Raw genomic sequence first — 59,303 nt, 5'->3', positions numbered from 1 at the left:
ACAACCCTACGTAAATACAGCTTGTTTAGTGATGGTCATCTATCAGTGGCACAATAGAAACTTATTTGGCATAATTTCTTCTAAGGAAAATATTGGTTTATATTTACGTACGTTTCTATGACTCAATATATGACAAGATGCTCCCTAGGTTATGGGAGACCAAATTTCTAATATTTTTCTCAGACATATTTTTCCTAGATTTTCTTATAATAGTAGGTTTAAAATAATAATAACGTACAAATGTGGTAGCTATCATTTCCAAGTCATCTCTTGATTTTTCTCACAGTTTTTTTTTTTAGCATCTTCACCGGTATGCTCAAAACTTTAAGCAAACACTTCAGTTTTGTTTTTTTGAGATGTAATGAAAAATTACTGAATTTCAGAAAGCCATTGTTGAAAGATTTATGAACACTGTGATTGTACTTACAGTTCATTCTCTAAATTGAGATCACACTATAATTTAAAATAATCTATAATGGATTCAGAGTCATCCTACTTGATGATTAAAGAATGTGATAATGGACCGGGCGCAGTCACTCACACCTGGAATCTGAACACTTTGAGAGGCTGAAGCCTGAGGGTGCCTTGAGCTCAGGAATTTGAGACCAGCCTGGGCAACATAGCAAGATCCTGTGTCTACAAAAAAATTAAAAAATTAGCCTGGCATGGTGGCATTCGCCTGTGGTTCCAGCTACTTGGGAGGCTGAGGTGAGAGGATCCTGTGAGCCAGACAGGTCGAGGCTGTAGTGAGCCCAGTTTGCAGGACTGCACTCCAGCAAGACCCTGTCTAAAATAATAATAATAATAATAATAATAATAATAATAAAATAAAGGAAAGGAAAATAAAATAATTTGACATTTATCCATCAAATAGGATAAAATCATATTCAAATAACATTATGCACATAAAGGAAATGATAACTACGTAAAGAAAACACTTGGTGTGTTTTCTTTTTCGTGTTAACTAGCACTTACCATTTCCTTTTTCCATTTGTAAATATGTATTTACTTGGGTCTCCTATGACATTGGATGTTTTGTCAGGAATTTTTGTTCTCTCTTTTTTGAGAATAATGCAGTCTTATAGTAGATTTACATTAAATTAAATCCAAAATAGTTATTCACAAAAATATTATATGCCCAAACTCATTAACACCTTCTATGGGTCTATACAAGGAAATGAGAAGCACTGTCTCAGCTTTATGGGAAGTTGTCAGGCACAGAGAAGGCACATGTATAAATTGCCCTAAAACAATATCAATTGGCAATATTTATGTGCCAATAGCACATAAATACATAGTTTAGGTGTTAGGGATTATACATCAAGATCGCACTCTAATTTAAAATAATCTATAATGAATTCAAAGACTCATCTTAATTGATGGTTAAAGTATTTCATATTTATAAAATATCCTGGATTACTTGACTATGATGTAACTTACACATTATTATATAAAATACATATGACAGATAACTGAGAACCATTTAAGGAGACCACATCTTGTCTCATGTGTCAAACAGCATCCTGTCTGATAGCTCACTAATGAGACAGACTTTTTCACATGCTTTCTATCCAAAATGAATATTCTCTTCTTTTGATCTTTCAGACAACTATCTAAAAATTATAATGTATTATAATTTTCACATCTCAGTTTTGATTTCCATATGCTGCATCTCAGCTATATTATTAAAATGAGAATGACCCATGGCACACAGTGAGACATCTGAGGTTAGATAAATGAGGCGAATTTCTTGAAATCATATCAGTGCAATTTATTCTATATTGTCTTTATTAATGGCCAACCACAAGGCTTAAAAAAAAAAGAAAACAAACAAGCAAAATCATTTAGTAGACATTTGCTTCATGAGAAAATAGAGTAGGATTGTGAAGCATAAGAAAGCAATGATCATTTTATTTTGATAGATAAGTGAAACAGGATATAGTTTCAAAGAGAGGTATATGAACAAAATATTAGAGCCATAATCATGTGATGTGGAAGGGAAGGCACATGCTGTACTTGCAAAAGGCTTCATGGAAGAGTTGAGGCGTTATTGAAAAATACAATTCAAAATTTAATGGTGTACATTCCATTGGGAAATGTGAGAAATATAACTGCTTTTGCTTCAAGATTCTTTTTGTTTATATGTGTGATAAGAAGCCTCACTTTAATTTGTTCATATACAAGCAAAAATTGGAAATGCATAATTCTAGAGCCATTTGCTGTCATTCAAATGCAAATCTAGTATTATATATAATTATTTTAATATGTTAAGGATTTAGTGTATATTTGACATTAGACTTCAGTTGTGTTCTTTGATCATAAGATTTAAAATAGTAGAGTAGAAATGGAGATGATAAATTTTATATGCTACTCATTCAAACGCCTCTAGTGGTTTAAAACCAAGCCAAAAGGATAAATAATTAATTTCACTGTTTTCACAGACTGAAAGCTAACCATGGGAAGTAAATTTCCTTTCAGTAAAGGTATACATTCTTTGGAGATTTTTGATATTCTCAATCTCCAATATTTATTTTCTTTCTTTTCTATGTGATAATCATGATGGGAAATGATAGGAAATAATGGAAATCATATTTTAATCATCAGGATTGACCAGGATCACCTGATTCCTATGTATCTTTTCTGCAGTGTTTTTTCCTTCTTTAAATATGTTTCATGTCTCTCACTGTACTTAGAATGTTCATAAAGCTTTGGATTCAGAAAACAAATATTTATTTGTTTGCCTGTGTTAAACAAATGTGCTTTCTCCTGATGTTTGTAACTATCGAGTGCTTTCTCTGGACAGTGATGACCTATAACCACTTTGTGAATCACAAGGTCTCTAACTGATGATTGGCTCCTAGACTGTCGGAGTTTCAGGGTAGATAAGGCAGACATGTCAGGCTTTCTCCATGCCCTTTTGTGAATCTTATTTTTTTTTCATTTTTTTTTAAATTTTTTTTTAATTTTTGAGACAGAGTCTTGGTCTGTCACCCAGGCTGGAGTGCAGTGGAGCGATCTCGGCTCACTGCAAGCTCCACTCCCTCGGTTCACACCATTCTCCTGCCTCAGCCTCCCGAGTAGCTGGGACTACAGGTGCCCGCCACCACGCCCTGCTAATTTTTTTGTATTTTTAGTAGAGATTTCAAAGTGTTCGCCAGGATGGTCTCAATCTCCTGATGTCGTGATCTGCCCACTTCGGCCTCCCAAAGTGCTGGGATTACAGGCATGAGCCACAGTGCCCGGCCGTGACTCTTATTTAAAAAAAATAACTTATGTGACATCCCCTCAATACTCAACGCTGGCCTGTGGAGATACTTTTGTGAATGAGATGTTGCTCTTTACAGATGTTGTGCTGTTTGCTATGAACTCTTTTATGATGATACTTGGCTACTACAGGAAAATCATCTTCACCATCTTGAAGTCTCCATCAGAAACAGGACAAGTCATAGGCTCCTCCACCTGCTCATCTCATGTCATAGTTGTGGCTTTATTCTGTAGATCCAGAATCATTACATACATATGACCTAAATCCAAACATTCTTCCATAAGATGCAAATTTTTATCTCTTTTCTATATCATTGTCAACTCAGTGTTTAACCTCATGATCTACAATGTGAGGAAGAGATTAAAAATGGCTTTGTGAAAATTCCTGCCTATTTAATGCATTAACTACTGATTTATCCATTTTCTCACTTAATTCTGCCATTATCTTATCAGAAATTGTTACCTTATTTTCCTGACTTAATGTTGGCTAATTTTGCTTTCTAATTACGGAATTTCTCATTTTATGCTGGACTTTCTGAAATCATAATTATAACCAAAGAGGTGGCAATTTCAATGAATAAGTTTTCAACAAACTTATATTTACTCCACAAGTCCTTGCACAAATTCATTAGTATCTTGGGATTATTTACTAAAAAACATAGTATGTCTTACTGAGGGAGAAGAAAAGGAAAAATCAGTTAGGTAAAAGGTTAAGGCTGGTCCTTGGAGAAGCAGCCTGCCTGAAAAATCACAGCTACAGGCAAAAATAGAGCAGCCTGGAAAAAAGTCAGACTGCACCTGCACAGATAAGAAGCACAGAAGCCTTTTGTTCTTTGTGTAACTGGTTTCCCCCCGCCCCCTTTTCAGGTATATACAGAGTGGGCTCCGTGGGAAGTTACACAGGGAGGAAGGGGGTTTACCTAAAACAAACCCACAGTTATACAAACAAGAGAAGCGGCGCTTTGTGCCTGCCTAGAGACATACCACAACTACATAGATAAGGGGGAGTTGTGCAGACAGATTTTCAGATTAAAAAAAAAGTCACTCAAACAGCTACAGAACTGAGAGGAGTTTCTTATAAAAGCTTTTGGATTCAACTGTAAAAACAGAAAAAAAACCACTTGAGCTTCCCTCTCCCCTGCAGAGAGCTTTCTTCTTTCACTCATTAAACTTTTGCTCCAACCTCACCCTTTGCGTCCACACTCCTTAATTTTCTTGGTGGTGAGACAACGAGCTCGAATAACACCTTAGACAATGAGAACAGTGACCTCGACCTGCTTCCTTGTCTAGCCATTCATATCTCAATATTTCCCCTAAAAATCATAGTGTAAATTCTTATTCCTCTCATCCTTTATATCATTATCATTAGCTTTTTAAAAATATGTCAACTAGTAAAGAGTACTGTATATGTTTGCTTTTTGGATACTATTTGTTGAATAACTATAGGCTTATATGTTTAGATGTTGTATATAATCTATACCTTCATGTTGCCTCTTCATGATTTAAAGAATAACCCACAGTAAAGACTAACAATAGAACCTCAGCCAAAGTGTTTCTACACTCATGATTCCAAATAGTACACAGAATGTTTAGGTTTCAATAAAAAAGAGATCTGTGTTATAATCTGAGTTGTAAACACCACACTTAAGTGAAAAGATGTTGAAATATGTATTTCTGCAATTGAGACCAAGACCAAGAAAAAGATGCTCCTTTTTACAGTTTTTATTAAATAATTCTACTAGAGATGGTAGATTATGCATTTTAAGAAAGAAAAAAGTCTGAGAAATTGGAAATAAATCTAATCACTGACAGAAGAGATAAACATATATATATAGAACATCTTTAAGAATCTAAAGATTATTAGAGTTAATAAATGAGTAAACATGTTTTCTCCATACAGTCAAAGATGTCAATTTCCCCCAATATGAACCACAATTGATTAAAATACAATGAAATCCTATTCTCTTTGTGTGTGTGTGTGTGTGTGTGTGTGTGTGTGTCTAATTTATCACCTGCTTCTAAAACTGTGGAAAGAAAACAGCTAATAGTAGCCAAGGCCTCTTGAAGAAGAGTAAAGAGGGAGGAATCACTTTACTGGGCATCAGGACTTATTTCAATATTATTTCAATGCTGCAGAAATTCTGACAGTGTGATATAATTTTACAGTACATAAAGGAACAGATGGCACATAATAGAGAGCGCAAAGCCCACTCAGCACATGGACATACTTAAATATGAAAAAAGTAGCGCTGCAGATTACTGTAGAAAGTATGTTTATTTAATAAGTTTTACTAAACTAATTAAATGTTTATGTATAAACAGGAAAGAAAAAAGTTCACCCTTACTTCACACTGTTTATTAAAACCATAATTTCAGGTAGCTTGTAAACCTAAATATGAAATATAGTACAATAAATATTTCAAAGCTTATGTATCTTATTTTCAGGATTTTGGCATGAGAAAAATATTTTAATACAGTTATTTGCTATAGTGGAAAACACTGATAAATTGAACTTCATTGGTTAAGAAGTTATCTTTCTCCAAAGAAGTAATTCAGAATAAAATTTTACAGTGCAAAGTGATTAAATCCACCATACTTAACGTGCTACCAATCAAAAACACAGAAAATTTGGGAGAAAAATTGTTAAGAAACATGAAGGGCACTTCACAAATGGCCAAGGAAAAAAAGACAATAATCCATTACTAACCAAATGATAATTAAAACCAGATGAGATCCATAATACTCCTATCAGGATGACTCAAATGAAGAGGGAATGATACAGAGAAAGAGAGGGAAAAGAACAAAAAGACATTGACCACACTGCTTGTATATAAGATGTGAAACAATGGGGACTCATACAATTCTGGCATGTAAATTGGTCCACCAATTTAGCAACCAGCCTGCCCCCATCCAGAGAACCCAACTGCTACGTCTCTACCCAGCAGAAATCTAATTGCTAGGTGTCTACCCAGCATGGAAGGGAACTCCTGCTAGAATGCTCATCTTAGCATGACTAAGAGTTGCAAATACTTATCGAATTAGAATGGAAAAATGATTGTGATAATTTCACAGAAGGGAAAATTAGAGAATGATCAAAATGTACAAACACAAACATGTACAACATCGATGAAGTGTATCATTGAGCAAAACAAGCTATATTCACTGTATATTTCCTTTTAAATAAGTACAGAAGTAGACAGTATATAAGGATGTCTGATAATTACAACACCATATGACTATATGTATATTATGCATATATAAAAAATATATTTTAGAATTAAAGTTATATAATGTAAATTAATATTTTAATATAAATTTTTATTACATAATATATAATTATATATATATTCCTACCTTTGATTTCCAAATTTTCTTTTACAAATGTATCATGTTTATAATGGAGAGAAACATCCAATACTCTTTAACATTTTTATATCATGTTGCTATTTTTGCCTGAAACAATTCAGTAAAGCAAATTTCCTTTTATCTTCTCCAAAAAATAACAATTGACAACAAAATATGACCTAAGTAATGTGACACTATTGAACCATTTTGAGAAATGAATAATAATTTCTATGAATAGATACACTTAAAAACCAAGCCATATATAATTTCCAACATTTAACACAAAGAAATAAACGACTTCACATCTAATTAAGATATACTAGATCACAGTAAGCTAGTGTTTTTTCTGGAAGCACTGGAAAAATCTGAAGAAATTATAATACTCATATTTAGTGGCATTCACTAGCTATGGAAGAAAAAACAATAGATAACACTGTTAAATTCAAGGCTGTCATTCAGAGAGAGAGAACTCACAAGATGGTTCGCACTTAGTTGGTTTGCTCTTTTTCAAGTATAAACAATACTCCAACATCCTGTTACTGAATAAATATTCATATGCATGCATGATTTATGGATTGATTCAAAGAGTAGACACACTATGATGTTAGTCAAAGATGCCATATTCCTACCTATATGTGGAATACATAATGTATAGGAGAATATCTTATAATTTTTTTAAACTGCATCAATGTACAGATTAATTTTTTATGAATGAAGTTGAGTATTTGTACCTATGATTGAGGGATAATTTTCCTCCCTTTTCTGTGAACTGTTACTTAAATTGTTTGGTCTACTTTACTATTTGTATTTTGGACTTTTCCTGGATATTTGAAGCATTGTTCAGAAGGGCAAATAGCACTTTACTGGAGATATACTTAGTATTTTTTTCATTCTATCAATACTATTTTACTTTACTTTAGGGCTCATTTCTTTTAACCATGCAAAATTATTTATTTTTACACATTTTTTTAAATTGTGTTCTACATTCTAACATTTGGGTCATTGGTAGATTAACTTTCATTGCTCCAGAATTATAAAAATTTTTGCTTAGATTGCTATTATTTGCTTTCATTGTTTTACTTTCTAAAATACCTAAACTTGTATATGATTTAAAGTTTATCATATTGTAGTATGAACTATGAATAAAATGTGTTTTTTTTCCTGAAATGTTCCCCAGGTATCCCAATAACGTGTATTTTAAATGTCAAAATTTCATAAATTTGGTATGCATTATTTATTAGGCAATACATTCTCATTTGTATTTGAGTCTTTTTTTTCCTTGGTTTCCTATTCTATGGCATCAGAAAATATCTCTATCTATGTCAGTACTACACTGTCCTTACGTTGAGACTTTAGAAATCTTTTTTCAGCTTAGCTACCTGTTACCTGTGCGCCTGAAATAGTTCAGCTATGGCTGGCATCTCAATATTCTGCTTTGCTTGGACACGTCTGGCTCCCCTTTGAGGTATCACTACCTGTTCCTCACCTCCCATGGTCTCTGGCACATGGCTCCTGATACTTTGTAATAAACTTTCCTGATTCCTATTTGTTATCACAGTAATATAGAAGTTCCTCTCTTGGAAATATTTTCTATTAATTATCAAAACCACTAGAAATAACCATTTACTAAATATATAATACGAAGCAACATTGATTAGTGACATGAGAAACCCGACTTCAAGACAAGATTCTTAAACTACCTAATTCAGGAAAAAAAAAATTGTTATTCACAAATTGAAGCCTGGAAGAGACAGAGAGCTTTCCTGGTGTCTTTACCACTATCTCAGCTGGACTTATTCCAGATTTTGATTTTATCCTAAGTAAAGATTTGTTTTTTGTAACAGATTGTTACAACTGTTACACAGGCTTACCACAAATCTGGATCAGGGAAATCATTTTAGGAAGACAAAATTACAAATAAAACATATTTAAGTGCTCAGTTTAATAGGAACAGAGGCTCCATATTAAGTAGAGTAAAGCAGTAACTGGGAAAAATTAAATAAAGCAATTTAGTGGATGCAAAAGATACACCGAAATTTTAATTATAAATCAAAAATTTTAATGTGTCAGGCAGGAGAGGTCCTAAGGTAGAGATAACTGCTATAGTTTTATTTAAAGAGCGTTTTATGTTTAGAAAGAGTGGAATGTTTTCAAAGTGGGTTGAATATGTTTGATGTACAAGTGCTTCACCAAAAGTAATTTAAATATCTAAATATTTAAATCCTCTACAGTGAGAAAAACATCAGCATCAACCTATATAAGAAAAGTAAATATGAACTGTTTTATACTGATCTGAAGGTTCTGTTTATAATATTTGAAAATTCAAAATTAATATTTAACTTGTAGCAGGAAATGTATTATTATGTTAAAGCAGTTCTAACGTATCCTTCCTGATGTATAAAGAAAAATGATGTTAGAAATCTTATCTGAAAAGCTGTTTTAGGGGGAACAATTGTGAGGCACAAACAGTGCACAACATTTAACATAACGGGCTAATATCTTTTCTCCTCATGCCCAGCACACCTACTCACAGGTATCATCTATGCCACATAAGCTATTTCTGTTTCCCCCAGCCATACTCCCTTTATTATTTCAACCTGGATCCATGTTCCCAGGCTACTTTTTCTGAATAAAACTCTCCTATATTCTCCACTTAGTATCATACCAACAGATACTGTTTTCTTCCTCTAAGTGCAATAAGTCATTCTCTCATTTTGTTATTGTTGTTGTTGTTAAACTGCCTAACAACATGAATGCTATGATAAGGATAGCTATGGTCAAATAAAGTGATGAGAGGGAAATGGACAGTTGGCATAGACAGGTAAGAATTCAGGAGATAAGGCAATCGATGATATAGTGCTACTGAATCATGATAGAGAAAAATTACAGAGAAGTTGTACTAGTCTGTTCTCACGCTGCTAATAAAGATATACCTGAGACTGGATAATTTATACATGAAAGAGGTTTAATTGACTCACAGTTCCACATGGCTAGGGAGGTCTCACAATCATGGCAGGAGGCAAATGAGGAGCAAAGTCACGTCTCACATGGCGGCAGGCAAGAGAGCTTGTGCAAGGAAACGCCCATTTTACAAAACTATCAGATCTCGCAAGAGTTATTCACTACCACAAGAATAGTAAGGGAGAAACCACCCCCATGACTCATTTATCTCCATCAGGTCCTGCCCTTGACACATGGGGATTATTACAATTCAAGGTGAGATTTGGGTGAGGACACAGCCAAGCCATATCAGAAGTAAAATAGAATTTTCAAGAAAAGTAAATAAACAGATCATATGGAAAAGCTGTGGGCCTTCAGCAGTTGCAGTGCTTATGCTGAGTAGGGTAGTTTGGTTCATCCTGGGCTGTTTTCAGAGATATAATGGCATAATTCTTTTTATTTATTTATTTATTTATTCATTTATTTATTTGAGATGGACTCTCGCTCTGTAGCCAGGCTGGAGTGCAGTGGCATGATCTTGGCTCACTACAACCTCCACCTCCTGGGTTCAAGCAATTCTGCTGCCTCAGCTTTCTGAGTAGCTGGGACTACAGGTGTGCGCCACCATGCCCAGCTAATTTTATTTTATTTGTTTTAGTAGAGACGGGATTTCACCATATTGGCCAGGATGGTCTCGATCTTTTGACCTTGTGATCCGCCCTCCTTGGCCTCCCAAAGTGCTGGGATTACAGGCCTGAATCACTGCGTCCTGCCCATAATGGCATAATGCTAAAGAAACTTCAGGGACCCGGCGCAGTGGCTCATGCCTGTGATCCCAGTGCTTTGGAACTTCAAGATGGGACTCTTGAGGCCAGAAGTTCAAAGCCAGCCTGGGCAACTGAGACCCTGTCTCTGTAAAAAAACATGGAGAAGGAGGAGAAAGAGGAGGAAAAAGAAGAAGGAGAAGAAGAGGAAAAGCCAAGAGTGGTGATGCAGGATTCATAGTTCTAGCTATTCTGGGGACTGAGGCAGAAGGATCACTAGAGGCCAGAAGTTCAAACTTACAGTTAGCTGCTATGATTGTGCCACTGGATTCCAGCCTGGATGACAGAGTGACACCCTGTTTTCAAAAAATAAAAAATAAAAGTAAGAAAATCAAGAAACTTTAGAGGCATGTGTACAGTGATAAGCTATTGGTTCTGACCTGGAAAAGTGGGAAGTACATGAATAGTTACATTCTTATATTGGAAAAAATTGCAGTTATTATAAAAATTGATGTGGATGTCCTGATACATTTAGAGAACAAGTATCCATCTATAGAGGCAAATTGAAAAGCACATGTTAAATTTACCACTTACATGGATGAAATACCAGCAAAAACCACAAGAAAAAAACCTAACTGAATGGAACTAAATTGATGAAACTTATTCTCTTGGGCTGTGCTGATGTTCCCCATCTCCAGTGGTATTGATGTAGAATTTTTCTTGGCCCCTTCACTGGACTCAGGGAAGAAACACCCCACCTATTCGGTCTGCTGTGCTCAACTCCTTGCTGGAGGGAACATGTGAGCGAGCAAGTGCAGGATCCATCCAGTCACTCTGAGTGTCAACAGAGAAGCAAGCACCATGCAGGACCCGTGGCTAGACCAGGCATGTTGCCTCAAGGGGAATGTGGCAGCACCCAGGTGAGAGTGCCTGTGACCCCAAAGCCCCAGAGAGGGTGTTACAGTGCTCCTTTAATTCTACCATCCACGGATAGCAGTATGTTAGCAGCTCAGTTGGTCCCTTGCCTCATCACGTGGGGTGGCTGCCCTCCACTGGTGAAGCAAAGGGCTAGTGTGACAGCCTTTTCTGGTATGGTGAGTCCTGACTCTTGTCCAGCATCTGGAAGAATGAGGCACATGGTTCATTGAAGGATGGTGAACCTGGAGAACTTTATTGAGTGATGAAAATGGCTCTCAGGGGAGAGGGGAGCTGGAGAGGGTACGGGAAGGGCAGGTCATCTTCCCTGAAATGAGGTTGTCTCTTCCCCAAAGTCAAGCCAGCTTCTTCTCTACCAAGTAACTCTGGGGTCTTTATAAGCACAGTACGGGGAGTGTGTGCTGATTGGTTTGTGAGTGTGCAAAAGAGGTCAAAGCAAAGACATCACTCAAATGTGGGCACAACAGTGTAGAAAACCAATTAGGAAAGGGAAAGTATATGTAAAATAGGTGAAGTATGGGGATCAATCAGTGGAAAGTATGCCAAACAGGAAGACAAGTTCTCAATCCAGTCCAAGGACTTAACTTGTAGCTTGGCTTTCAGGCTTTAAACTGTCTTTGGCTTGGAGGTGGGGTTTCACAGGGTACCTGCCCCTATCTGCCTAGGCATTTGGCTACCTTCTGTAGCTATTAGACAGTGGTACCATTGTTCTAATAACAAAGCTGGACCTTAGTCTCCAAACACCTATTTTTTTTTGGCAATTTTTCCTTCTTAGAAATTTGTTATCTGTCAGTTACTCTCCCAAGAATGCTCATTAATCTTGGGACCCAGAGTGGAATAACCTCTTTAGTTGCCTGGGCTACACAAATGTGCCACTTTCTTATACTGGGAGCCACAGAGTGCTTCTTTCTGGCTGTGATGGCCTAAGACCGCTATGTGGCCATTTGTAACCCTCTGCACTATCTTCTCTTCATAAACCATGAGGTCTGTACCCAGATGGTGGCTGGCTCCTGGATCACTGGAACTCCTGTCTGGATAGTGCAGACATTCCAGGTTTTCTCTTTGCCATTTTATGGTTCCAAACAAATCAAGCACCTGTTCTGTGACATTACCCCAACACTTACACTGTCCTGTGGGAACATGTTTTTGAATGAGATGAATCTCTGTATAGGTACTGTGTTTCATGTCCTGGCTCCATGTCTGTTGATATTTATCCCTGGCGGCAAAATTGTCTGCACAATCTATAAATGGCCATCAGCTACAACTACGAGTTGTGTCAAAGTTTTCTCCATCTGTTTATCTCATCTCATAATTGTGGCATTGTCATTTGGATAAGGCTTCATTACATACTTAAGACCCCAAACCCGTCATTCAGCAGGAACTGACAAAATGCTTTCTCTTTTTCGTACTATTGTGACTCCATTATTAATTCCATGACATATAGTCTAAGGAATACCAATGTGTAATGGTCTTGAAAAAAAAATCACTATCATGATCTTGTTTTCTTATATATCTAAATTGAAATTTCAAAAGATATATGTTTTTAGCTGTATTGGATTTCTTATCTGTATCTAGAGTGGTAAGTATTTTCAAATTAAACTTATTTTTAATTTTGAGAGATGTTTCTATCTTAGGTTATAACAGCAATGTATGTGTCAACAAATAGCAAATCATTCCACTGGTAATTTTATAATTTTTTTGTGCAATTTCTTCTTTTAGTAAAATCTTTTGACAAGGACTGATGTAATAGACTCAGTTGTAATAGGAACTCTATTATATGCTGTCGTGGATATCATATCATGCATTTCCATAGATTCTTAACAGTCCTTTATAAGGCAGGTTGAAATAGATGTTATATGCATATATACACACACTTACATACATTTTCACCTAGCATCGACTGTCCAGAGAAATCACTTCTTAGGGAAAAAGTACCTTTTTTTGGTAATGTACTTTCACAAATGATGTTGTTATATAAGAGCAGTAAATATTAAGCATAATTTATGTATAAATCAGACTAAACATTTCTACATGCTATAACTCTGTAACTTGATAAAATATAAATTTTATTAAAATATATGCATATAATAAAAACTTGAAGAAATAAGTGTGGAGAAATTAACAATTTTAATTGAATATTGACAATTTTTTTTCTAAATATATTTTCCTGGAGATGATACAGTGATAGGAAAATTAGAAAAGATAAAATAAGTTTTATAAGAATATCTACTATAAAATAAAAGATACCACACATGTACCTTGTACAACACATATATACACAGCAGTCAACAGACATAGGAAAAATGCTCCAAATCACTAATCATCACAGAAATGCAAATAAAAACCGCAATGAGATACCATCTCACACTAGTCAGAATGGCTTTTGTTAAAAAGTCAAAAAACAACAGATGTTGGTGAGGCTGCAGAAAAAAAGTGAACTCTTATACAATGTTGGTGGGAATCTAAATTAGTTCACCCACTGTGAAAAGCAGTTTGGAGATTTCTCAGAGAAATTTGAACTACCATTTGACCCAGCAATTCCACTACTGGATGTACCTCCAATAGAAAACAGATTGTTCTACCAAAAAGACACAAGCACTTGCATGTTCATTGCCACACTATTCACAACAGCAAAAACATAGAATCAGCCTAGATGCCTGTCAACACTGGATTGAATAAAGAAAATGTGGTCCATATACAATATGGAATACTACACAGTCATAAAAAGAATGAGATCATGTCCTTTGCAGCAACATGGGTACAGCTGAAGGCCATTATCCTAAGCAAATTAGTGCAGGAACAGAAAACCAAATATTGCATGTTGTCACTTATATGTAGGAGCTAAACATTGGGTACTCATGGACATAAAGATGGAAATAGACACCGGGAAATACTAGTGAGGGGAAGGTTTGAAAAACTAACTGTTGCCTACTATGCTCACTACCTGGGTGATGGGACCATTAATACTGCAAATCTCAACATCATGTGATATACCCAGGTAACAAACTTGCACATGTATCCCTGAATCTAAAATAAAATCAAAGAAAAAGAAAATGATGAATGAAAATATAATAGTATTCATTATAGATAATATAGAGTAAAATATTCTTTTACTTTTTGTTTTATAGAAAATTTTCAGTATACTACAGTTAACCTGTGTTATCATTGTAATAAGTAAAAGCTAACAATAAATATTGATTCTTTGTTGGTAAAGAAAATGGTAATAGTTGCTTGGGCTATAACCCTATTAATTTTGATATAATTAAACTTGTTCTTTTTTAGTATTTCATGTTTTTCTAATGAACTTTTCATATATGAAAGCAATAAATTTCTGAGAAGCCACTATCACTAGGATTTATATTTTAAAAAGACTGTTACAGAGTTTGCATCTGCTTGAAAAGCTTTTGCCCATAAGTAAATAAAGTCAGTTCTGATCACATTTATTTGTACATACCTAACTCTAGCTAGATAGGCCCTAAATATAATAACAAATACCCTTATAAGAGGGTTGCAGAGGGAAATTTGACCCATAAAAATCAGAAGAAGGCAATGTGGTCACAGAGGTAGAGATGAGAATGATGAAGACACAAGCCAAGGAATGCCAGTATTCACCAGAAGCTGGAAGAAGCAGAGAACAAGTTCTCCCCTGGACCCTCTGGCCACAACACAACACTGTGGACACCTTGACTTTCCATAAGTAAAATTCATTTCCCACTTTTAGTCTGTAGACTTGTAAAATAAGAGATTTATTGTTTTAAGCCATTAAGTTGGTGGTGTTTGGTTATAGCAGCTGTAGGAAACTGATGTTCATTTTAGTTCTATCCCCCAAGAAATAGGATTCTGATAATTCGGATGATTCTGATGTTAATTCTGTTTATAAATAACTACAAGAACAGTTTTTATATTTTATTTTCACGTTGAAAATCAGTCAGATTTGCTTCAGCCTCGAAGAGCGTGTTTATGTAAAATTAAATGAGCACGGGCAGCGAGCTGCACTATTTTTTCCTAAATGTGAAAAGGTTAAACTGCTTTCTTAGAAAGGATGACTTAGAGAACAATAACAGCAAGAGCCCAGATAACAAGAGCAAGACACACACACACACATATGCAATTATTAGCAGGCCATGAAAACTGAAAATTTGCGGGGGGTTGGGGGGCTGGGTGTTGAACAATTGTAGCAGACCAATGACTTCTTTGCATTGTGTATTTTAAGACGTCCTGCCAGCAGGTCTTCTTTTCCTGCTGACTTTGATGGAAAAGGCAGTAATGTTGGGGAACAATGAGACAGGGAACTGAGGACAGCGGTTAGGAACTGAGGGCCAAGCCAGACCCAGCGATTCTTGCCTGTAGTCCCAGCTACTCCAGGGGCTGAGGTGGGAGAATGGTTTGAGTTCAGGAGTTTGAGGGTACTGTGATTGCACCTATGACTAGCCACTGCACTCCAGCCTGGGCAATTTTGTCTGCTACAAAAACCGGAAAACAAACAAACAGTAACAAAGGAACTGAGGGCCACATCCTCCAACCAATACTCAGAAAAATGAGGCTCTTATTTCTACAATGGCAAGGTAATTTGGCCAACAATCTCATGGATCATGGAAATAAATCATTTCCCAATCTTGCATTGAGATCATGCCCAGCCCCAGGCAAGTCTTGTGGAGGGCCCAGCTAAGCTGCGCTAAGACTCCTGCCCCACAGTAACTGTGGTGTTGATAAACAGGTATTATTTCCATCCTCTAAGTTTTTGACAATTTGTTACTTTCAGAAAGTACATTAAACTGTAATGTTCTCTCTTTTTGTAAAGTTCTCGGGTTTTGGTTTTAGAGTTATACTGGTTTCATACAAGTATGAAAATATACTATTTGTTTGATTTTTCATAATTTGAAATTGTTTACTGCTAAAATATTTAGAACTCACCATAGAAGTTTGGGTGGCTGGTAATATGCTTGTGAGACAGTTTTTAAGGATATATATTTTTCTGAATAGAGGATAATAGTTTAAGTTTTAAATTTTATCTTTTCAAGTTGAAATTCCGATGTGTCAAAATCCATTATTTTGTGATGAGAAATCAACTATCATTTTAATGTTTGTTTCATTTGATGGTGGTCTATTTATAGCTGTTGTTGTTTTGCTTTTTTCCCTTTCTTAACTATTATTTACCTAGATGAGATTTATTTTGCAATTATTATCCCTTCTGTACTTTGGGAATCCTAGAACCAAGAATTTATGTATTTTATCAATTTTAGTCTCAGATACTATTTCTTCAACCGTTATTAACAATATTAGTTTGCCCACTCTCACAATTATATGTGTGCTAAGTCTCTTGATATTTTGCCAGATAATTAAAGTCTTGGATCTGGGATCTTTTTAAGTTTACTATTATTTTTTCTCTGTGCATCAGATTGGAGAACTTATATTGACTGATATACAGGTATTTATTTATCTATTTTAATATGTTCAGCCTAATATTAGGTCTATTAAGTAAACTTTTTATTCCTCATGTTATTTTCACTTTTAGAATTTCTATGTGGTTCTTTCTTTTAGTTTTTAATTATCTGCTAAAATTTTCCACCTGTTAACAAATGCTATTTACTTTTTTCTAGTTGTTTTAGTTTATTTATCACAGTTATATTTTACTTCTTTATCTAATCATTATTACATCTTAATTATTTGTGTTATTATCATATTAAAATTTTTTTCTTTATTAGGGAACATTTCCTGCTTCTATATGTATCTCCTATATTTTTCTTCATTTTATGCTTGATATTTTGTGTAAAACAAGAGTGAAGATTCAGGTAGATAATATTTGTCTTCAGAATCATGTACCTTTCTCTGACTAGCTATTAGAATGAGGTGCTAAGTCAAATCTGTAGCTGCATTTTCTCTAGGCTTTGTTGCAGTTTCAATCAGGATTCCTTTACCCACTGACTCTAAATATTGTATTATCTATACATAGTAAAGTGTTAAAGATATTTTCTTCTCCAGTGATTTGTCTGGTAATAATAATCTTGTCAGTTCTTTCATGCTTTTGAATAAATTAAAAATGGCTTCATACAACATTTTTATTTGTTTCCAGTAAGAGTGTTGGTATGAGTATCATAGGGTGCCATATTTCCAAAAGAAGAGTCCTCTTACAAGGTATTTTGTTAATTCATGTGAACTAGATTTTGCTTTGACCATTTCTCCAGGACTGATTTATAGTTAAGTTACCCTTACCTTTTACTAGTTTGATATGTATCTAGAATATAATTTCAATTTTAATTAAATTACCTTTTAACTAGTCCATCAGAAAATTAATTCATCCTATAGAGGTATTGATAACAAGGGCAGGGCTTGTATAGAATTGGGTCTTTTTGTTTGAGGATGGTTTACTGGGACCTGAGGATAAGAGTATCACGTAAAATAGAAGTGATAGGCTATTAAAATAATAGAAGAGTTTCTTAAAAGAAAATAAATCTATCTATACACACACACACACATATATATATACACACATACACACACGTATACACAGTGAGAAGCAGAATACTGTTAAGAGAACTTTATTACAAGAAATATCTCCTAAACCCTGAAAAATTAGGGGATTTTTCAGGATATAAACTTGTTTACTAAACAGGTGGTTATGTAATTGTCTCTGGTGCCATCTAGTGTGTGGAAATTGTAAAACTCTGTAGGTTATGTAGCAAACGGACAGCACTTTGAGATCATTTATTCCTAAGCAGTCCCAATGTGAAAGAGTAATTGCTATAGAAAACCAGTTTCTTAAGGCTGGTTCAAGGTGGGTATTCTAAGTATTTGGATAGCAGCATATATTTTTCTGATAACCTTCTATACCACATTAGTTGCAAGTTTCAATATCTTAATAAAAACCCTCTTGACTCACCTAACTTTCCATCTGGTTCCCTGTATTCTTATAGTCAATGTACTGTTAAATCCATTCAATAAGTTGTTCATTCTAGATATTGCATTTTTCAATTCCATTTAACACTTTTCTATGGCTTCCAATTTCTTTGGGGATCTCTTCACTCTTTTGTCATTGTCCAATTCTGTTTTAAAATAGCATTTTCTTAAATATATTATAATTAAAAACAAAAAAAAGTTGCTTGCCAATTTCAATTTGTGAGTCAACATGCATTTCAGCTTTTTAAATTCATGCTTATTCATTATAAGGACTTGCCTATTTTTATATTTAGTAATTTGTTTCTTATTGCATGCCAAATAGTGACTACAAAAAAAAAAAAAAAGATATTCCCGAAGATTTCTTTCACCAGAGCGTTCAATCCTCTCTGTAATGAAGTTAAGGCTGATAAACTTAATCCGATCAGAAAACAATTAGGGTTTGATCATACTTATTGTTTCGGTAAGGTGCGGTATACCTCCAGTTCACCCTATGTCTAAGGCATGTTCCTTCCAGCTTGCACTTAAGAACTTGGACTTTCTATGGCTCCTCAACAAGAAGAGACTACAAGAATGTCCACTCTTGTGTTTTCAGAGGTTTCTGGCATCTTCAATCTAACATTACACACAGCTTTAAAATTTGGCAGATCTTGTGGAAGGAAGATAACTGTATTTGAGGCCCCACATGTATGCAGTTTGTGCACTCTAATCCCATGCAATTACCGCAATTTCTGCATGTTTTACAGACTCCAACTGATATAGTTTGGCTGTGTCCCCAAGTCACAATTCCTCCTGGGTTTTATATTTTCTTTAATTCTCAGAATGCAAATCCACTGCAGTTCTTTATGTCCTTAACACTAAGAGATTTGAGAGAATACCAGTTTGTTTTTCCAATATTTTCTATGTCTTTAGTTTATTACATGCCAAAATTTGAATTTAAAATATCGTGAATAGGAAGTCCTTCATTTGTTGGAGATCCTCCCATCAGTTTAGGTATTTCAGCACTACATAATTGCCAAAAACTGTGGACAAACCCACGTTCTATCTCTTACTCATACTCATAATTGATAAATACCTGCAGGGACATATGCAGGTCTTCAGCTGACTTCTAACTAGTTATACCTTTTTTTGAATTATACTCATTCTAGTACATGTGATGAGTGTATACATATGATGCAAAATCTAATTCCCCAAATATCATCAAAATAACAAGTTCATAAGAAAGCCATTTATTGTTTACCTTGGTAAGGGCTAATACAACCTCAAAAAGTTTTGACAGTGTCTTGGGGTAAGGAAAGGCAGGAAAATAATTTATTAATAATTGGACATTTGTTTTGAGTTTTTCCAAGCAAAGATTTGATTGGATTAGATCAAGATATGGCAGTCCAAGTTAATGGAAATAGAAGGCAAGGGCTTTGAAGCAAGGAATTGAAACAATCTAGGGAATAAACTTTCTTTCTGCTGATGTTTCTCATTGAATAATCCATGGGGTGTTCAGAAAATATTTGTAATGAGCAGCCAAAATATTTGCCTAGGCAAAATCTCTAAAAAAAAAATAAATAAAAACTAGGGTGTGCGAATGAAAATAAAGGAACTTCAGAGTCATAATAATGCGACTTCAGGTGTGTTTTTCATTCTTACCTTCTAGGTTGTGTATAGGGATAGACAGTTTCAGGTCTCAAAGATAATTATAATTTATTCCTTTTTTTCCCTGTAAATTCTCAGTGGAAGTGATAAACTATAATTAATTATTATATCCTACCTGAAGTGGTAGTCTCATAATTTTTAAAATATCTTTTTAAATAGAGATAACAGAGGCTATTTAATTATGTATATACTATGTATCTTTCTTCTATCAGTAATCCATACATGGCAGAAACCTGATCAGTTGACTATAAACCCGATCAGTTGACTATGCGATTAGCTTATATCAGATAATATAATGTTACATGTACCAGAGCCAAATTATCTTCAGTGTCTTCTCAGACCTAACACTAGCAGCCACTATCGTACTTCTATCTTCCAGTTGATCTGATGTTAAAAAGAAAAATCTCAACTATGTCTATATACCTAAAACCTGTGGTTTTCTAGAATACTTGAATAATAAGTACAATTGACTTATGTCATGTGAAATTTTCCCTTCCATCTTTCCTTGCCCTCCATGTCTCTTGGATACTAAGTCAGGGAAATTTAGAATCACAATAAAGAGTAGTGCAAAGTCCAAGAATTAAATAGGGATTGCAAGTGTTCTTCTGCAGAGACAACGCTACAGATACTGGAGAGAATAGTCTCTTCTTACAACCGTCTTACAGGCTTAGACCTCTGCCCACAGATTCTCATAAATCACTCAACCATTAGAATATTATATTATCACTTTCCTTTCCGAAGAGTAGGATTAGCAAAAGAGAACGGTTACTTTTTTCCTTTAATGAATGAAATTATAAATAATTAATTTTTAAAATTTAAATTTGTGATTTCTAAAGAAGTATATTCAAAAAACTAGATTTACGGAGTAAATTTTTAAAATGTTTTTCAAATAACTTCATTACCAAAATGATAATTACCTCAAAATTTTTTAAATGATAAATTCCTTGTATGAGCATATTATACTAAAATGACAAACTCTCATTTTTTCTTTATAGAGTTAACTTTCAGTTCACCAACCCTATCACTATATTTTCCTAAATCACAAAATAAGTTCAGTATTGTGTGCAGTTATATAGAAGGATCATACCACAAATAAAGAGGAAATATGAATTCAGATTTGAGCTCACAGTAACTGAGATTTTTTTTCAATAGTTAGAATGTACACAGTGGATTGAAGTTGTGAAATTATTTTCCTAAAAAATAATTAAGCTGAGGCTTCTGACCATGTTTTAGTAGGTTCATAAATGGATTTTTGCAATGGATATAAGTTTTAAGAAGATTTCCTCTGTGATACTCCAGATATAGGCATGATAAATAAACCTGCATTATACTGTGAAAATAAAGAGACTATAATTGGTGGGGCTGCACTAATTACAATTAGCTATTAACTACAGTTGTTTGAATGAAGCTATCTTATACAATGTATATCAGAATAATGAAGTTGATGATGACAACCTGTGTTTACTGAGATGACCTTGCCATTGTCCTGATACATTTTGGTACCAGGTGTTATAAAGTCCTCTGTCTTGTCAGAAAACATCTGGTGATACTAAGCTCTACAGAAGCTTTCAATGCCACAAAAATAATTCATTAATTTTCAGTACTAGTAATCATAAATAATATTTTTAGAGTTTCCATGTGGTTTTTGAGAAATTTAAATGGCAGTAGTTACAGTTTTAAATATTTGAACTATTTGTAAAGAACCTCCACAATAAAGACGGTCCTTTGTAGAATGCCAAGTGTTAAAAACAACCTCCTCGATATTACTGAAAATGAAAATTACCTCTTCAAATTAACACAACAGCATTTCCATGAAAATTATGAATGTGTTTCTAGAGAAAATATTTACATTGGCAATAAGCCTAGTAACTATTCTCTAGGAGTCTCTCAGAAATTAACATGCTTGGAATCCTTCAATTACTAGGTCCCCAGTGACATAAGAATTCATGTAAAAGCCCTTGGTTGTATTGGTGAAATTATTCCCTTAAGCAACTTGCAACAGTTCCTTCCTCAGTAAGTAGCTTCTGCGGTTATTGGACTGGCTTTAATCGTGCAAAAAAAAAAAAAATCAACTTTTGTTGGTCTGAGAGCAAGAACCACTGATTTGAGTACAAATAGTTTTGAAAGTACATTTATCATTCAATATTGTACTGACAAGGTAATCTATCTTTTATCACCCTTTCTGATATAGCTTCCACAGGGTCTAAAATGTCTTTTGTTTAAATAAGCCTTTTGTTACTGATAGGAGAACCAAAGCATATCTACCTACCTTATAACTTGAATTAACTTATTTTATAACATAAGATTGTTTTGTTATGTTTGGAAAGAACTTATTGAATCATAGTATGTTAGTAAGATTTATTTGTTAATTCCCTTTTAAAAAGAAGAATCCAAGAATCACTGTCTTTTCCTACCACTATCCTCATGCCTCTTCTCTTCCTTTTAATATTTCTCTAAATAGAATTTTTTGACTATCAGAAGGAATGACCAATGTGAAGTTGCCAAGAATACATGCCCCACATTTTTGGGAAGTATGCGAACCATAGAATGGTCATACTGTTAATATTCTCCCCGTCCTCATGCTTGCTTTCATGGGCTTTGATTTCATACACCCCTGAGTTTGAATTGCACTGGTCAACTACATGTTGAATGACCTTGAGATACTATCCTAAGCATTAATGTTCTCATCCAAAATATGGAGCTAATAAAAAGAATCCTGTTTATAGAGAACCAGTGTATCATGTGGCTTTGGAGTCAGAATTTTGGGTTCTAATCCTGTTTCCATCACATCCTAAATCTCAAATTCTCTCTTTCTTAGTTTCCTTCATCTGTAAGAAAAAGATCATAATGATAGTAACTCCATGGTAATTTTGTTAGTTTTTTGGTGACAATTAAATGAGTTATAGGTGAAGTGTTAAGAATATTGCATTACACATAGTAAGCATTATACAGGTGACAATTATTGTTAGTAAAATTTGACAGGTAGCTCTAGTCATAATCTAAGAATAAAATGGCAGCGTGGCAATCAAAACTAATTTTTGATGTTATCTACTGTATGTCAGTCTCCCTAAAGAATGACACATGGAAAGATAAGTAGGTAGATAAAGGGACAGAAAGGGGGGGCAGAACATTTTCCCTATTTAATCCATACAGAAACACTATGAGATATTTATTATCATTGTTGTAGTATAGATTAGGATAATTTATATTAAGTGGCACAAGGTCACACAGCCCCCATGCAGCCAAGATGGGCATCTAATCAAATTCCTCCTAAATCGAAGTGATGTCTTATATTGTCTAAATACCTTGACTATTTTCAAACAAGCAAAATGAGAATAACCACTGTCCTGCTGTAGTGCTGCATCTCATTCACACGCTTTGAGGTGATAACATAAGGCAGCACTTTGAGCACGTGATTAACCCTTCTGATTATCAATAGGCTTCTCAGTGTTTATGTCATTGGGTAGTTTTATTGCTTACATGAGATAAATAAATTGTCTTTAGCACTGTCATTGTCATAATATCTATTATGTAAATGAGGCAGTGACTCAAATATTTTTAATTCCCATCTTGGCCCTCTCAACATGAACTTTAGAGATTGATGCTTTGCTTGCTTTTTTTTGTTGTTGTTTTGTTTTTTACGTATTTCCAAGTCTATCCTTCATGGTCAAAATCAAATTATTTGTACTTCAAAGTCAAGTTAAAAATTTTTATAATTCTGTAAGTATTTTGAGACCTCAGAAGCAGTGTTTAACAGATTTTTCTGACTCAACACTTTGTATTATACTACCATAACAATAAATGCAACAATTGTTCTTTACTTATAAAATTTAATCAGTGATGATGCCATATATAGTAATGTTATTTAATTGCAAGTTAACATATAACTAAATGTTTTGCTGACTGTACTTGGTCAGTCCACTAATGTTTAATGAGCATTTCCAGGAAGCCAAGGAGTTCGATAAATGCCAGAAGTATTGAAACAAGTAGTTAACTAATTTTATCAGCTTAGTTTAGTATGTGAACAGGGTTTATGGAATTACACTAAGCTCTTTTCTGTCAAAAATATCCTCAGAGCTGGTATTTACTGACATTTGTTTTTATTTCGCTAAAGCTTCTGCTTTACAGTAAAAAAAAAATTAGCCGGCATATTTCATCACACCACTCTATTTACTCAGTCAAGAGACACAGCATACCGGTATCTATCAAATCCTGAAAACAAGAAGCAGATGTTCTAAAATTCTTATTCAAAGGAACACTCTATAAGTCAGTCCATTTTTAATAATATACATATTTTCTTTACTTAATGTGATCATCAGTCTGTTCATTAATTTATTACTTTTTTAATACTCTGGGCCAGTAATTGTTTAATATTTTGGGTGCAAAATGGTAAGCCAAATCAGACATGATCCATGCACATAGGAAGTCAACTGTTCAATGGAAGAAATAGTAATCAAATAAAATATAACCTGCAACCATGAAATATGATATTACTAAATTCTGAAATATATTTCTCAGAGTTTATAGTTCAAAAAAGTTTGAGCTTGCTTTCTTTATCTTATTGCCATTTATTTATTTTTAAACAATAAAATAACTTTATAATTACATCTAATTATTTTTCTTTTTTCATCATTATAGCATTGTAGGGTATTAGAAATTCTCATAAAAGGAAAACAACACAGAAGATGGAATTTACAGATAGAAACTACACGTTGGTCACTGAGTTTATTCTATTAGGTTTTCCAACTCGCCCTGAACTGCAGATTGTCCTGTTCCTCATGTTTCTGACATTGTATGCTATAATTCTGATAGGGAACATTGGATTGATGCTGTTGATCAGGATTGATCCTCACCTTCAAACCCCCATGTATTTTTTCCTTAGCAACCTATCATTTGTAGACCTTTGCTATTTCTCAGACATTGTTCCCAAAATGCTGGTCAATTTCCTCTCGGAGAACAAATCTATTTCCTATTATGGGTGTGCCCTGCAGTTTTATTTTTTCTGTACTTTTGCAGATACAGAATCCTTCATCCTGGCCGCCATGGCCTATGATCGCTATGTCGCCATCTGTAACCCTTTATTGTACACAGTTGTGATGTCTAGGGGCATCTGTATGCGGTTGATTGTCTTGTCATACCTTGGAGGCAACATGAGTTCCCTGGTTCACACATCCTTTGCCTTTATTCTGAAATATTGTGACAAAAATGTTATTAATCATTTTTTCTGTGACCTCCCTCCCCTGCTTAAACTATCCTGCACTGACACAACAATTAATGAGTGGCTCCTCTCCACATACGGCAGCTCAGTGGAAATCATTTGTTTTATCATCATCATCATCTCCTACTTTTTCATTCTTCTCTCAGTCTTAAAGATCCGCTCTTTCAGTGGGAGGAAGAAGACCTTTTCTACATGCGCCTCTCACCTGACTTCAGTGACGATCTACCAAGGGACTCTCCTCTTTATTTACTCACGGCCCAGCTACCTGTATTCTCCAAACACTGATAAAATTATCTCAGTGTTCTACACCATTTTCATTCCAGTGCTGAATCCGTTGATTTATAGTTTGAGAAATAAAGATGTAAAGGATGCAGCTGAGAAAGTTCTAAGATCAAAGGTAGATTCTTCATGAGATAAAGCATCTCAAGATACATCTAATTTCTCAATCACATACTGTAATTGGGAACTTACAACAACCTTACCTGTACACACACACAACCTCTCACACTAGGGATTTTATCAAGCACTTTGTTTAATGCAGCCAAATGAATTTCATAGTCCTAAAATATTTTTAAAATCATTTAAAAGTTTCAAAGTTCCTGCTAAATGCTAGTTATACTACTTTTCAGTTATTACTAGCTTGAGATTTATGCTAAAATCAATTTCATCAAGCCATCTTAAGGGATATAGTAAATATTTCAGAAAAGTATGCATGCATGTACATGTGCGTATCTATCTGTAGAATATCTCAGTTATAAGTGTAGATTACTGGATAACTGGATAAGAAAATAAGTCAGATTGCTTTGATTTATATGCCAGATCTATACTTGGCTAGTGAGTGGCATATTGAATGAGTTGCTTAATTTTTCTATGCCTCATTTATCTGTAAAATGGGATGAATATTGCACATATGCTATTGATTGTTTGATGGTGAACAGAGTTAATACAGTTAAGAGCTGAGAATAGTGCCTGGACATTATATACACTTACATGTTTGTTATAAGATATGTTTTTATAATATCTCACACTAATTAAAATGCATGTAATAAAATAAGATGATAGAGGCTAGAATGTTAGAAAAGCAATCATAAAAAGCCAAATAATATTTTTTAAAATGCAGGTGATAACATGTTGATAACTTTCTACATCCAATGTATCATAAAGCAATTTGGAAACATTTTCTTAGTGGCTTGAGCAATATAGGTTAATTGCAATGCAAAATATTTGTTTTACTATCTCTTGTTTTTAAATACACCAATGTGTTACTGAATGTGAGGAACGTTCTTTGCTGGAATCTCAGAAAAAGAATACTATCTCTAATTTATTACACTATCGTAATTGTATCCTCATAGGGAGATCAATCCAGTACTGTGGTAGAAAACCATGCATGAAATGTGTGTTTGAAAATTCTAATTGAAGGATGTGTAGAAGTATGTGTATTATTACAAAATGTATTTCTGTAACTAATATTGTGTGCTGCAAATCATTATTATGTATGATAACTGTTTACAAGCTATGAAATGGAAATATGAAAGTTTACAGTTATGCAAGCATGTATCATTTTATTTCATTTCACAGATATTGTTTTTTTCTTCACAAATTAAAAGTTCAGGACCACACTGTGTTAAGCAAGTCTACTGGCACCAGTTTTCCAACATTATGTTCTCATATCATGTCTCTGTGTCACATTTTGGTAATTCTTACAATGTCTCAATCTTTACATTATTATTTTATCTATTGTGAAGATCTGTGATCAGTGATCTTTGATGTTACTATTATCATTATTTAGGGGCACAATGGACTGTACCCATAAAAGACAGTGAACTTAATTGATAAATGTTATATACATTCTGACTGCTCTGCCAACTGACCTTCTGGCTCTCTCCCTTTCCTTTGGCCTCCCTATTTCCTGAGACACAACTATATCAAAAGTAGACAAGTTGCAATTAACCTTGCAACGGCCTTTAAATGTTCAAGCAAAAGGAAGTATTGCACATCTCTCACATTAAATAAAGAGTTAGAAATAACGAAGCTTAGTGAGGAAAGCATGGCAAAAGACAAGTTAGGCTGAAAACCTGTGCCAGGATAACTGCCACATTGTGAATAGAAAGATAAATTCTTGAAGGAAATTTAAAATGCCACTTCAGTGAACATGAGTGATAAGAAATAAAACACTCTTATTGCTGATATGGGGAAAATTTCAGTGGTCTGGCTTGAAGATCAAAACAACCACAACAATCCATTAATCCAAAACCTAATCCAGAGCAAAGCCCTAACTCTCTTCAATTCTGTGAAGGCTGAGAGAGGTGAGGACACCATAGAAGAAATAATTTAAGCTATCAGAGGTTGATTCCTGTGGTTTAAGGACATAAGCCATCTCCGTAACATAAAAGCACAAAGTGAAACAGCAAGAGCTGATGCAGAAGCTACAGTAAGTTATCCATAAGATCCAGCTAAGTTAATTGATGAAGGCTGCACTAAACAACATCCTTTCAATATAGAGGAAACAACCTTATATTGGAAGATATCACCTAAGACCTTTATAGCTAGAGAGAAGTCAATGACTGGCATAAAACCTTCACAGAACAGGCTGATCTCTTTTTAGAGGAAACTGCAACTTTAAGTTGATGCCAATGCTCATTTACCCCTCTAAAAATCCTAGGGTTCTTAAAAATTATGGTAAATCTTTTTTGTCCATGCTTTATAAGTATAATACCAAAGCCTGGATGATAGCACATATGCTTATAGCATGAGTCACTGAATATTTTAAGCCCATTGTTGAGATCTGCTACTCAGAAAGAAAAAGATTCCCTTCAAAATTTTACTGTTGTTTGACTGTGAACTTGGTCACTCATCAGCTCTGATGGAGGTGCTCAAGATTAATATTCTTTTCATACCTATTAAGGCAACATCTACTATGCAGCCTGTGGATCAAGGAGTAATTTTGAATTTCAAGTATTATTATTTAAGAAATACAGCCTGTAAGGCTAGAGCTGCCATAGCTTGTGATTCCTCTGATAGATCTAAGAAAATTAAACCAATAACCTGGAAATAATTCATCATTCTAGAAGCCATTAAGAACATTCATGATTCATGGAAGGAAGCCAAAATATCTATACCAACAGGAGTTTGGAAGAAATTGATTCCAACCTTTGTGAATGACTTTGAGGAACTCAAGACTTTAGTGAAAGAAGCAACTGCAGAGGTAATGAAAATGATAGTCTGTTCAATGTAGCTGACATGAAAACAAAATATTAGAATATTACATAAACATAATTGATAAAGATGCAGCAAGGAGAGGATTGACTCCAATTCTGAAAATTCTACTGTGGGTAAAATGCTGTCAAACAGCATCACATGCTAGTAGCTTGTAGAAATCTTTTGTGAAAAGAAGAATCAATTTATTCAGCAAATTTCATTGTTGCCCATTTTTTTAAATTTTATCTATTGACCAAATAAGTGATGAGTTTTATTTTTTATTTGTTCATGTTTTAAAAAATTTTAAATTCAGGAGGTGCACGTGGAGGTTTTTTACATAGGTATATTGGGTTCTGCTGAGGTTTGAGCTTTTAATGAGAACATCACCCAAATAGTGGGCACAGAACCCAATAGGTAGTTTTACAACAGTTGCCCCACTCCATTCCCCTCCTCTTTTTGGAGCCTCCAGTGTTTACTATATCCATCTTTATATTTAAAAAGAGCAGGATTTGCTATGCTCTTCTTCTACCAGATAAAACAGACTTTAAATCAACAATAGTAAAAAGAGACAAAGGGCACTGCACAATGATAAAGGGTTCAATTCAACAATAAGTTTTAACTCTCCTAAATATATATGCACCCAACAACAGAGAGCCCAGATTTATAAAACAAATACTGGTAGTCCTAAGAAAATAGATCAATAGCCATACAATAACAGTCAGGGACTTCAACACCCCTCTGTCAGTACTGGGCAGATTATTGGTGTGGAAAACTAACAAAGAAACTCTGGACTTAAATTGGACTCACAACCAAATGGACCAAATAGCTATCTATAGAATACTCCACTCAACAACCAAAGAATATACATTCTTCTCATCTGTGCACAGAACATTTTCTAAAATTGACCAAATGCTTCGTCATAAAGCAAGTCTCAATAGATAAAAAAAAATTGAAATCATATCAAGTATCTTCTTGGATCACAGTGGGATAAAATTAGAAACCAATACCAAGAGGAACTATCTAAACCACACAAGTACACAGAAACTCAGCAACCTGCTCCTGATTTACTTTTGGGTAAACAAAAAAATTAAGGCATTGCTGCCTTATTTTCAGAACTTGCCATAGCCACACCAGCCTTCAGCCACCATCACCCTGATTAGTCAACAGCCATCACTCAAAGCAAGACCCTCCTCCAGCTAAAAGGTTATAATTTGTCTAAGGCTCAGAAACAGAAAGTCAAATAAAGCATGTTTTCGCTTATAAGTGGGAGCTTATTAATATGTACATGTGGACATAGTGTGTGTAATATTAGTCACTGGAGATTTTGAAGGGTGAGAGGAGGGTGAAAAATGAGAAATTATGTAATAGGTACAATGTACACAATTTGAGTGATGATTACAATAAAAGCCCAGGGTTCACCACTATGCAATATATCTTTGTGACAAAACTTGATTTGCACCTCTTAAATTTATACAATTATATATATGTGTGTGTGAGTATATGTGTATATATATATCTCAAATGGACAAGCTTTTAACTAGACTAAGAAGAAAGAGTGAAGATTCAAATAAATAAAATAAAAAATGACAGTGGAGAGACTGCAACTGATACCACAGAAATATCAAGGGTCATAAGAGACTACTAGGAACAACTTATGCCAACAAATTGAATAACCTAGAAGAAATGGATAAATTCCTAAACGCATACAATCTACTGAGATCAAGTCATGATGAAATATAAAATCTGAGCAGACTAATAACACATAAAGATCTGGAGTCAGTAATAAAAAAAATGTGCGTTAAAGTAATATCCACAACCTAATTGCTTCATTACTAAATTCTACCAAACGTTTAAAGAAAAACTAATACCAATCCTTCTAAAACTCTTTCATAAAATCAAAGAGGAGGAAATATATCCAAACTCATGTTACAAGGCCAGCATTACCTGCATACCAAAACCAATTACATTACAAGAAAAGAAAGTTATAGACCAATATCCCTGATTAACATAGATGAAGCAGTCATCAATGAAACACTGGTAAATCAATACTTAATAGCAATTAAAAGAAGCATTTATGATGATCAGGCAAATGTATCCTTGTTATTCCATAGATGGTTCATGTCGATGGTGCATGTCTACAAATTAATAAATGTGATACACACACTAACAGAATGAATAAAAAAGATATATTATCATCTCAAATGCAGAAAATTATTTGGAAAAATGCAATATCATTTTATGATAAAAACTCTCAACATAGTAGGCATGGAAGGAAGGCATCTCCATAATGAAGGCCATATATGTTCAAGCCCACAGCCAACATCATACTCAGTGGCAAAAAGGTGATAACTTTTCATATAAGATCAGGAGCAAGAGAAGAATGCCCACTCTTAACTATTTCTATTCAACATAGTACTGGGACTTCTAGCCAGAGCAATTAGGTGCACTCATACACACACACACACTCACACACCTACACACATGCACACACACAAGAAAGAAAAGAAAAGAAGAAAAATGAAAATAAATGAAACATATCCAAATCAGAAAGGAAGAAAAAATAATTTTCTCAGTTGAAGACTACACAATCTTATATACAGAGAACTCTAAGAACTTCACGAAAACCTGGTAGAACTAATAAATGAATTCAGTAAACATGCAGGATACAAAATCAACATAACAAATATCAGTAGCATTTTTACACATTAATAACAAACTATCCAAACAAGAAATCAGGAAATCAATCCCATTTACCATAGTATCAAAAATGATAAAATACTTTGGAATAAATTTAACCAAGGAATTGAAAGTTTTCTACATATAAACTATTAAATATTGATGAGATAAATTGAAGAAGATACAAATAAATGGACAGACATCTCATGTTCGTGATTTGAAGGAATTAATATTGTTGAAAGGACCATACTACCTAAAGCGATCTACAGATCCAATGTAATCTTTATCAAAATTCCAATGGCTGTCTTCACAGAAAGAGGAAAAAAGTTTTAAAATTTATATTAAAATGCAAAAGACCTCAAATGGACAGACGAATCATAAGTGAAAAGAACAAAGCTGGAGGTGTCACAGTGTTACATCTCACAATCTACCGCAAATCTATAGTGATCAAAACAGCATGGTGTTGGCATTTTAAAAGAAACACAGACCCATGGAACAGAAGAAAGAATCTAGAAATAAACTTACAAATCTATGATCAACTGTCTTTGACAAAGGTATCAAGAACACAAAATTGGAAAAATACAGTCCCATCAATAAATGTCCTAAAGACATTTTTTTTCCTTATGTAAGAACACCATTCTCAACGAAAGCACAAATCTCTGTGGAAGTTCAATTAGGTTTTCCAACTTGTAATATTAATGTAGATGCATAATTTCAGGTTCTAAATGGGGGTGGGGTTGGGGAGGCCAGTCTACATGGTCTGAATGAGCAGTCCTGTTTAAGAAGCTAAAATTGTTTTAATTTCTTGAGGTATGTTACGAAATGGACAAAACTTGAAAACATGAAGCTAAATGAAAGAAGCCAGACACAAAAAGCCACATATTGTATGATCTATTTAGATTAATACCCAGAACAGGCAAATCTACAGAAACAGAAAATAGATTAATTGTTGCCAGGTACTGGGGGAAGTGGGGAAACAAAGTTGTGTCAAATAGTTCAATGTAATAAAATGAGTATGTGCACTAGTCTAATCATAAGAAAATATTACAGTTCCCCAAATATATTCTGCTTCATTTTCTGCCTTGAAAGAATATTTAGTACTTCTCTTGCAAAATTTTCTTGACCTTATGCCACATTTTGATTTGCTCATTTTTAAATTCAGGATTATTTCAATTATACTAAGATTCACTGAGTATATACTCATTGCTTTTATGCATATTTAGGTGCTTTGTATTTCGTGGCAAATTCAGTAGTTTCTATACTTATATTCTAGTGACAAGTAACACATACTAGTTAACTGAGCACTCAAATAATTCACAAGACACCTGGAAACAAAAATGATATAAAAAGACTGTGGTTATAATCCAACAGCAAAATGTCTAAATCTAATGTGCAGGAGAAAGTCTTCCTGGGATGGAGATATTGTCTCAAATCTGAAAAAGATGAAACTTGGGGAGAGGAAGGGATTCTTGGCAGAGGGTTTGACAATTAGAGAGGTCTTGAGGTGGACAGGTCCAGGTCATTTTGGAAGTGAAGTCCAACCTGGCTGGGTTATAAATGGCAATGGAAAGGGCCCCACTCAACTACATTTCTGGCTAGGTTATAAATGGCAATAGAAAGGGCCCAGCTCAAGTACATCTGTGTGCTATAATTATCAATTATCACCTCCTTCATCCCTTTCTCCAGGAAGCTTCCCTTTTCTTCTTTCTCATTCTCAGCCCTCCTAAAATGACCCTCTTTGTGGTTCACAAACAAACAATTCCTTAAGGCATTATTTTAATATCACCTGTTTATGAAATCATTGCTTCCAGTATGAGATTGTGAGTGTTCTTTGCTCAAGTATGGAACACTGAGTTTCATCCCTGTTATCCAAAGCACCTACATAAATGTTATTTCGGTAACATAAAATAGGAAAACAGATAAATACATGAAAACACCATATTTATGAGTGTTTATTAGATGTCAGCATAACAAAATTAATAGAAGATATGGTATGTAACTCGAATAAATATGTGTATATTTATATGTGTGCATATGTTTGTGTGTATATATATGTGTATATATATATATATATATATATATATATAAAATTGCTTTTACTATAGAACCTACAATGCTTGCGCATGAACATTTATCTGTGTATGTCTGAGATATCTGCCCTTTTCATCTATCTCTGTTCTTGTTTCCTGGTGACTACAGCACTGAATCAGCTTGTTGAGAAAACATGAAGATGACCTTATATTGGAATGGATGTATAAGAGACAAGGACACTCTTAACTATTCATTGCAGTTATAGAAGCTAAATACCACTGAATATTTTAGGTTTTCTAGCTGCCAATGTGAAGTGTCCTTGTGTGAAAATATTTCAGAATAAAAGTAAAACCCAAGAAATTCCTATGTGGTAAGTGTGGCATATGAGACACTAGGACATGTCAGGAGAAGGTATCATGGTGGAGGAAAATAAAAACTATGAATAATTCCTGCTTTAGATAAAAGGCTTTATGGCTTTCAAGGGTAACACGTTTTCTTAATTAACCTGTATTCTTTCACAATTGTGACTATGAGCACTGTAATTTTTTCCCTCATATTTTAAAATTCTAATCTCCAAAGTGATGGTTTTAGGAGGTGATGAATTTATAAGGGTATAGCTCTCACTAATGGGATTAACACCTTCAAACAACAGGCCTGGAGAGTTCCTTTGCCCATTCTGCCATGGGAGGGCACAGCAAAAAATGGGGCTGTCTATCAAACAGAAAGGGACCTCTCATAAGACACTGAATCTGCAAGTGCCCTGTTTTAACTTTCCAACAACCAGAACAGTAAGAAATAAATGTATGTTGTTTATAAGCTACCCCATCTACAGTATTTTGTTATAGCAGCCTAAAGAGACTAATATGAGTACCAACATCGTGGAAAACGTTGCTTAACATACATTAAAGCATAAATAAAATGAAGTATTAGTTGATTGTCAATAATTTAGAAGATGTAAACATGTCATCTAATTAGCCCATTTCTCTCTCACATGTCACTTACTTATTACATCTGAAGACTGACTTGAGCTACACAGTGGCCTCTTTTATTAGATATAGTGGATGTGAACTAAAGAGAAGGAAATTTTAAAACCTATTAAAGCATTTCCAAAAAATACAATAAACTGATTTGCTTAATTGTGAACTTCATCTCCCTGAATGAATGGGACTGAAAACATTATTTGAAAATTTTTAGGGAATTCATGGGTTAAATAGAATCTTGAGCAGTTGGCTTATAGTGGCTTTTATCTGAGGATTCTACAGAAACATGGAATACAGCATCAAAAGCTGTAATCTATCCTAGACTGTTTACTTCGATCCTCATCCTTTCCTTCCCTTCTTATTCTTTCTAAATCATATTTTTCATTCAAATCAACCAACGACTGATGGAAAATAGTATTGTTCAAATACAATATTACTAATAGTGACTGTGTGGATGGGTGATGTTTATCTGGAGTCCTTCCTTCATCCTTGCCACTTTAATCCCTAAACATAAGAATGAAAATATCAATCCTCTTTTATACAAAAAAGGGACTTTGTCTAGATTATTTCCAATGACATTTCCAGGCACCACAGTCTATTTCTGTGAATTATGATTCTACTGCTGTGAAAACCCATCCCCAGTGTTAGAATGAGTTGGAAAAAGGTGAGTCACTTCATTTTTATACAAAAGAATCACACTATGCCTCTAGGCTGTTTTGACCTAAAATAGTGGTGAGAAAAATGCCAGTTAGATAGTACAAGTTTCAGGCCGAGTGAGGTGGCTCACACCTGTAATCACAGCACTTTGGGAGGCCAAGGCTGGTAGATTACTTGAAGTGAAGAGTTCCAGACCAGCCTGGCCAACATGGCAAAACCTTTCTCCACCAAAAAAAAAAAAAAAATAGCCAGGTGTTGTGGCAGAAACCTGTAATCCCAGCTACTTGGGAGACTGAGGCAGGAGATTCGCTTGAACTGAGGAGAAGGAGGAGGTTGCGGTGAGCCAAAATGACACCATTGCCCTCCAGCCTGGGCAACAGAGTGAGGCTCCATCTCAAAAAATAAATAAGCAAATAAATAAAGATAATACAAGTTTCAGAAGGCCAAACAGTTAAACACATCAATTTTTACTGTTCTTTTATTCAAATTTGGATCTTCATAAACATGTCATAGTAATGATTTTCCAAATTTGTTAATGCTTAAGTACACAAAAATTAGAACCTCAATGAGTATTGTGACTCACCTACACAGTGGCTACAATGAAAACATTCAAAATATCCAGCAATGGTGAGAATTTGGCACAATCATTAATCTTACATGTTGACAGTAGAAATGGGCATTGACATTTCATGTTGTAAAATTGTATGGCAGTATCTACTATAGACGGACAAACAAATGCCCTATGACTCAAAAATTTCATTCTTAGATTTATAACCAAGAGAAATAAATGAAAGACTTAAACACGTGTACACAAATCTTCACCACTGCATTATTTGCAATAGCAGTAAAATTAAAAACAACTCAATATTTTATCAAAACATTAGATCAGAAGTTGGAGACACTTTCCTTAAAGAGTTAGATACGCATGCAAATTCAGTGTGATTGGAATACTTCGGATTTCTGTATCACAGCCTATAACGAGACTGATCATTCATGGGAAATGGTCAAAGGACACCTTCTGGGTAGGGAAGATAATTTATCATTGGACATAACTAAATTAAAGAAACAAATTTTTGAAGCCTCTCAAGCTCACTTATCCTTTGTGACTGGAGCTGAGGCATTAGATCAGGTGGCAGAAAATCTTCATGGATTAAACTCCACGACTTGGATTAAGTCTACTGGGGGCTCCACTGTAGAAAATTTTGGAATTATGTTTCTCTGTTTAATCGGCTTGTTTTTAGTGTGCCGGACCAGTCAAAGAATCCTGTGTCAAAATCGGGAGAACGAACAAGACTTCATCGCCATGGCACATTTATATAAAAAGAAAGGGAGAGATGTTGTGGGAAGTCAGGAACGCCCAGTGGAGGGACCCACTGAAGCCATGGCAGAAGAACGTGGATTGTGAAGATTTCATGGACATTTATTAGTTCCCCAAATTAATACTTTTATAATTTCTTACACCTGCCTTTACTGCAATCTCTGAACATAAATTGTGAAGATTTCATGGACACTTATCACTTCCCCAATCAATACCCTTGTGATTTCCTATGCCTGTCTTTACTTTCATCTCTTAATCCCATCATCTTTGTAAGCTGAGGAGGATGTATGTCACCTCAGAACCCTGTGAGGATCGCATTAACCGCACAAATTGTTTGTAGAGCATGTGTGTTTGAACAATATGAAATCTAGACACCTTGAAAAAAGAACAGGATAACAGCAATGTTCAAGGAACAAGAGATAACCTTAAATTCTGACTGCCTGTGAGCCAGGTGGAACAGAGCCACATTTCTCTTCTTTCAAAAGCAAATGGGAGAAATATCACTGAATTCTTTTTCTCAGCAAGGAACATCCCTGAGAAAGAGAATGCCTCCCTGAGGGTAGGCCTCTAAAATGGCTGCTTTGAGGGCGGCCGTCTTTTATGGTCGGAGCTGTAGGGATGAAATAAGTCCCAGTCTCCTGTAGCACTCCCAGGTTTATTAGGATGAGGAAATTCCCGCCTAATAAATTATGGTCAGACTGGTTGTCTGCTCTCAAACCCTGTCTCCTGATAAGATGTTATCAATGACAATGCGTGCCCGAAACTTCATTAGCAATTTTAATTTCGCCCCAGTCCTGTGGTCCTGTGATCTCGCCCTGCCTCCATTTGCCTTGTGATATTCTATTACCTTGTGAAGCACATGCTCTCTGTGACCAACACCCTATTCGTACAGTCCCTCCCCTTTTGAAAATCACTAATAAAAACTTGCTGGTTTTACGGCTCGGGGGGCATCACGGAACCTGCCAACATGTGATGTCTCCCCTGGACACCCAGCTTTAAAATTTCAAAAACAAACAAACAAACAAAAAAGAGTTAGATACTATATGTTTTAAGGTTTGCAGATCATAAATTGTAATAATCACTCAGGTTTTCCCTTGTATCACAAAAAATCCATAGATAATATATTAATAAATTGGTATTTCCAAGTTCCAAAAAGAATTTATGGGTCATAGTTTGTTGATCCCTGCTCCAAATTAGATGAATAGCATTATGTTATGTTTTCACCTCAGCATGCTACCAACAATGAGAATGAATGCACTATCTCCACATCAACAGCATGGAGGAATCTCACAAACGTAATGTTGGGTGAAAGAAGCCAGACTAAAAAACAGTGTAAAAACTGATTTTACTACTACATACTTCAAAAAACATACGAGATTACCCAGCATATGGACATCAATTCATAATGCATGCAGAGACAATTTATGAGATGCTAGTAATTTTGGTTTTTATTGGCCTGGTTCTGGGTGCTGAAATATTTTCCTTTCTAGAAATGTACTTGGAGTATATTTTCTAAATAATAACTTTCTATACGTATGTTATTTCCTAAAAAGTTTTGCCAAAACAAAGTATATTCCCTAAGATATTATTTTACTGCAGGATTTTTTTTTAATCTAGCAGTTTCGTGTATATCCTAAGTGTTCAATATATGTTTGTAAAATTAATGCAGTGCCCAAATTTTATAGAATATCTTAATAAATGATTAATATTTATTTCACTAAAAGTTCTGTCCTGCTTGTAGAACAACAATGTCTTTATCAACTCACAGTAGCAGGGAAACTTAATGTTCTTTGGTATCAGTATCATGTAATGAACTCTGTTTCATAACATTCCATGCTTTAGGGCCTGACAACTGTTTTCCAAAGAAGGTGGTTTTTAGGAAGACAATTGCTTCCATGGTAATGGAAGTCACCACAGAAGCTTTAAATATATATACTTTTTTTTCCTTACTTACTTGGGTCTGATATATAACATTTCTCCTAAAGACAATTTTTTTTTATCAGTTATGTGAGAACATTATTCTGAATGAAAACACAAATTCCTGTGAGACTTAAATAAATTTATCCAACCTGTGATATTAATGTAGTTACATTAATAAGGGTTTGCAGGCCACAAGTTGCATGGTAATTTCTAAATCAGGACGGGGGATTGGTGGGGAAGAGAGTCCACATGTCCTGGAGAAACAGTTGTATATGAGAAGCTAAAGCTGAGTCCTGACTAAAGAAAATTAACCTGCGAGAATTTAGCATTCCTGAAGACAGGGAAGCATCTGGGGTAAAAAAAATGAGATTGTAAAACAGAATCAGAAGAAGGTGACCAAGGGCAACTCCATCTTCTCCAAATACATACTAGAAAAGTAAACAATGTTTGTAAAGCTCTTGGGTAATACAAATCCATCTGTTTCTTGATGTTTAACTGTTAGGACAATTACTAGCAACTACTTGGGTGGTTTGAGTTTGCCCCAGCCGTATCTCCCACAGGAGTACATTTGTTATCTTAGTATTGGTATCATCACACAAGAAATTACAATGCAATATTAAAAAAAAATCATCACTAAGAATTCCTTTTCCCCAAGTTAAAAATGTACTAATTTACTGATTTTAGACTAATGGGTGTTTTAGCTTTATAGAAAGCAAGGGAGGAAAACAACAATAAATAAACAAATGAAAACAAAACAAAACAAAACAAAACAAAAAACAGAAAACGGCCAGGCATGGTGGCTCATGCCTTTAATCCAGAATTTTGTGAGGCAGAGGCAGGTGGATCACGAGGTCAGGAGTTCAAGACCAACCTACCCAACATAGTGAAACCCCGTCTCTACTAAAAATACAAAAATTAGCTGGGCATGGTGGCATGTGCCTGTAGTCCCAGCTACTTGAGAGGTTGAGGCAGGAGAATCGTTTGAATCTGGGAAGCGGAGGTTGCAGTGAGCCAAGATCGTGCCACTGCACTCCAGCCTGGTGACAGAATGAGACTCCATCTGAAAAAAAAAAAAAAGAAAAGAAAAGAAGAAAAGAAAAAAACAGAAAACATACACCTACCCACCGCTCCATCCACACACACATGAAAAAACCCATGTGTTTTTATTAAGTCACAGATAAAGTTTCAGAAAAAGTAAAAAGTTACATGGAGTACTTCAAGGCATAACTGGTACATGTCTAATACATCTTACTATTTTTGCCCTCATATTTTGCATTTACTGGCTTAATTTCAAATAAATTAGCTGCATTCAGATTCAGAATATACCCCTGCTGTACACGATTATCATATATTGTCTTGAAATGTCAATCAGCAGTAGATATTAAATGAACATAGCAATTTGCACTTATTAGAGTACGTCATGATTCGCATATTTTAAAATATAACTGAGAACATGGCTAATACAGAAAGCATCTCCAAGGCTGCTTTTCATTTCAATTACATGTAACAACCTCCCTAGAGAACAAGGCATACAATAAAATGTAAGCAGTAGTTGCAGAGTTGGTCAAAATCTTTTAGACTGTTTTAAATCTCTTACTCTATATATATAGTGCATATATGGGTATATTTTACATATATGTACATATATTTTACATAGTTTACATATAAATATCTATGTAAAATGTCCTCTTTCTATAAAGAAAACAATTATGTTAAATACGTTTTCACAGGAACAGATTTAAATGAATTTAGGCCAAGATTTTGAGGACCCGCGTATTGATCACTAGATCATTATTCAAATGTCATTCTTATTTTTTCTTCATCTACCTACAACTCTATTTTTCTTACATAACCACAGAACACAGAGGTACTTGTATGGTATTGGATATGATATTATTTGTTTTAGTCAGAGATAACTGTGGAACATAGAATTCAATAGAATTCAATTTGTCTCACAAGGTCCGCTAACTCTTTTTAATCAAGAACAGGCATATTTCAGAGGTACACAAAAGAAATAATGACAAAGGAAAATAATCAATCAATATTACAGCTTCTGAGAAATAGGATGAAGAACATTTAAGACAAAACAATGTCTGAAGTATGAAAGTTAACTGTGAACATTTAAATATTTTTGTCAACTGTCTTTATGTCATGGGATACCTGGGGTGTTATTTCGCCAGCCAGAGACCTCTGTTGCTGGTGGCACCTTTGCCCAAGTAGGCTTTTGCTTGGGCTTGCTGGGCTCCCTCCACTGCCTTGACCTGGCAGGCTGTACTTGGCTCGCACTACCAGCCCAGATCCCATGCCTGCCATGGGTGAGCCAGGCTGGAGTGGGGATGGATGAGTGAGCATACAAGCATGGAGTCTGGCCACTGCACACTGCCAGGCATGCCAGCTGCTGCAGCAGGATGGGCAGCTCCAGGTGCCGGATCCATGGAAGCCTGTTGCTGGTTCAGATGCACCACAAGCAGCCTCTACTGCGGGCACCCATGTCTGGATGAGGGGAACATGGTACCAGCCAGAAGCATGGAGACACCAGAAACCGAAGAGCCCCAAAGAAGGTGTCACAGCACTGGCTTGGACAGCCCTTAGTTCTGGGCCCCCTGAAGGGCCGCAGCTCTTCTCTCCTTCTTGTCACTTGCAGTGTGGAGAGTGGTTGGGGGGCCACACTGAACTCATTTCAGCCCTATTTGTGTTACAGCTCTTTCTGTCCCGCCACTCGGCAGGTTCCAAGTTCTTGTCCTGCCTCCAGGAAGATTGAGGTATGCAGACAATTGGAGGGTGAGCAAGGTGAAGAGGTGCTTTACTGAGCTACAGTACAGCTCTCAGGAGACCCAGAGTGGTTAGCTCCTATCCACAGGCAGGTCATCCCCAAGAGTGTACAACTCTTAGCAGAGAGGAGACCTAGAGTGGGTAGCTCCTCTCTGAAGGCAGGTTGTCTCATCATCTGCCTAAGTTTGGCTGAGTCTGGGGTTTTATGGGCTTCAGAGGGGAGGAAGTGTGTGCTGATTGGTCCATGGGTGGCCACAGGCGGGCCCAGGAAAAGCACCATAAGTTTTCACTCTGGTCGGTGGAACTGGCCACCTGGCCCCCAGTCTTCAGGCTATCCCTGGCTTGATGTTGAAGTTTCACCAGAGACCTACCCCTTTGAACCCAGGAGCCTGTCTGAATCAATAAGTAAAGAAATAAGAAAAAAAGTTAATTTTGATTGAAAGCTTATCATAAGGCAAAAAGAAATCATTGATTGTCTAGTATGTATCTCAAATATATGTTTTGTATCTTATAATTAAGTACATAAGTGGTTGTGGATGCTAAAGGCAATGGCATATTAAAGGCAAGTGTAAATTATTTCAAAAATAATTAAAGTACTTATTGAGATTATTATAAGATATTTAATAGCTTCCATGATTCTTCTCTAGTTTTCTGATTATCAAAGTACTGCAAGTGGCTTCTGTGGTAAACAGGGACATGGATATGCATTTGAAGGACCATATGAGAATCACAAACACTCAAATGTTTTCTGCAATTACACAGGCTAAAAGTCACTCAATATCTAAGGCTAGCTAGGTGCCATTGTAAAATGCTTTTGAGTGAAAACATTTTAGATTTCCTGTAAATCCCAAGTTGAGCAATGATACTCTGTTCTCTAGGATGACATTCTTTCTGAGATTCGGAGACATAGCATGGGGAAGTATAGAAGTAGAAAACTCAATGGGGTTGCTTCCTTTGGTCATTATATCTCCTCAGTTAATCCATGTTCTTTTGGAAATTTTACCTGCACACTAGATATATCTGGAACAGCATCATGGCAGGAGTGTGCTTGAATCAGAATAAAGTCCAAGAAAAGGTGGATGTCAATCTCCAATATGCAACAATAAGAATGAATGTACTACAATTGTATGAAACAAATTGGATGTATTGCATAAATATGTCATTAAGTAAAAGTGCATACTGTAGGCATCCATTTATATATGGTTCAAAAAATATGAAAGTAATTTACTGTTTTAAACATCAAGAAAGTAATTACCCTTTGGGAGTAGGAGGGTAGTAACTTAGGAGGGATCATGCAGAAGACTTTGGGGGATTCTGGTAATATTCTTTCTTTCTTTCTTTCTTTCTTTGGGTCCTGGTTACAGGAGTATTTTTATTTTTTTTGAAAATTCATCTAGTTGTATACCTATCATTTAAGTATAATCTGTATGTATATTACACATCAAAAGATTTTCTAAAAGCAAAATCTGTTCACCATTAGACTGTAGAAATTTCAGAATGTTATTACTATAAATTTGTATTACTAGTAATTCCTTGTATTCAATAGAGTTCAGCATGTTTTTGTGAAAAAGTTGTGCAACTTTCATAAAATATTTCAGTAAATATTTATTTATTAAAATTTCTCTTTTTAAAATAAAACAAAAATGTTTTATTCAGCCTTTAAGAACTTTTAGTATTGTTTCCTGTAAAAGGGAAGCTAAGAGAGCCTGATTCTTTTTGGGACAGTACCATGCACTAAACTTATTCATAATGGTTTATGACTTAGGGACAAACAACCAGGTTTTTCTGAAGGAAGAAGATTATAAGCAGACAGTTACTTACAGAGTATTATCTTTCGGAGCACTGGTGACACCAGGGAACAAATTTAGATACAGATATTTTTCCTCAGTTGCTTACCTCTGATGTGAATTCCAACTAGGTTGTTTTCTTCCATAATTTAAGAAAGCATCTTCAATTAAATACCAATAACTTTATCCAACTTTTTATAATAATGTAGCCACTTAGATTCAGGTTTTAATGAAAAGGGTTGAAGAGAATTTAGCCTACATGTCCAGGGACAGTCGAGTTTAGGAAGCTAATTTAGGTCTTACCTAAGTAAAGTATAACCTAAAGAGTCCTGTCATTCCTGTAAACATGTAATCACATGATATGAAAATGAGTTTGAATCAAGTTAAACGTCCATTTCCTTTAAGTATGGACCAGAGAAGTAGATGATGGTAACAAAGCTCTTGGGCAGCACAAATGTATCAGTGTCTTTAGTGTAATGGGTGGAAAATTATTACAGTTAATTTGTTGGACTTGTCTTTAACAACATGTCTAATAGCCATAAATTTAGCATATTTGTAACACCACCATCTCCCAAGCAATGACAATAAAGCATAAAAAGTCACTGAAATTTAATACTAAAAAGTACTTTTCCCCCAATCAAGAATATTTTAATAATTTAGCCAGATGTAGGCTAGCTTTATAGGAATTTTGAGAAAAGGCTATGCCCCTGTCTACTCCCTGGTAAGGTTTGGGAAGACACAGGAATCACCTGGAGTGTTTATATGGATACACTGGCTTATGTCTATCACTGACTATTTTAGTTACACATTTTTCTTTCACTTTTTTGTAGTAAAAAATAGATTAACTTCCTTAAGACAGAATGTCAGTGGGAATACATTTTTGTACAGTACAGTCGACAGTAGACTTTAAAGAACACATAGAAATCTGTACTTGTAAGTATCCAGCAATGAATCACATATTATAAAACACCACTCAGAACATGGCCAGTACAGAGAAATTTTTTTTCATTACACTGTAGTCAGAAACATATTGAGAGCAGGTGCTTGGAGAAAGAAAACTTCATGCCTATGAGACTCCAGAAGTTTACTCTTTACTTCTGAATTTCACTTTTGGTATCTGTATAATGAAGTTGTTAGAGATGGAAACATAAGACAATATTTGAAATGTATGATAAGATATATGGAGATATAGTAATTAGTATATGGAAAACACATGGGATGTGATACACGATCCATTGTAGAATGTATTTAAATTCATACCTTTTCCTCCACAAGCCCAGGCCTGAATGAAGAGGTGCTTTAAAAGCACATTTTTAGAAGGGAGAGTAGAGACAATTTTATGGCCAGAACAATGTGAATGCAGGATTCAGCTCTCTGTCCCATGAAGTTAAAGGCTAAAATAGTTGACTAAAATAGGGACGGAGAGGAGAGCAATACATAGCAGCCATAGGGGAGTCAATGGGGTAGACACAAAATTCACACTTTGAGTAACTTCCAAGTATCAAAGGACTGCCATGAATAATTGTACACAAAACTTATTTTGGAAATAAATAGAACTTAGCTTTTTTCTTAAAAAGCATGGCCTCAACACATGTTTTCTTTTTTTTTTGAAACGGAGTCTCGCTCTGTTGCCCAGGCTGGAGTGCAATGGCGCAATCTCAGCTCACTGCAAGCTCTGCCTCCCAGGTTCACGCCACTCTCCTGCCTCAGCCTCCCGAGTAGCTGGGACCACAGGCGCCCGCCAACACGCCCAGCTAATTTTTTTGTATCTTTTAGTAGAGACGGGGTTTCACCATGTTAGCCAGGATGGTCTCGATCTCCTGACCTCCCGCCTCGGCCTCCCAAAATGCTGAGATTACAGGCTTGAGCCACCGCGCAGGGCCACGTTTTCTTTTAAATAATCATCTTTGTACATATCAACTATATTAGGAGAAACAGACCTGAAAGTTTGTTTATGTTTATTCTTGGTTGAACATTACCAGCCTAATAAGCAGAAAATATTTAACATCACACAATCACATTTAAAAACATACATTACTCACACATATCTCTGTGCTAGAGATTGTGGGAATGTAGAGAGACACCTAGGCCAACAGACAAATAAAATATAAATTAAGAAAAAGTGTGTTCAATGTGACGGATGTTGTACATCCATAAAATAATTGAAATGAGGGTAGTTGTCACTGTAGTTGGGGAAAAAGTACTCAGACAATGATTAATGAAAAAAAGCAGCATGTTAGATTATCTTATTTCTAAATGGGAGATGAAGGAGATTTTCAGAAGTGGAAGAAACAGGATGAACAATGAAAAGGACAAGAAAACCATTAAGTTGAAAATCTACTCAAGTTTCATTGGCTGTCTTATTTCATGATAACCATGAAGCATACTGTTAAATGAATTCTGATAAATTTCTAACATTGGTCAATTTGGTGATAAAGCTGAAAAATTAAAAATGGAGCCTTTGGTAAACTAGTTGCAGCATTCACTGGGGAAAATACAGAACTAGGAATCTAATTAATCATGTTTGAATAACATAAAGGAGTGAAGGCAGAGGCTTGAGAGATTTATGTCCCAACAGTCACCAGTAAAAATAAAATGTGATCTGCCTATTGTTCACATACCAGAGGTAAGGACAGAAAGACTTGCTCATCTCAGGTAGGTTTCTGAATGATCAATTTAAAGGACAGAGGAAAAATTTTGGAAAAATAAGAAATCATGTATTAAGGAATTTACAAATGAATGATTTTATAGATGCTTACTCAGTTGAAGCACCTCTGGAATCTAATGGCCAAACAATGATATTTTCTTATTGGATCTGTGTGAATTTGACTGACCTTACTTGTCATTGTAAGAGGATAATATAGATTTCACCCATTTATATTTTAATCAACCTTCATAAGTAAATCATTACTTTAAAAAATCACTGTACCTGTGATATTATTTTAGATGTAAATTTAAGATAGGTTCTAGATTTACTCAAATAATAATAGAGGTAACACATTACAGATATTAATTTATGAAAATTCAAGTTCTTAAGGTACATGCCATAATATTTAAGTCTAGAAGAAATAACAATCAGACCCACCCCACATTTCAATTTTCATATAACAGACACACACAGGCACACACACACACACAAGAGTAAGTGCACATATAACACAAGCAACAGAAGCCTATATATTTCAGAAACACTTATTGTTCTTCACATTTTGATTTTAATGAAAAAGTCAATTATAAGCAAATATAAGTAGTCTGTTGTTCACACTTCTTTTACCACTTACATTTGGCTTTTGTTTTTTAGAACCAGATAAGTCATCCAAATGGATTATAAATGCTGTGACAAACCAGTGATGATGAGTAACAGTTAAATAAAACATTTTTCTTTTCCAGTAAGCACTAACGACACCACATCAAAAACAGTACCATAATAATTTTCTCTTATTAACTTACATGTAATATCACTGTCAGTGGTAGAAAAATGTATATATTTCTTGAATAATGCAATAAATATGATCCTTTTTTGTCAAATATATGAGATGCTTAGTCCGGTATGTTCTGGCCCTTGTGACTCTAACTATGGTGTTTCTTTCACATCCTTTTGGATCTGTACTGAGCTTTCAGTTTAATCAAATTGACTGCCTTAGATTGTACAATAGAAGCAAAGACAAATGATATATGTCAGAAATTGCATGTAAGTTTAGATTCAAAGTTGATCAACTTCCTTTGGCAGACACTTTTAGGGTTTTTTTTTTTTAATACAGTAATAATGCCTCTTTGAAAGTGACACTCACCTGGGATACTTTTTGAGGGTAAAGAAGATAATTTACATAAACAAATCTTGTTCTACTTTACAGATAATTTTTTTTTTGATATCTTGGAAAGTCAAGTTCTAGACTGTCATTCTCGTAATGATTTCTGTAGCAGTTTGAAACAAGAACAAGGAAGAATGGACTGGGAAAATTGCTCCTCATTAACTGATTTTTTTCTCTTGGGAATTACCAATAACCCAGAGATGAAAGTGACCCTATTTGCTGTATTCTTGGCTGTTTATATCATTAATTTCTCAGCAAATCTTGGAATGATAGTTTTAATCAGAATGGATTACCAACTTCACACACCAATGTATTTCTTCCTCAGTCATCTGTCTTTCTGTGATCTCTGCTATTCTACTGCAACTGGGCCCAAGATGCTGGTAGATCTACTTGCCAAGAACAAGTCAATACCCTTCTATGGCTGTGCTCTGCAATTCTTGGTCTTCTGTATCTTTGCAGATTCTGAGTGTCTACTGCTGTCAGTGATGGCCTTTGATCGGTACAAGGCCATCATCAACCCCCTGCTCTATACAGTCAACATGTCTAGCAGAGTGTGCTATCTACTCTTGACTGGGGTTTATCTGGTGGGAATAGCAGATGCTTTGATACATATGACACTGGCCTTCCGCCTATGCTTCTGTGGGTCTAATGAGATTAATCATTTCTTCTGTGATATCCCTCCTCTCTTATTACTCTCTCGCTCAGATACACAGGTCAATGAGTTAGTGTTATTCACCGTCTTTGGTTTTATTGAACTGAGTACCATTTCAGGAGTTTTCATTTCTTATTGTTATATCATCCTATCAGTCTTGGAGATACACTCTGCTGAGGGGAGGTTCAAAGCTCTCTCTACATGCACTTCCCACTTATCTGCGGTTGCAATTTTCCAGGGAACTCTGCTCTTTATGTATTTCCGGCCAAGTTCTTCCTATTCTCTAGATCAAGATAAAATGACCTCATTGTTTTACACCCTTGTGGTTCCCATGTTGAACCCCCTGATTTATAGCCTGAGGAACAAGGATGTGAAAGAGGCCCTGAAAAAACTGAAAAATAAAATTTTATTTTAAGGAAATAGTAAAAATACATGTTTATACACACAAAAATGCATATTCATACTGGTGTTTTCTTCAAATTATATATTATAACATAAAGTTGTCTCAAATACCCTAATTTAATATAATACATATTTTACTCAGCCACAATCTAGCAATTCTCTGGAATTGTCTAAATATGCTATTTTTTTAATGTGTTTTCAATTTAGGTAAGGTAATTTCTCTATATTTGAAAAATGCTCCAGTCTTTGAGTTAGTGGGGCAAATTTTTATTTGTTTAATATATATTTCAGAGTAATTTTTCTTTTTTTCTTTTCTTTTTTTTTTTGTGATGGAATCTGACCCTATTGCCCAGGTTGGAGTGTAGTGGTGCAATCTCGGCTCACTGCAACCTCCGCCTCCCTGGTTCAAGTGATTCTCATGCTTCAGCCTCCCGAGTAGCTGGGATTACAGGTGCCTGCCACCAGGCCCGGCTAATTTTTGTGTTTTCAGTAGAGATGGGGTTCCAACATTTTGACCAGGCTGGTCTCGAACTCCTGACCTCAGGCGATCCACCCATCTTGGCCCCACAAAGTGGTGGGATTACGGGCGTGACAGGCAGTAATTTTTCTAAGACTTATTGAGTGTTTAGTACATGCCTTTCACATTGCTGTGTACTTTGCATTTCATGCTGAATCCACTATATTCTGTACTAGTGAGTCATAGAATATAGTGGAAACATTTAATTAATCAAACTAACCAATAATTCATAATAAACTATAAAAGGCCATGAAGTCAAAAGGCAGGGTACTGTAAGCATAAACAAAATGTCTAACTAGAGTGAAGAAAAGAAAAGATTCTTTGAAATGGGGACATTTGGTTTTAGATCTAAAAATTCATAGAGATCCAATGGGTGGGTGGAGAGAAGAAAGGATTCTAGATAGAGAGGCTGAAAATTAGACATCCTGAGGTGGACAGGGCAATGCCTTTTTAGAGGAAAGGAAGTCCAACATGTAAGAATTGAAGGATAAAGTGGTACATGCAGTAAAGTCTAGTTGAGTTGATATTCTCTATTCATTTCCACTCTGCTTCTCTTCCCTTCTTCCTATTTCTAGCCCTATTTAAATGTCCCTCTTGTGGTTCATATATAATACTCTTTCAAAGGTACTATTCTATCTATCAGTCTGTTTATTGAACAAACACCACGAGTGTGAGACTGCAAGCATTCTTTGCTCAAAGACTGCATGTGTTATGCCTGTCATCCCAACCAAAGCATCTGCATGGTTTCTGGGTCACCAAATGGAAAAATAGATAAATAATAAAAACCAACACACGGTATAACATTTTTGAATGTTTGTGAGATATCAAAGTCTAGTTAAGTGAGGGTATAATGTGTGCTTTGAATATATATTTTATAGGTTTTTAAAAAACTTTTAAATTTAGGGGTACAAGTGAAAGTTTGTTACATTGGTAAACTTGTGTCATGGGGGTTTGTTGTACAGATTATTTCCTAACCTAGGAATGTGGCCATATATTTGCAAAATCATACAAAACCCAGGTAAAAAGCTTAGTACCCATTAGTTATTTTTTCCTAATCCTCTCCTGTCTCCCACCCTCCACGCTCCAAAAGGCCCCAGTGTGTGTCTCCAAAAGGCCTCCTCTATGTGCCCATGTTTTCTCATCACTAAGCTCTAAGTAAATGAAATGGTTATGGATACCAAGGTGATGAGTCTACAAAGACATGCATAGTAATTACATAGGAAGTTACAGGCATTCATGTGGGTGCTTTCTTCATGTTCACCTACTTTCATTCAGCTCTGCTCCAATGTATAATGCTAAAACCCTATGAGAAACTTGTTGAGAAAACATGGCTGAGGCCACATGTTTGCAAAATCATACAAAACTCAATGACACTTTTCATTAGCCCTTATGATTGTGTAATCTAAAAGACATTGAAAGTCTTAGGTTTTTTTGCTGTCCTTGTAAAATGTCCTTCTGTGAAAACATTGCAGAATGTAAGTAAAGCCCAAAACACACCTCTGCTTTGCAAGGTTTCATTTGTGGGACACTGTGACAGGCTATAGATAAGTATGTTGATGCAAAAAAAAAAAAAAAAAACTACGGGGAATGCTTTATTTTGGAAAACAGGTTTGGAGGGTTTCCACTTGTGACATGTTTTCTCAATTTACTAATACACTTCTGTTAATCTGTTTTATGAGCAGCAGCAGGGTAGAAAACACCCTTTGAAATATTATTAAGTCCAGACAGATTGGAATGTTAGTGAATTGCTGCTAAGATATAAACACGTCATCTCCCTTCCATATAACATATGACAGTTATGTCATGAAAAGGTTGATTTGATTTGCCTTTTGGCTACTTTAATCATGTATAATGAGTGTTGCCTAAAGAGAAGGAAATTTCAACCCCAACAAAGGCAAGGTATTACGCTCAATAAACATAGGTCTAAAAATGGAAGAAACTGAATTAATTAATTGTAACCATTATTTCTCTGAATTTGTACAATTAAAGGTTGAGAAATCGCTTATTGGGAATATTGCTTAGGATATTCATGACTTGAATAAAGATTTGGGCCAGATAGCCTGATCTAACAGTTCCATCCTGGGAGTCTACAGAAATAGGTAAAACATTTATTACAAGGCTTTGATCCGTTCTAGCTTGTCCACCTCAATTCCCACCATTTCCTTCCACTCTCTGTCTCTCTAAATCACTCTCTTATCACACAGTCACCAATGACTGATGAAAAATAGCATTGTCCAAATTTGATATCACCCATGATTTTGTGTAGTGGGTTAACAAGGTAGGAACATTTCTATATCATGAATCCTTTCCTTTAGCCTTGGCACTGAAATACCTAAACATAATAATGACATACGATGGTAGATTTGGATATACATGTAATGCAATGAACAGAAATACATAATGGTGATAGGTTGTATAACTACACTTGTTAAAGTAGAGCAGTACTAATGCTCAATGAGGCAGAATATGGGAGGTCCTGTGTTGAAACCAGAGGCAGTGACTTTTAACCTCCTTGAATATCTCTCTCTAGAAACATGTTATGAACTAGGCACTCGATGCAACTTTAAATTACTGTGGTATTTAACAAGACTCTTCCTCTCTAGAAATGAGTCCCGTCTCATCACCCCCCATAATAAAAAGCCTCATGCTAGTATATTTATAAGATACTTTTCAGTTGCCACATTTTTTTTCTATACATCTATGAGTCTACTGACATGTAAACCTATTCCCACTATTGGATATGCAGTATTTTAAAAGAAATACAAAAATGATGAGTGTCTTCATCTTTCTTTTTTTTTCTTTTTCTTTTCTTTTTTTTCTTTTTTTTTCTTTTTTTTTTTTAGATGAAGATGAAATCTCACTCTGTCTCCCAGGCTGGAGGGGAGTCGTGCGATCTTGTCTCACTGCAACCTCTGCCTCTCGAGCTCAAGTGATTCTCCTGCCTCAACTTCCCGAGTAGCTGGGATTACAGCCATGCACCATGACACCCGGCTAATTTTTGTATTATTAAGAGAGATGGGCTTTCACCATGTTAGCCAGGCTGGTCTCAAACTCCTGACCGCAGGTGATTTGCCCACTTTGGCCTCCCAAAATGCTGGGATTACAGGCGTGGAGTGGCTTCATGTTTATACAAAAGGACTGCCTGTGTCTCCGGGCTGACTTGACCTGAAATTGCAATGACAATGGTGTTAGCTAGAGTGTATGAGTCTTGAAAGGCGAGATATTTTAAAGGAGCATAGCCCCTTTAAATGGCCTTCCATTCTGCATTCAGAATTTCATAGACACATCACAGAATTGGTTACATAACTATTAGTATTCCAGGAAATAAAAATTAAAATCTTAATGCAGTACTATGACTCATCTAAAAATCAACCAAAATAAGTATGATCGACAATATTAATGTCAAGTTTTGGTGTGGATGTGGAAAAATCATACCTTGTACACATGGGTAGTAAAAGTCAGATTGGCATTCACCTTTGGAAAACTAATTGGCAGTTATCTGCTATGGCTGGACACATGCATATCTTATGACTCCAACATTTTGTTCCTTGTTTTATACTCAATAGAATTGAGTAAATATGTCTACCTAAAGACTGTACAAAAATAATCACAGTAACATTATTTGGAATTTGTTGAATAACATTTGATTTGTTTATTAGGATGTTACACAACAATGAAAATGGAGAAACTACCACTACACGCAACAGTATGGAGGAATTGCACATAAAATGAGTGAAATAACCCAGGCATGCAAGAATACAAATTCAATGATATCATTTCTAAATGATTTTTGAAATAAAACTAATCTATCATATTGGATGTCAGTTTATGTTTGGGTCCAGGGACAGTCTCTGAATTGCTGGTTATGTTCTAATTTTTGTTCTGGGTTTTGGATACAAAAATCTTTTCATTTCTGAAAATTCACTTGATATTTACTTTAAATATGTATATACGTGTACATATATGTGTGTATATATGTATACTTTAAAATGTATGCATACTTTAAACATTTTTCAAACAACAAAGGGTATTTACAATCAGATTGTGGACAACTGCAGGATTTCATAATCACTTTTTAAATCTCTAGCAGTTTCTAGGACAAAATATATTTTCAAGCTATGCTTGTAAAAATAATAAAGCACACAACTCTCACAGAATATTTGATTAAATCATTATTCTTTATGTTACTAAAAATGTGCTATCTCGCTTATAAAACAGAGATGCTGGTAGCGCAGTCACTGCTTGTTCTCAGCAACAAGGAGATTAATGATCCTGGTTTTCCTTGGTACCAGTAAATAAGTTAATGCACTGACCTTATTTGAAAATGGCCCATGATTCAGGGCCAGGAAACTATTTTCTGAAGGAAGAACTTATAAGTAGACAGTTGACTATGTAGTATTGTGTTTAGCGGCACCCGTGACATCATTTAGATACACACGTTTTTGTTTTTGTTTTCTCAATTGTTTGTCTGCGAAATCTTAAATTTTACCTTAAGTCTTTTTCCCTCATGATTTTAAAAAAGTCATTCTCTAATAAATTGCAAGTCCTTTGGGAGATAATTTAAATTATCCAATTTTCCACAATATGTTGATATTCATGCTCTAGTGTAAATGGGGAATGGGAATTAGACTATGTTGTCTGGAGGGGCAGCTGTGTTTATGAAGTTAAAATCTGAATCCTGCCTAAACAGAGTGTAGCTTAAGGAAATTTGGTATCTCTGGAGAAAAGCACCCATGGGCAATAAACGTGAGCTTGGAAAGGAATTAGAAGAAGGTGACCTACAGAGCTTATAGCTTTCAGTGAACGCCAAGAATGAGTTCTCAGACAATTCCAGCTTAGCGGGACGAGGGACAGCTCTTCTAAGAGAATCCGCCCCAGCATCCATCTGCCAAGTATTTATTGAAAGGGCTTGTTAACCCACAAACATCCAATAGATGGTTTTTTTGAGGTCTGTTCGTGAGACACCTGTGGCCTTGTAAAAGCACTCAAACCGCATTCTCAGGAGGCTGTTTTCAGCGTTCCTTATTGCACCAAACACTCCACAAGGAGTTTCATTCTCATGCACAAAATACATACAGACAGTGCCTCAGTATTTTTCCATGCCCCAACCTCAAATGCCATGCACATAAGTTGAATATGTTGCCATGCACCCCCCACAGTGACCAGAGACACCTCCACATCCTCCAAATGTGCGCCAGGGAAGCACACAGTGACAGGAAACTCTTGGGTAACAAAAATACTACTTTACTGAGTTTACCTCATGGAAGACGATTAGCAATTACTTAGTTGGTGTGAGCTTTGCTTCAATATTCTCTCCTACAAAAGTACATTTGGCATTTTACTATTGGGATTGTCTCACAAAAATGACAATGAAATATAAAAAAAATAAAAATCGTCACTAAAAATCACTTTTCCAAAAACTGTAAATACATTAATTTCAATGAATTTCACCTAAGTATTCCAGCTTTATATAAACCAAGTAGGAAACACTATAACAAGAAGCAAGAGAGACAAATAAAAATAACAACAACAAATCTATGACTCCTCTTTACTCCAGGTGGGGTTTCAGAAACGACCTGAAGTATTGAAGTGTATAAACTTGTACATGTCTTCCTCATTTTACTGTTTTGCTGTTTGAATAAATTTTGCATATACAGAATTTGTGGTAATTAAATTAATCACATTACAACTCAAGAGCTACAGCTAGTGTACATAATTGTTGTGCATTTTCTTGAAATATCAATCAACATTAGACATTTAAAGATCACATAGTAACCTAAGCTTATAAGCACACTGTAGTGATTAATGCATTATAAAATACCACTCAGAAGATGGCCAATACAAAGGATATATGCTAAAGGCTGTCAGGCTGCACGACTTTAGGGGGCACTGATTTCTTTATTTTCTACTTGTTTCCTGCAATTTTTCAATGCAATGACCTGCCACATCACTTTCTATTGGCACCAATATTAATGACCAAGTGCCTAGTTGATATAAACAAGATAAATTACTCTCCGTATAGCAAACGTTATTTCTTCCTTCTATCTTCAGTCACTTCTGGGATCCTCCTGCCCTGCTTGAGAAGTGACATGAGTGATCTTTGAGAGTTTATGGGCCGTTAATTTTGTGAAATTTCTAACATCACTTTAACATAAACACATTACAATATTCTGTAAGAGTATTTAAGAACACTATATTTTAAGACAGATCTGTTTTATTGTATTTTATTAAAAGATATATTATGAGCAATTTCTATGGATACAATCAAACAATGTCTATAAGACTAAGTTTACTTAATAACTCTGGGCTTCAGGTTCTACATCATATAATGAGGTTGTATGAGACAACTCAGGACATATGTGACAATATATGAAACATATCATAATATGTGATGATAATTAGATAATTATAAAACACCTGACTTGGCAAGAAGACAAAAATTGCCTTTAATTAAGATCAAATCTTTTATTTTTACAGGCCATTTTTAAAAACTTATTTTAATGAAACACTTGGATATGATAAATTATGTATGTGTAATTTTAGTCATATCAGACTTTCTGTGACATGAAGAATTATATATAAATGAAATGGCCATTAATAGAGGATTGGTCAAATAAATTAATGTACATAAATAGAAGTGAATGCATTTTCCTCTAATATTATTTTTTTATATATAAAAATGTTATTCTGACATCATTTTTGTTTAAAAAGCAGAAATCCAATACCATAGACAACAGAACCTGCTTATCCTTATGCAATATGATTATGCCTACTTTTGCTTTTTTTACTAATATCTTTATTTTCCAGCATATTGTAGGAGTGTTGTTTGTACATTTAAGTGTGTTTGAGGGGGGTATTTGTTTTGTATAATGTGCAATTAAAAGAAAATGCCTATGTAGAGATTAGTGAACTGGAAATGATTAATACTGGTTGACTAGAGTCATTTTACTACTGCTAATTAAATATAATATTGAGCATAAGCTAGATAGAAACAAAAGGAATACTTTAAATGGTCGGTATTTTTTTTTCTCAATCATTACCTTACCTATATAAAAGACCAATTGTTAAAACATATTCTTATATTTGTCACTTATTCCTGTGAGAGGAAGTGTCCAATACACAAGAGTCATACACAGAGCTACTTATATAATCCAGGTAGGTCAGGAGACAATACTGAACCCTTGTGCAGAGGGGATTGCCTCCAGTAAAGAAATCAGCACTTATGAATCAGGTACTAACTTTTGCTATTTTTCTGGTTTACTTAGTATATTTCTTTAGTTCTTTTATTATTTTCCACTAAAAGTATCATATAAAACTAAAGGAGACTGTAAAACAATGTGAACATTTATTTTACTAACTTTAATCTAATTATTATTTTAAACATATATACATAGCTGGCAAGGAATGGGATAAAATGCTAGCACTGGCTGTAGAGATTTTTAGACATTATTAGCATTTCAATATCTAATCTGTACATGCATATATTTAAATGTTATATTGTAAAGAAAATCATTATTTTTAAAGATGTGTCTACAAAGGCAGCTTTTTAAATAAATTTAGACTGAAATATTAGAGACCTGCATGTTGATCACTAGACCATTTTTCAGATGTCATTCTTTTTCTGTTTTTCATCTATCTCCAAGTCTACTTTTCTTTTATGTCACAGAACAGAGGGAGACATGTATGATATTATACAAGATATAATTTGCTTAGATGAAATGTAACAATGGGATCAGTCATTAAAACGGCCCTCCAAAGACAGCCAATTTATTTTTAACTGAAGTCTAGCAGGTTTCAGAGGTATAGAAGAGAGGAGTCAAAGAAAACAAACAAACAAAAATTTGTTACCACTTCCTGGTAATTGGGATGGGGAACATAGCTCAGAAATGAATTTGTCTGAGGTTATGAGACTGTGTACATATGAATATTTTTGCACGTCTGATCTGTTGGTGAATGGATAATATGGATTCTATTTGATCAGGGAAGAGGGACCCATATAGTAAATCATAGTCTCTTTCTCTACCACCAGTGCTGCAGCATGACTGCAATTAGTTTCAAAATGTTCTTTATAATCTCCTCTGAGCAACAGCAGCTTTCAGAGGAGAGCATAGTTAGTTAGCCCTGGCATATTCCTGTCTGTCAACCCTAGCTTACTGATCATGGTGACTCTTCTACTCACTTTTCATGCAACCATCACCCTTCCTACCCCAGCAGTTTGTGAACTACAGACTGTCTCCATCCCAGTGACAATAGGATGCAGGTTTGGTTATTAACGCTGGATAGGACCTGGGGAGTTATTGGGAAAGTTAAGGAATGTTATATGTAAGAACCCGTCATTGCCCTGCCTCCTCCACATTTTTGGATGATGAGAGAAACATAATGGGATATACTCATTACCTGCACCTATCACTTAACTATGCTTGTCTATTACGAGATATCACAACCTTTCTACAAAACTGAAAGGAAAAGCAATAACAATAATCTTGCCATAAGATGTTGGTCATCTGGTCAAACTAATTATAAGAACAGTTACCTTGAACTCTGAGGACATCAATTTCCTAGTCTATAAAAGAGAAGTAGCAAAAATCACCATAAATAAATAATGCATAGGTTTTCATGAAATTAGCATGATTTAATATAAGTGAAAGTGTACTACAGCCTCTGTACATTGCCATACAAATATAAGAGATATTATTGTGATCATTTTGTTGATTTACTTTAAATTGGATATTTTTTAGTAGTTTGTTTATATCTTTATTTTTAATTACTGAAAAAAGACCATCAGTTTGACTATTAATATAGTAAGATAATATTAACCCTTCACTTCTGTTTTCTTCTTTCAAACCAGGGATTTCCAGATCTGAATGATGACTCTTAAGAACTGCACTGTGTTTACTGACTTTATATTCTTAGGACTTTCAGGTACACAGGATATACAGCAGGGGCTCTTTGTGCTTTTCTTCCTGATTTATGGCATAACTGTGATTGTCAATCTAGGGATGATCCTACTGATCAAGATGGATCTCAGACTTCACACACCCGTGTATTATTTCCTGAGCAATTTGTCTTTCTGTGATGTCTGCTACTCTTCCACGTCTCTCCCAAATGCTAGCTGATTTCTTATCGGACCAAAAGTGGATTCCGTATAATTTATGTGCCATTCAGATGTATTTATTTGGAGTCTTTGCAGATGTGGAATGTCTCATGTTGGCTGTCATGGCCTATGATCGTTATGTTGCCATTTGCAATCCACTTCTTTATACGATCACTATGCCCAGGAGGATCTGCACCCAGCTAGTGGCTCTTGCCTATGTTGTAGGTTTGGTGGATTCTGCAATCCACACCTGCTGCACATTCAGATTGTCATTCTGCAATTCTAATGTCATCAATCACTTTTTCTGTGACATCCCACCCTTGCTAGCCCTCAATCCTACTATTAATTGCTATTAATGAGATAGTGATGTTCACATTCGTTGGCTGTGTTGCGGGGTGCAGCATTGTCACTGTCTTCCTCTCCTACAGCTACATCATAATTACCATCCTTAAAATGAGCTCAGCTGAGGGCAGACGGAAAGCCTTCTCTACCTGCACCTCCCACTTGATGGCCGTGGCTGTATTTCATGGCACACTCCTGTTCATGTATTTCCGACCCAGTTCAAGTTACTCAATGGAAACAGACAAAATGGCCTCTGTTTTCTACACAGTTGTCATACCTATGTTAAATCCACTGATCTACAGCTTAAGGAATAGGGATGTGAAAGGTGCTCTGAAAAAAGCAATAAGCACTAAATTATATTCTGTATGAAACTGTGATTTCCATTCAAAAATAATAAAGTTCTGAGACTTAAAGTTCATGTAAATCGACATATGTTTCTGTAGTCTCACCCATACAGCCTTCAAGGTATTTTTAATTACTTACCATTGTGCTTAAATTGTGTGTAGTGGGCAGGAATTATTTGTCTTAGTCTTCCTTCTAAACCAAGGAGGAGTAGAAATAGATCCTTTTGTTGTTTTGCAGAGAAGATCCTTTTATATTTCCCCACTGTGTTCATGAATATGCCCCAGTGCTGTTGTGGGTTATAGTGAATCCTCTTCCCGCATCAATTTAAGAACCTTCCCTAAATTTCCAATTTCATAAAAAACATGCTGTATAAATACAGTTGCTCAGTCAAAGGGAGTTTTAGAGAATCAAACTCAGTCTGGTTTGTGTTCTTGCTATGTATGAGTATCATCCTATAAATGTCCAGCATATACTTATGAGTAAATAAGTAGTAAATAAATAAAAATAAATAAGAAATCTCTTGCCCTAGACATGAAATTCCATAAAGGTAATGTCTTTTCCTATCTTGTTCACCATTATTTCTGCTTTGTTATTTTTAATGTTTGGCCCCAGGATACAATTTATAAACAGTTATTCAATAAACACATCAATGTTCCTCACAAAATTCGTGCAAAAATGAGGCTTTGTACATTTACCAGAAAAAGAAATCCCTTTCATTTCATTCTAGTATGTTCACCTTGGATGAAATCCATCTGTACCTCTTGTCTTTTGGCCTAGGTTTGAAATAAGTTATCAGAAACAGAGATCATTTGATGTACTGAACAGTTTTTCTCAGATCCTCTGTTCCTCATGACGTCAGCAGACATCCCCAGGATCACCAACCCCAGATTTTTATTGCACTTCATAGTCTCAGCACCAGGCTCTGGACTTCCCTCCTGCCCTTACTCTGGGGAACAGGCATGCTGCTTTTGACAACCTATAGGACTGTATAATTGGAATTAAGGATCTGGACTTTCTCCAGAGGTCACTGGAAAAACAGCCTCAGTCTCCCTTGATGAATTTATAGCATTATACTATGTTAATGGTTTATACTATGTTTCATGGACATGTATATGTATACATGTTTTAACTCATATGAGTCATGTGAGTTAAAATTTCAAAACTGAAATGTCCAATTGATATAGGTTAAGTTGTAAAGTATGTTCAATGGAAAAAACACACAAATGACAAGTCATATTTACATTAGTATATCATTTATAATAACTTATATTGCTTCTTTGTGTATTTATGAAACAAACTGGAATCCTATTATAAACAAAATATTAATAGTGGTCATATCTAACTGATTGGCTATTAGGTAATCCTACAATATATTTCAATAATTTAATTAATGGCATATATTGTTCTCACTGAAATCATTTAGAAATTAACCAAGTTACGAAAAACATAACACGATTTTCAATTCTAAGGGTTATTCATTTTATTTTAAATTGTCATGAAGGAAACACGAAGGCACTCTTCTCTGGTGCTAGGAAGAAAAGGTAATAGATTATACAGGGTTTCATTTAAGCCTTCTCCCATAATTGTATATATAATTTTAGTTATAAATTGCATTGAGTGTTATATGTTTCAAAGCATCATAGGAGTGAAACAATTAATTAAAACATAAAACTTTTAGCAGAATATTTGTTTTGCATTACTAATTGAACAGAATTTTAAGACAAAAATATTTCACTATCTCTTAAGTGTTTCTTTTCCTCCATAATTTTAAATGGCATATTGATTGTTCATA

The 59,303-nt window shown here is 35.1% G+C and overlaps 2 protein-coding genes and 3 pseudogenes across 2 annotated transcripts, besides 2 other annotated features; all 5 read left to right on the top strand.

Annotated features, from left to right (window-relative positions):
* On the top strand, positions 3,247-3,661 carry OR10AK1P (olfactory receptor family 10 subfamily AK member 1 pseudogene; annotated as a pseudogene).
* On the top strand, positions 11,953-12,757 carry OR10AF1P (olfactory receptor family 10 subfamily AF member 1 pseudogene; annotated as a pseudogene).
* Positions 15,115-15,615: an enhancer, noted in NCBI's record as "H3K27ac hESC enhancer chr11:55712737-55713237 (GRCh37/hg19 assembly coordinates)". NCBI's record gives its function as "activates a minimal SCP1, AML or CMV promoter by ChIP-STARR-seq in primed H9 embryonic stem cells {active_cell/tissue: H9 hESC(primed)}" and the evidence as "EXISTENCE:reporter gene assay evidence [ECO:0000049][PMID:30033119]".
* Positions 15,616-16,116: an enhancer, noted in NCBI's record as "H3K27ac hESC enhancer chr11:55712236-55712736 (GRCh37/hg19 assembly coordinates)". NCBI's record gives its function as "activates a minimal SCP1, AML or CMV promoter by ChIP-STARR-seq in primed H9 embryonic stem cells {active_cell/tissue: H9 hESC(primed)}" and the evidence as "EXISTENCE:reporter gene assay evidence [ECO:0000049][PMID:30033119]".
* Positions 24,476-25,420, top strand: OR5I1 (olfactory receptor family 5 subfamily I member 1). Its single transcript, NM_006637.1, has one exon. It carries the CDS (start codon positions 24,476-24,478, stop codon positions 25,418-25,420), a length of 945 nt encoding a protein of 314 aa, NP_006628.1.
* Positions 25,421-46,293: 20,873 nt separating this feature from the next.
* OR5W2 (olfactory receptor family 5 subfamily W member 2) lies at positions 46,294-47,226 on the top strand. The gene has a single exon (NM_001001960.1). It carries the CDS (start codon positions 46,294-46,296, stop codon positions 47,224-47,226), a length of 933 nt encoding a protein of 310 aa, NP_001001960.1.
* On the top strand, positions 56,731-57,533 carry OR5W1P (olfactory receptor family 5 subfamily W member 1 pseudogene; annotated as a pseudogene).

This window comes from Homo sapiens, chromosome 11 (assembly GCF_000001405.40).
Source record: "Homo sapiens chromosome 11, GRCh38.p14 Primary Assembly".
Taxonomy (NCBI): Eukaryota; Metazoa; Chordata; class Mammalia; order Primates; family Hominidae; genus Homo; species Homo sapiens.
This window is presented reverse-complemented; position numbering and strand designations above follow the sequence as displayed.

Bases quoted from the DNA above. Each gene is read 5' to 3' on its own strand.
- OR5I1 (NM_006637.1), top strand. From the start codon at position 24,476: ATGGAATTTACAGATAGAAACTACACGTTGGTCACTGAGTTTATTCTA.
- OR5W2 (NM_001001960.1), top strand. From the start codon at position 46,294: ATGGACTGGGAAAATTGCTCCTCATTAACTGATTTTTTTCTCTTGGGA.